General features: G+C 44.0%; 1 protein-coding gene across 2 annotated transcripts; it reads left to right on the top strand.

Moving 5' to 3' along the window:
- The first annotated feature begins 33163 nt into the window (after positions 1-33163).
- On the top strand, positions 33164-69716 carry CCDC68 (coiled-coil domain containing 68). Of its 2 annotated transcripts, none has more exons than XM_072133890.1 (11): positions 33164-33462; positions 41837-41982; positions 45138-45212; positions 49609-49752; positions 51225-51350; positions 53686-53814; positions 56026-56108; positions 57616-57721; positions 61989-62072; positions 63264-63340; positions 66971-69716. In XM_072133890.1, exons 1-11 carry the CDS (start codon positions 33387-33389, stop codon positions 67041-67043), a joined length of 1119 nt encoding a protein of 372 aa, XP_071989991.1. In that variant the 5' UTR covers positions 33164-33386; the 3' UTR covers positions 67044-69716. The 2 variants fall into 2 exon arrangements, with proteins under 2 accessions (XP_071989991.1, XP_071990000.1); XM_072133899.1 differs by lacking the exon at positions 33164-33462 and adding an exon at positions 33612-33698.
- The last annotated feature ends 2373 nt before the right edge of the window (positions 69717-72089 follow it).

Raw genomic sequence — 72089 nt, 5'->3', positions numbered from 1 at the left:
CTCACACTTGCAGATCCCAAAAGGCAATAGAAATCTATAGGTAAGCAAAAAAATTATATTACGTTTTTTCTCTGATGATGGCGGGGAACCAGGTGCGGTGCCTTGTCACCTATAGCTGATGTGAAAAAACAGATGAGGACAAAAAACAGAAACAGAACCGACCCATTGTCCAAGGACACACACTGGGGCTTATTTACTAAGGGTCGCATTCAGACTGCGCACCTTTTTCGGGGTTAAAACAGCTTGGACAGGTATTTGATAAGTGTCTGTGCTGCGATTGTGTCGCACGCAATCGGATTGTGGCGCAGCTGTGCTACTTCCATACAACAAAAATTAGGGGATGCGCCGTCGGATGATCCGACTAATTCGGTCCGAGGACGGGATTTAACTTTTAAATTGTGTCGCACGCCCTATGTTAAAGGTGAAACACAAAAAAGATGATCATCTCTGCCAGTGCGGGGCACGAAAGATTGGTGCACAATCTTAGTGAATCGCAGCTTTACACACCTTAGTGAATCGCGGCAGACCCGAATCCTCGTCGGACAACGCACCGCGAGATCGCCACCGGTAAGTAAATCTCCCCCAATGCACTGTGAACTCCCTACTCTCTGCCCTATGTAACATTGGGGCACATCTACTTACCCGGTCACTGGAGTTCACAGAAAGTGCATTGGGGCAGATTTACTTACCCGTCGCGATCCCGTGGTGCTTTGCCCGACGAGGATTCGGGTCTGCCGCAATTCACTAAGGTCGTGCGTCCAATTTCCTGTAAGTGTCTTATGACACAATTCTAAATGTTAAATCTTGCGTGTTGTCCGAATCTGTCAGGTCGTCTGACGGCCAGGCCCCCCCCCCCCCCCCCGATTTCTGTCGCGTGCAAGCCGGCGCCTAAGTGCCAAAATCCGATTGCACACGACATAATCCCAGGGCAATTCGGCACAAAACAGAAATCGTCTGGAAAACCGAGAAAAAAACTTGCGGTGGACCCTTAGTAAATGAGCCCCAATGTCCGTCTATAATGCACTGTGCCGCGATTCACTAAGATTGTACGCTTGAAATCATGAATCTGTTGCTTCCCCGCTCAGGTCCGTCGGAGTTCACCATCTATTTCGTGATGCACCTTTAACACAGGGCTGGTGACACAATATAAAAGTTAAATTTCGTGCTCAGTCCGAATCAGTCTGACTGTCCATCGGCACGCCATCCCCCCCCCCCCAAAATTGTGTCGCATGGAAGGATCGTTTGCGCCAAAACCCCAGAACACACTTCATAACTACCTGTGCCGTTTCAGCCCCGAAAAAGGTGCACAGTCCAACAGAAAGTGCAGCGCGACCCTGAGTAAATGAGCCCCATTTTGTTTCCACCTTCTTAACTTGTTGCTCCTCCAGATTCTCTGCGTCTATATATGACTAGACCCAATTTTAACCCCGTTGTCGCCCCCTAACAGAAAACTTTGCTCCGTCAATCATTTTTCACTACACTGCTCCGAAATCAAAGTAACGCTCCCGCCGCGCTGCGCTCTCACAACTTTATTAACTTCCTAATACGCCATAACGACACGTCGAGATTCAATTAAGGAGCACAAGGAGAAAATTCTCAACAATTCTCTGACATTCAGCGACTAATTATTGAAAAATCGGGTTATAGACCGAGTCATGCCATTGGCCTTGTCAACAGCGCCACCGTGTGGTCTTAGCTGTCATAGCAAACTCCACTTGTATTATTTCAATTTTTCATGTAATGTATGTTTAATAATAATAACAATAATTCCTTTATTTATATAGCGCACACAGATTACGCAGCGCTGCACAGAACTTTCCAGATCAGTCCCTGTCCTCATGGGGCTCACAATCTAATCAACCTACCAGTGTGTTTTGGAGTGTGGGGGGAAACCGGAGGACCAGGAGGAAACCCACGCAAACACAGAGAGAACATACAGACTTGGGACCCTGGGACATGAACCCAGGACACCAGAAGTTTTATTGTATTTCTAAAAAGCTAAAATTGCCAATATCATTAAAATCTTCAAGTTTCTAATATACTCTGTGGATGAATTCTTCAGTGTTTTCAACATCGCCGCTTGCTGTCAGTGAATGGGACATTAGTTGAGGATGGAAAACTGTGCAGACCTAGTATTTCTCACAGCTGGGACTTTGCTACTGTTGTAATATGGATCTGTGTTATACTGTGATTTTTTTTTCTGACTTTTTTTTGCACTGATACATTGTAGCAAACCATCAGCACAGGTAATGTATTTGCATAGCTGATGCCTGTAACCTATAGACTAGGACCGTATTTATTAAAAGGGTTGTCCACTTTCAGCAAGTTATTAATATTGTTTGTATAGTTAAAAATTATAAAGATTTCCAATATACTTTATGTATTAATTCCTCATGGATTTCTAGATCTCTGCTTGCTGTCATGTTATAGGGAGCTTCTATGTTACTTCCAGTGGATAGAAATCTGACCATGATCACACAGGTGCGCGGCTCGTTAGTATCACAGAGAGTAATCAGCCTTATAGTCCCCCCTATGTCTCCTTACATTATATCCCTGGAGTGCTCTCTTTTAGGTTAAAGGGAACCTGTCAGCAGGATATATAGTTACATAGTATCATAGTTTATACGGTTGAAAAAAAGACACATGTCCATCAAGTTCAACCAAGGAAGGGAAGGGATTGGATGAGGAAGAGATTTATGGGAAACAATTCTATATAACATAACCATCAATGTTATTTAGGTGTAAAAAGGCATCTAGACCCTTCTTGAAGCTCTCTGCTGTCCCTGCTGTGACCAGCGCCTGAGGCAGGCTATTCCACCACAGATTGACAGATTTATTTACCCAAATAAACTACTAGTAGAGTATGAAATGTCCTTTCTAGAATTCCCTCATGTATGTGAAATCTCATTTACCTATAAAAAATCTCTCCCAAAGTCAGGAAAATATGACTCTTCTCACCTCATTGTCACATGAAGCGAGTCAAGTTTAGTGGTTGCAGTAGTAGTGTCACTCCAGAATCCCCTACCTTCTTTTCTATAGCACCTAGAAAAATGTTACTGGGGTCATATTGAAGATAAGGATCTCATCTTTGGTTTTATGAGCTACAGAACCAGAGACAAGGGCAGCTAAAGTCATAGTTGGAAACGCAAACTGCAGAAAAAAATCCTGTTCTGACCTATTTTTACTGACTGCATGTCCAGTTCTGTAGCTCACAGAACCATACACCATAAACATTGGAAAGATTAGATTCTTATCTTTAAAATGACACCAACCGAATGTTTCTAGGTGCTATAGAACAGAAGGTAGGGGAGTCTAAAATGACACTACCCCTGCAACCACTAAACTTGACTCATCTCATGTGAAAATGGGATGGGAGAACAGTCAGATTTTGTACAGGGAAAAGGGTGAGAGGTCACATAAAAGTGTGAATTCTAGTAAGGACATTTCATCTCCTACCTGAGGAGACTAAAAAATTTGTGGGTTAAACCCTGGTGACAGGTTCCCTTTAAAATTATATTTCATTACCTGTAGCTGCCACCAGGTGGCGATCAATACATAGAAATGTAAACCTTGCACACAATTTAAAGGGCTCCTCCAGCCTTCTGGTAGGATTAGTAATCATCAGATATATCAACATTTGCCCTCTTGAGGTCCATGTTGTGAGGAAATTACATTTAATTGTATATTCTGATTGAATTGAGTAATTTATCTTATAAATTGCACCAAAAAGAGATAAAACTACAATGTATATGTAATATATACACACTTCTGGTATCACAGCGTTACACAGCCACGGCTCGTTGTACTGTCCTGCCTGTGTCAGTCACCATTGAAGCTCTAGAATTGGGGTATAACTTGATAGAGGACCCCACAAACTATTTGGTATTTTGGGGGTTTTCATATTTTGCAGGGGGTCTTTGGACTCCTAGGGTCTGGGTGTGATTGCTACCTCTACACATCATATAGCTGGTGTCATTGGCATCCTAGTAGTAGCTGCAGTGCCGTTTCACTGTGTTTGTCACATTCCACTCTGCGCTGCAGATTATCGCACCTTTGTGTGAGTGTCATGTATCTAATCCCCTACGGCTCCTATTGTTGGGTCAGAAGTCTTAGTATCTGGTGATACCATAACGCTGATACCAGGTATCCGAGCCGGTCATACCATCCACATTCCAACACGTGAAGCCAATGATCAGGTTACAACGTCTATTATTACTCACATTTCACATTAGATTTAAAGGGATTTTCCCGTTTTTGCACCTGCACAATTATATACCACAGAAGGAAAAGTTACAATAATAAAAATCACAAATATCGCTCCACCAATCAGCTGTGATCTATGGGTAAGTAGTAAGTGCACAATGTTCCTGCAGCGCCCCTACAGGGAGAGCATAGCATTACACACTGTCCATATGATCAATGGGTTGTGTGTGTAATCCCTGGCACCTCCAGAATTTATTCATGGAGTCAAAGGATATATGCAAAAAACTCAAATGTGCACACCCACCCTTTGTCATGTTAATAATAGGACATATGGAAAAGAATTCACATGGAAAGACAATCCCATAATCATATAAGCCGGGGGTGGGGCAAATCACTCACACTTTACAGTAAAACAATTTAAGCATTCTAAATCCTTCACTCTTTCACCCTCATCCTATGCACTGAGATTTATGATGCAAGCTCCCAGACGCGTCTTCCTCTCCAATTAGGTGATCATTAACCTTTTTATGTCAGAAATAGTAGTAGGTAAGTAAATAGTCAGGTGCCTGAGGCTATAGAGAAATATGCAGCTCCAAGGGTTACAGAGTTCTCTTTTTCCTTCACGCTCACTACATTCAGTGAAGACATCACTGGCTATAACTGGGCTTTAATCACTTCTCACTGTCTACAACTGGTATATATGCAATATTATAGAGGTATCAACCAGACATAGAGCTGAGCTGCTGTATCTAAGTTGCCATTATATAGTCATCTACCTTATATAGAGCTGAGCTACTGTATCTAAGCCAACTTGTAGGACTGTTGAATGGTGGGAGTCAAATTAAGAGTGTGGCAATGGGAGTAACTCTCTTAAACAATCTATCTGTCATATATCCAATATCTATCTAACCATCTATCTATCTATCTCATATCTATCTCCTATCTATCTATCTATCTATCTATCTATCTATCTATCTATCTATCTCATATCTATCTATCATCTATCTATCTATCTATCTATCTATCTATCTCATATCTATCTATCTCTCTATCTCATATCTATCTCCTATCTATCTATCTATCTATCTATCTATCTGTCTATCTATCTATCTATCTATCTATCTATCTATCTATCTCATATCTATCTATCTATCTATCTATCTATCTATCTCATGTCTATCTATCTATCTATCTATCTATCTATCTATCTATCTATCTATCTCATATCTATCTAACCATCTATCTATCTCATATCTATCTGTCTCATATCTATCTATCTATCTATCTATCTATCTATCTATCTCATATCTATCTATCTATCTCATATCTATCTATCTATCTATCTATCTATCTCATATCTATCTATCTCTCTATCTCATATCTATCTCCTATCTATCTATCTATCTATCTATCTATCTATCTCATATCTATCTATCTATCTATCTATCTCATATCTATCTAACCATCTATCTATCTCATATCTATCTATCTCATATCTATCTATCTATCTCATATCTATCTATCTATCTATCTCATATCTATCTATCTCATATCTATCTATCTATCTCATATCTATCTATCTATCTATCTATCTATCTATCTATCTATCTATCTATCTATCTATCTATCTCATATCTATCTAACCATCTATCTATCTCATATCTATCTATCTCATATCTATCTATCTATCTATCTATCTCATATCTATCTATCTATCTATCTATCTATCTATCTCATATCTATCTATCTCATATCTATCTATCTATCTCATATCTATCTATCTATCTATCTATCTCATATCTATCTATCTCATATCTATCTATCTATCTATCTATCTATCTCATATCTATCTATCTCATATCTATCTATCTATCTATCTCCTATCTATCTATCTATCTATCTATCTATCTATCTATCTATCTCATATCTATCTATCTATCTATCTATCTATCTATCTATCTATCTCATATCTATCTATCTATCTATCTATCTATCTATCTATCTATCTATCTCATATCTATCTATCTCATATCTATCTATCTATCTCATATCTATCTATCTATCTATCTATCTATCTATCTCATATCTATCTATGTATCTATCTAGAAAAAAGAAAAATCCGGAGCAGCACTACTGGTTTAAATGGTAAGGTGGTGCAAAGCCGTAAGTTCCGTGGCAAACGGTCTTTTGTAAATAAGTCCAAAAAAATAGGCAGCACTCCAAGGTTGTAGTCAAAAACGTGAGGGTGAAGCTTTATTCCATGGCAATGTTTCGGTGGTTTAATCCACCTTTATCAAGCATAACAACAATCATTACATACCAGCTATTTACAGGTGCATAGTGCTTCTCATTGGTCAGATGGTGGTAAAGTGCATACAGGTAAGCACGTACAGAAACAACATTAAACGTGAATATTCATGATGACATATTACAATTCATACATGTTATGTACATTGGCAGTGAAAATTCATAATACAGTGGCGATAAAGTGCAATAGTGTCAAGCATTAAAAACAGGAAGTCCCACCTATCGGGATATGACCAGCCCACGTCTCCTTCTCCATTCATAGAGTTGGTACACACCTGTGATTAAAGCACCTGTATAGGCGCCATGTTCAGAGGGAATAGCGGAAGTGTGTGGTGTAACCATATCATGGGCTCCCTTGTAGTGTCACAGTGGGAGCTACTTACGATGAAAATCAGGCGCGCGTGCGCCACAATCAGGCGAAGCGGTGGCCATCTTGGTTGAGGGCACTAATGGTTTTACCACCGATCTCTTTGTGAAACCTACAGACAGGAATACACTGTTAAGATATGACAGTAATCATCCGCGTACCATGCTTGACTCACTCCCTTTGAGCCAATTTCTTAGGGTCAGGCGAATTTCCAGTAATACAGCCCACCTCTCCACGAATATGGAAAATTTAGACAGAAAGGTTACCCGAACAGAATCATACAGAAACATAGGCTCACAGCCGAAACAAGATCCAGAGAAGAATTACTCGCACCTCGAATAAAAGAAAGACACACCTCTAGAATCCTATTCATTTCCACCTACTGTGACAGCAGCAATCACATTGCATCAATCATCAAAAGACATTGGTCAGTCCTCAGTAGAGACCCATCAAATGTACCTGAATTCAAATGTCCTCCTCTTTTATCCTACAGGAGAGCAAAAAACATCAGGGATCGCCTAATAAAATCAGATAGGCCCCTTGAAAACAATTACACAAAGAGGCATCATGGGAACTACAAGAAAGGGCAGTTTCCCATGCAGATCTTGTATAAATTGCCCCCTCATGCTTAAAGGGGAGACCTTCTAACATGCCAGCCAGACCTATGAGATCCACCACTATTTGACATGTGCAACACCCTCGCCGATGCAATGGTGAAGGAGTGCTTGCGAATAAGCCCCACAGCATGTGATCACATCACACAGGGGACATTGCAGTGGTAGCTCCTGCCTGGCAGGGCAGGAGTTAAGTGTTTTGTATGATGTAAGATCTATCATCCAATGTCTTGTGTTACATCCTGTCCTCTGTAAGCTGAGATGTGATTGGAGGAGCAGCCACCACCTGACCAGGGGAGTTACAAAACCCCTGGCCAGGAATATTCTAGAGGAGTCTCTCTCAGGAGAGAGAGAAGAGCAGTCTCTCCCAGGAGGGAGAAGAGACCAGTCCTGGTCAGACCTGAGGGTCTGCAGGACACCAGCTAGAGATTAGTTTAGCCTAGCTTAGATCAGAAGAGAAGCAGACTGGGTACCCCAGTCCTGAATCTATTCAGCCAGCATACCACATAAGAGCAGGAAGAGCCTAGCCCCTGCCTCTGAAGAGTGGAGCTAATAGATTAGCTAGTATAGTGAGGAAAGGGGTATCATCCTACCTTCCAGGGTGATACCTGAAGCCCTACAGGACGAGCTGAAGCTTCCTACTAGGACACAGCTACCTCCCAACCTGCCCTCTGCATCCAGGCTGGCGATCTACCTCCTGTGGCTTCCTCCAAAAGCATCTCAGCGCTCCATCACTCTGTTAAAGGCACATTGCTGAAGTTCCTGTCGGTTCCAATAAAGAACTGTAAGTTGTTTTTGTTCAACCTCTGCCTCCGTCTGGTCCCTGCTGTTACAGCTGCCATCATCACAGGCACCCTGTCCACCACTCAGAGACTCATCCTCTAGAGACCAAAGGGTTGCCCCAGGGAGATCCGCTATAGCAGCCTCTCCCTCATCATTTCTTGCCAACACCACCCTGCTGGAGACCTGCCAGGCTGTAGGACAGCCCTCCGGTTCCCCATATCAAGCACCGTGACAATAGCGTGCCTAGGCCGCAACCGCCAGCCACTCAGGTACTGCGGGCCCCCGGCTGACTCCAGGCCCTGAGAAAAGGTTAGGCCCCGGTGGGGGATGTTGCAAGTGGCGTCACGAACAGGATTGATACTTCTGTGCCTTATTCCGGCATTAAAGACTATCCTTTATTGAAAAGACTGTGCTGCCTAACCCTGCTACCATTCGGGTATAGGCCCAAGTAATTGTGTGTTTCTGCGTTGAACTGTATTACTGCTGCCACGTGCTCTCGAGCTCCGCTCCAGCACTCAAGAGGTTAAACCCTGCAAAGAATTGTGTCAGCTCTGCTACATCCGGCGTTGCCACGTCTGAAGCATTTTACCTCACGAAACTGTGGCGCAGCAAGGAATTCCAGCCCGCCAAAACTTTCACTGGCGGGAAACCCAGAGACATCGCTAAGCTCCGCCCCCTGCGCGTATGGCACGAATCCTGCCTCAGCGCGCTGTGGCGCAGCAGAAAATTCAGCCCGCCTCAACTCCTGGTGGGAAAGACTCAAGCTCGGCCCTCTGGCGCGAAACTCTCCCGCGCTGCAACGCCAGTGAGAGCCCACGAGGTACCTCAGAGTCAGCGCAGCCGCCATCCAGCATCAGAGAGGTTAATTGGCCATCTTGGATTTCTCCATGTGCTGTCTCCTGTCCTGCCGACATGCTGCACAGCCTCCGAGATGAAGAACCAAGTGTCGCATGGCCTGCCCACGAGCCTCGGGCACTTTCATCTGCTGCACCGCTTACTGCTGTCTCCCATACGCAGTCTCCAATGGCGGATTCTCCACAGAGGCTGCCTCCTCCGATTCCGGACCTCCTGAGGACCACCGCGGATGTGAGTACCATGGCCCCCAGGGCCTATATCACAGTGACTGTGACTATATCTCCCTTAGCCCCGGCTGGGGTACAGTCCGGCCTCCCTGCAGAGGGCCAACATCTCCCCATAGGAGGCCCGGCTACAAAAGGGACTCTCTTAAAGGGGCCTGACCCCTTATCTAATGCTGCTGACCATCCTGCGGAGTATCCAGGACCACCTGCTAAGAGGCCCAGGCTGTCCGGTGAGAACGCCCTGCCAGCTACAGAGGTTACCACCGCCAGTGCAACAGCGCCCCCAAGAGCTACAGGTCAGTCCAGGAACAACAATCTTTCAGCTGTCAGCAATGAAGAAGTTACAGCTCCTGCGGTCGTCATCATGCGATCCACAGCGCCCCCAGCTACAGAAGGTCAGCCAGAGAAGTGCCTGTCTCCTTCCTTTGCTGAGATGCCTGCCGTCGCAGGTGACCTCCCTGCTGTTCCAGCTCCAGCTTCTGGGTGTTCCATGTCAACAGTTCCAGTGTCTACCACCAGATGTCTTCAGGTGACAGATCTCAACACTGCTTTCTTCACCCAGGCTGATGATGTCCATGCTGCAGTTCCTGCTCCCATGCCTGCAGCCATTGCTCTTGAGCAGCAAGATTAACCCCTGAAGGGCTGTAGCCCACTTCAGGTACTGTACAATGTGTATATATGTGCATCTATTCCTCTTATCCCTATAGAGCCAGAGACTTTTCTGAGACTCTCACCCTTATTTATCTCAGTCAAGAGATTTTCCACTGTCATGTGCTATGATAGCACCCCTTCCTCTGCCACCGCAGAGATTCCCTACAAAGGACTCTGTCCCTCTACACATAGAGGAGACCCTTTGCATCTTCTATTGCACTTTTCCCCACACCAAGGGCTGTACCCAGAAGATCGACTTTGTCATTAAAGACCTTCTGTGAGACTTTTGCCAGATACTACCAGGAAAAGTTGCCATGTAACTTATTATCATTTTGCACTTCCATGCCTTTCCTTTGCAGGAAAAGAGATGTTTACTATCTTGCCACCTTGAGTAGCCTATCTATCTGTAACGTTTGTAAAGTTCAAGATGTGTACCCATTGGGCTCCTAAGCCAATGTGAATTTACCAAATATTTGCACACTGTCAGAATATATGCCAGTAGTCTGCACTAACCCTTTCATAGGCTTTACAGGTTGTAGTGTGGCTGTGTCGGACCGTCTTTTTGTAAAACACTGACCGCTACCTTATCCCTCAAACCGAGGTTTGCACATGGGGGTAGTCCGTAAACGGCGGGTCTTTAGGGGACTGGGGGTGTTACAAAGATAGCACCTGGATGCCGCTCATACTATGGGTAAGGATGTCAGTCAGGAGGTACTCGTGTCGCATATGCTAACGCAATGCAGATATACACACTATATAATTGTCGCCAGGGAAGAAGTGTTTACATAACAAATATACAGACCTTGGTGCAAGGAGTGGATTACAGGACATGACACCACACCTTTCCTACTGTACAGTTCGGTTTAATGGCGTCCGCGACCAACTGTCAAGCACTTACATGTTTTGTCATAGTCCGACACCAACCCAGGTGCCTGTCTCCAGGACCATGGGCGGTTTGTCCCTACACCTCACATAGCCTGCACTTCCCAGAAGTGCCCTTATCCACCTCTGCGCCCCAAACCATCTGTAGTCGAGCCGAGGGCGGCTTTTTCAATTGCCCCGGGGGTATGCAACACCCTCGCCGATGCAATGGCGAAGGAGTGCTTGCGAATAAGCCCCACAGCATGTGATCACATCACACAGGGGACATTGCAGTGGTAGCTCCTGCCTGGCAGGGCAGGAGTTAAGTGTTTTGTATGATGTAAGATCTATCATCCAATGTCTTGTGTTACATCCTGTCCTCTGTAAGCTGAGATGTGATTGGAGGAGCAGCCACCACCTGACCAGAGGAGTTACAAAACCCCTGGCCAGGAATGTTCGAGAGAGAAGTCTCTCTCAGGAGAGAGAGGAGAGCAGTCTCTCCCAGGAGGGAGAAGAGACCAGTCCTGGTCAGACCTGAGGGTCTGCCGGACACCAGCTAGAGATTAGTTTAGCCTAGCTTAGGTCAGAAGAGAAGCAGACTGGGTACCCCAGTCCTGAATCTATTCAGCCAGCATACCAGATAAGAGCAGGAAGAGCCTAGCCCCTGCCTCTGAAGAGTGGAGCTAATAGATTAGCTAGTATAGTGAGGAAAGGGGTATCATCCTACCTTCCAGGGTGATACCTGAAGCACTCCAGGACGAGCTGAAGCTTCCTATTAGGACACAGCTACCTCCCAGCCTGCCCTCTACATCCAGGCTGGCGATCTACCTCCTGTGGCTTCCTCCAAAAGCATCTCAGCACTCCATCACTCTGTTAAAGGCACGTTGCTGAAGTTCCTGTTGGTTCCAATAAAGAACTGTAAGTTGTTTTTGTTCAACCTCTGCCTCCGTCTGGTCCCTGCTACTACGGCTGCCATCATCACAGGCACCCTGTCCACCACACAGAGACTCATCCTCTAGAGACCAAAGGGTTGCCCCAGGGAGATCCGCTATAGCAGCCTCTCCCTCATCATTTCTTGCCAACACCACCCTGCTGGAGACCTGCCAGGCTGTAGGACAGCCCTCCGGTTCCCCATACCAAGCACCGTGACAATAGCGTGCCTAGGCCGCAACCGCCAGCCACTCAGGTACTGCGGGCCCCGGCTGACTCCGGACCCCGAGAAAAGGCTAGGCCCCGGTGGGGGATGTTGCACATGCAACAGTGACCATGTTATATATATGCTCAGTTGCCCTTGCAATCTCAAATACGTTGGCGAAACTACCAACGACTTTAAAACTCGTATCACTCACCATCGATACACCATTCGCAAACGCAGAATGGATCTACCAGTAAACCGACACGTCGCAGAAATGCAACATAAGGAATCACAATTGAGGTTTACTCTCATTGATCATATCCTACCTCTCAGACGAGGGGGCAACAGGGAATTATTACTCCGTAGATGTGAATTAAGATGGATCCATCGCCTTAATACACTTCACCCCAATGGCTTGAATATAGAGTTTAACCTCTCAAGTATCACGTAATTATGTGTCATTGAGAATTGTGTGACCATGTAATCTTGATTTCCGGAATAGGTTATCTTCTGTATATGCATCCCTATGGGATATTTCCCTTGTACCAGTATTCTTCTGATTTTGTCTTTTTTTTCCTTTTTTTTCCTTTCTTTAGACAATAAGAATTGTATACCCCCATTGGATGGACCAATTTCGCTTACACGTCTCCCTTTTCAACACACCTACATCGCAGCTGATCATTTTTCCATCACTAGGCACTTATACCCTGAAAAAAGGACCACAGCGACAGGTATTTGGAGGTGGGGTTATCGTCCCTGTAGACAGCTATCAGGGCTTGGGCTAAGGAGTTGCATCGCCCCTAAGGCGGAGTGACGGATTTGCATCTGACACCCGACCCCTGGACGACCCTCCGCGAAAAGCGAACTCACAGGTATACTGTGAGTACACGCTAGACGCACCCATTGATGCCCTGATTGTCGACTTCTGTATTTTTATACTTACCTTCATTTATCCTACAGCCGGTCCGTTCTGGGAACGTGCCCTCATCCAAGATGGCCACCGCTTCGCTTCTTGCTATAGTGGCGCATGCGCGCATGATTGTGGCGCACGCGCGCCTGATTTTCATCGTAAGTAGCTCCCACTGTGACACTACAAGGGAGCCGATGATATGGTTACACCACACACTTCCGCTATTCCCTCTGAACATGGCGCCTATACAGGTGCTTTAATCACAGGTGTGTACCAACTTTATGAATGGAGAAGGAGACGTGGGCTGGTCATATCCCGATAGGTGGGACTTCCTGTTTTTAATGCTTGACACTATTGCACTTTATCGCCACTGTATTATGAATTTTCACTGCCAATATACATAACTTGTATGAATTGTAATATGTCATCATGAATATTCACGTTTAATGTTGTTTCTGTACATGCTTACCTGTATGCACTTTACCACCATCTGACCAATGAGAAGCACTGTGCACCTGTAAATAGCTGGTATAAAGCCATGGAATAAAGCTTCACCCTCACGTTTTTGACTACAACATTGGAGTGCTGCCTATTTTTTTGGACTTATCTATCTATCTATCTATCTATCTATCTATCTATCTATCTATCTATCTCATATCTATCTATCTATCTATCTATCTATCTCATATCTATCTATCTATCTATCTATCTATCTATCTATCTCATATCTATCTATCTATCTATTTATCTATCTATCTATCTATCTATCTATCTATCTATCTATCTCCTATCTATCTATCTCCTCTCACATATCTATCTATCTAACATCTATCTATCTATCTATCTATCTATCTCATATCTATCTATCTATCTCCTATCTATCTCATATCCATCTATTTATCTATCTATCTATCATCTATCTATCTCCTATCACATATCTATCTATCTAACATCTATCTATCTATCTATCTATCTATCTCATATCTATCTATCTCATATCTATCTATCTCATATCTATCTATCTATCTCATATCTATCTATCTCATATCTATCTATCTATCTATCTATCTCATATCTATCTATCTATCTATCTATCTCATATCTATCTATCTATCTATCTATCTATCTATCTATCTATCTATCTATCTCATATCTATCTATCTATCTCATATCTATCTATCTAACTATCTATCTCATATCTATCTATCTATCTATCTATCTCATATCTATATATCTCCTATCTATCTATCTAATATCTATCTATCTCTATCTATCTCAAATCTATCTATCTATCTATCTATCTATCTATCTATCTATCCATCTATCTCATATCTATCTATCTATCTATTTATCTCATATCTATCTATCTATCTATCTATCTCTCCATGCCCACTGGGAGACCATTTACTACTCTAGTAAACCACCAGCCCTACAACACATGAATACATAGACAGTGGAGCACATTTATCAATCAGTCTGAAAGTCAGAATATTTCCAGTTGCCCATGGCAACCAATCACAGCTCAGCTTTCATTTTACCAGTGCTCATGAATATTTTAAAGAGGAGCTGTGATTGGTTTCCATGGGCAACTAGAAATATTCTGACTTTCAGACAGCTTGATAAATCTGCCCCAGTATATCACACCTGCCCCTAACCACACATCCCTTATCACCTCACACAATGTACGCAGCTCAGCTGCAGTGTAATGTGAGAACCGCATTATACGGATAATCGGATGGTGTGTAATGTACATAAACCAATAATGGTGCCATTGTTCCTGGGATGGGATATAACATGCAGCAGGCTGGATGTTCTCCCAGGTGCTCCAGACGTGGTGGGTGCTGCACCCGCTGGGCTCGCTTCAGTGTGTTTGCTGAGGACGCACCTTGCTTTGTGGCTTGTTTGATGAAGTGACTCCCTGCGGTCTCCATGAAAGATCTGGAGTAAACACAAGCAGGAGAATACTATCAGCCAGGTACACATGTACAGAGCCTGGCAGGGGGGCACTTACTTATTGTCACTAATTATAACTCCTAATCATCAATAAACACATTAATCCAGAGACTAATCCTCCCTATACCTCAAAGGACCATATATATATATATATGGAGGCGGAAGCTTATTTCTTTGGCCTCACACAGGAGTCAGTTTCAGAAAGCAGAGCTGCAGTGTAAAGTATGGAGTACAGGGGGAGGAGTCTACAATGAGACAGGTGGACACTGCTTGTTAACACTTAATTTGTAATCAGCCAATCACATGGCGGCAACTCAGTCGACTTAGGCATGTAGACATGGTCAAGACAATCTCCTGCAGTTCAAACCGAGCATCAGTATGGGGAAGAAAGGTGATTTGGGGCCTTTGAACGTGGCATGGTTGTTGGTGCCAGAAGGGCTGGTCTGAGTATTTCAGAAACTGCTGATTTACTGGGATTTTCACGCACAACCATCTCTAGGGTTTACAGAGAATGGTCCGAAAAAGAAAAAACATCCAGTGAGCGGCAGTTCTGTGGGCGGAAATGCCTTGTTGATGCCAGAGGTCAGAGGAGAATGGGCAGACTGGTTCGAGCTGATAGAAAGGCAACAGTGACTCAAATCGCCACCCGTTACAACCAAGGTAGGCAGAAGAGCATCTCTGAACTCACAGTACGTCGAAGTTTGAGGCAGATGGGCTACAGCAGCAGAAGACCACACCGGGTGCCACTCCTTTCAGCTAAGAACAGGAAACTGAGGCTACAATTTGCACAAGCTCATCGAAATTGGACAGTAGAAGATTGGAAAAACGTTGCCTGGTCTGATGAGTCTCGATTTCTGCTGCGACATTCGGATGGTAGGGTCAGAATTTGGCGTCCACAACATGAAAGCATGGATCCATCCTGCCTTGTATCAGCGGGTCAGGCTGGTGGTGGTGGTGTCATGGATCCATCCTGCCTTGTATCAGCGGCTCAGGCTGGTGGTGGTGGTGTCATGGTGTCTTTGGGCCCCTTGGTACAACGCCACAGCCTACCTGAGTATTGTTGCTGCCCATGTCCATCCCTTTATGAGCACAATGTACCCTGTAACATCTGATGGCTACTTTCAGCAGGATAATGCGCCATGTCATAAAGCTGGAATCATCTCAGACTGGTTTCTTGAACATGACAATGAGGTCACTGGACACAAATGGCCTCCACAGTCACCAGATCTCAATCCAATAGAGCATCTGTGGGATGTGGTGGAACGGGAGATTCGCATCATGGATGTGCAGCCGACAAATCTGCGGCAACTGTGTGATGCCATCATGTCAATATGGACCAAAATCTCTGAGGAGCTTCCAGCACCTTGTTGAATCTATGCCACGAAGAATTGAGGCATTTCTAAAGGCAAAAGGGGGTCCAACCCGTTACTAGCATGGTGTACCTAATAAAGTGGCCGGTGAGTGTATAGATAACACTGACCCATCATTACATCACTACTGACAATAGATGATGTCACAGCTTATCTCCTCCTCCTCCCTGTACAATGACCCCTATATAGATAACACTGACCCATCATTACATCACTACTGACAATAGATGATGTCACAGCTTATCTCCTCCCCCCCTCCCTATACAATGATCTCTGTATAGATAACACTGACCCATCATTACATCACTACTGACAATATATGATGTCACAGCTTATCTCCTCCTCCTCCCTGTACAATGACCCCTATATAGATAACACTGACCCATCATTACATCCCTACTGACAATAGATGATGTCACAGCTTATCTGCTCCCCCTCCCTGTACAATGACCTCTATATAGATAACACTGACCCATCATTACATCACTACAGACAATAGATGATGTCACAACTTATCTCGTCCCCTCCTTGTACAATGACCTCTATATAGATAACACTGACCCATCATTACATCACTACTGACAATAGATGATGTCACAGCTTATCTCCTCCCCCTCCCTGTACAATGATCTCTATATAGATAACACTGACCCATCATTACATCACTACTGACAATAGATATTGTCAAAGCTTATCTCCTCCCCCTCCCTGTACAATGACCTCTATATAGATAACACTGACCCATCATTACATCACTACTGACAATAGATGATGTCACAGCTTATCTCCTCCCCCCTCCCTGTACAATGACCTCTATATAGATAACACTGACCCATCATTACATCACTACTGACAATAGATGATGTCACAGCTTATCTCCTCCTCCTCCCTGTACAATGACCTCTATATAGATAACACTGACCCATCATTACATCACTACTGACAATAGATGATGTCAAAGCTTATCTCTTCCCCTCCCTGTACAATGACCTCTATATAGATAACACTGACCCATCATTACATCACTACTGACAATAGATGATGTCACAGCTTATCTCCTCCCCCTCCCTGTACAATGATCTCTATATAGATAACACTGACCCATCATTACATCACTACTGACAATAGATGATGTCACAGCTTATCTCCTCCCCCTCCCTGTACAATGACCTCTATATAGATAACACTGACCCATCATCACATCACTACTGACAATAGATGATGTCACAGCTTATCTCCTCCCCCCTCCCTGTACAATGACCTCTATATAGATAACACTGACCCATCATTACATCACTACTGACAATAGATGATGTCACAGCTTATCTCCTCCTCCTCCCTGTACAATGACCCCTATATAGATAACACTGACCCATCATTACATCACTACTGACAATTGTTGATGTCACAGCTTATCTCCCCCCCCTCCCTATACAATGATCTCTACATAGATAACACTGACCCATCATTACATCACTACTGACAATAGATGATGTCACAGCTTATCTTCTCCCCCTCCCTGTACAATGACCTCTATATAGATAACACTGACCGATCATTACATCACTACTGACAATAGATGATGTCGAAGCTTATCTCCTCCCCCTCCCTGTATAATGACCTCTATATAGATAACACTGACCCATCATTACATCACTACTGACAATAGATGATGTCACAGCTTATCTCCTCCCCTCCCTGTACAATGACCTCTATATAGATAACATTGAACCATCATTACATCACTACTGACAACAGATGATGTCACCGCTTATCTCCTCCCCCTCCCTGTACAATGACCGCTACAAAGATAACACTGACCCATCATTACATCACTACTGACAATAGATGATGTCACAACTTATCTCCCCCCCCTCCCTGTACAATGTCCTCTATTTAGATAACACTGACCCATCATTACATCACTACTCACAATAGATGATGTCACAGCTTATCTCCTCCCCCTCCCTGTACAATGACCTCTATAAAGATAACACTGACCCATCATTACATCACTACTGACAATAGATGATGTCACAGCTTATCTCCTTCCCCTCCCTGTACAATGACCTCTATATAGATAACACTGACCCATCATTACATCACTACTGACAATAGATGATGTCACAGCTTATCTCCTCCCCCTCCCTGTACAATGACCTCTATATAGATAACACTGACCCATCATTACATCACTACTGACAATAGATGATGTCACAACTTATCTCCCCCCCCTCCCTATACAATGACCTCTATATAGATAACACTGACCCATCATTACATTACTACTGACAATAGATGATGTCACAGCTTATCTCCTCCCCCTCCCTGTACAATGACCGCTACAAAGATAACACTGACCCATCATTACATCACTACTGACAATAGATGATGTCACAGCTTATCTCCTCCCCCCTCCCTGTACAATGATCTCTATATAGATAACACTGACCCATCATTACATCACTACTGACAATAGATGATGTCACAGCTTATCTCCTCCCCCTCCCTGTACAGTGACCTCTATATAGATAACACTGACCCATCATTACATCACTACTGACAATAGATGATGTCACAGCTTATCTCCTCCCCTCCCTGTACAATGACCTCTATATAGATAACATTAACCCATCATTACATCACTACTGACAATAGATGATGTCACAGCTTATCTCCTCCTCCTCCCTGTACAATGACCCCTATATAGATAACACTGACCCATCATTACATCACTACTGACAATTGTTGATGTCACAGATTATCTCCTCCCCCTCCCTGTACAATGTCCTCTATATAGATAACACTGACCCATCATTACATCACTACTGACAATAGATGATGTCACCGCTTATCTGCTCCCCCTCCCTGTAGAATGACCACTATACAGATAACACTGACCCATCATTACATCACTACTGACAATAGATGATGTCACAGCTTATCTCCTCCCCCTTCCTGTACAATGACCTCTATAAAGATAACACTGACCCATCATTACATCACTACTGACAATAGATGATGTCACAACTTATCTCCTCCCTCTCCCTGTACAATGACCTCTATTTAGATAATACTGATCCCTCATTACATCACTACTGACAATAGATGATGTCACAGCTTATCCCCTCCCCCTCCGTGTACAATGACCTCTATATAGATAACACTGACCCATCATTACATCACTACTGACAATAGATGATGTCACAGCTTATCTCCTCCCCCTCCCTGTACAATGACCTCTATATAGATAACACTGACCCATCATTACATCACTACTGACAATAGATGATGTCACAGCTTATCTCCCCCCCCTCCCTATACAATGATCTCTATATAGATAACACTGACCCATCATTACATCACTACTGACAATAGATGATGTCACAGCTTATCTCCTCCCCTCCCTGTACAATGTCCTCTATATAGATAACACTGACCCATCATTACATCACAACTGACAATAGATGATGTCACCGCTTATCTGCTCCCCCTCCCTGTAGAATGACCTCTATATAGATAACACTGACCAATCATTACATCACTACTGACAATAGATGATGTCACAGCTTATCTCCTCCCCCTTCCTGTACAATGACCTCTATATAGATAACACTGACCCATCATTACATCACTACTGACAATAGATGATGTCACAACTTATCTCCTCCCTCTCCCTGTACAATGACCTCTATATAGATAATACTGATCCCTCATTACATCACTACTGACAATAGATGATGTCACAGCTTATCCCCTCCCCCTCCGTGTACAATGACCTCTATATAGATAACACTGACCCATCATTACATCACTACTGACAATAGATGATGTCACAGCTTATCTCCTCCCCCTCCCTGTACAATGACCTCTATATAGATAACACTGACCCATCATTACATCACTACTGACAATAGATGATGTCACAGCTTATCTCCTCCCCCTTCCTGTACAATGACCTCTATATAGATAACACTGACCCATCATTACATCACTACTGACAATAGATGATGTCACAACTTATCTCCTCCCTCTCCCTGTACAATGACCTCTATATAGATAATACTGATCCCTCATTACATCACTACTGACAATAGATGATGTCACAGCTTATCCCCTCCCCCTCCGTGTACAATGACCTCTATATAGATAACACTGACCCATCATTACATCACTACTGACAATAGATGATGTCACAGCTTATCTCCTCCCCCTCCCTGTACAATGACCTCTATATAGATAACACTGACCCATCATTACATCACTACTGACAATAGATGATGTCACCGCTTATCTGCTCCCCCTCCCTGTACAATGACCACTATACAGATTACACTGACCCATCATTACATCACTACTGACAATAGGTGATGTCACAGCTTATCTCCTCCCCCTCCCTGTACAATGACCTCTATATAGATAACACTGACCCTTCATTACATCACTACTGACAATAGATGATGTCACAGCTTATCTCCTCCCTCTCCCTGTACAATGTCCTCTATTTAGATAACACTGACCCATCATTACATCACTGCTGACAATAGATGATGTCACAGCTTATCTGCTCCCCCTCCCTGTACAATGACCACTATATAGATAACAATGACCCAGCATTACATCACTACTGACAATAGATGATGTCACAGCTTATCTCCTCCTCCTCCCTGTACAATGACCTCTATATAGATAACACTGACCCATCATTACATCACTACTGACAATAGATGATGTCACAGCTTATCTCCTCCTCCTCCCTGTACAATGACCTCTATATAGATAACACATTACATCACTACTGACAATAGATGATGTCACAGCTTATCCCCTCCCCCTCCCTGTACAATGACCTCTATATAGATAACACTGACCCATCATTACATCACTACTGACAATAGATGATGTCACAGCTTATCTCCTCCCCCTCCCTGTACAATGACCTCTATATAGATAACACTGACCCATCATTACATCACTACTGACAATAGATGATGTCACAGCTTATCTCCTCCCCTCCCTGTACAATGTCCTCTATATAGATAACACTGACCCATCATTACATCACTACTGACAATAGATGATGTCACCGCTTATCTGCTCCTCCTCCCTGTACAATGACCTCTATATAGATAACACTGACCCATCATTACATCACTACTGACAATAGATGATGTCACAACTTATCTCCTCCCCCTCCCTATACAATGACCTCTATACAGATAACACTGACCCATCATTACATCACTACTGACAATAGATGATGTCACAACTTATATTCTCCCTCTCCCTGTACAATGACCTCTATATAGATAATACTGATCCCTCATTACATCACTACTGACAATAGATGATGTCACAGCTTATCCCCTCCCCCTACGTGTACAATGAACTCTATATAGATAACACTGACCCATCATTACATCACTACTGACAATAGATGATGTCACAGCTTATCTCCTCCCCCTCCCTGTACAATGACCTCTATATAGATAACACTGACCCATCATTACATCACTACTGACAATAGATGATGTCACCGCTTATCTGCTCCCCCTCCCTGTACAATGACCACTATACAGATAACACTGACCCATCATTACATCACTACTGACAATAGGTGATGTCACAGCTTATCCCCTACCCCTCCGTGTACAATTACCTCTATATAGATAACACTGACCCATCATTACATCACTACTGACAATAGATGATGTCACAGCTTATCTGCTCCCCCTCCCTGTACAATGACCACTATACAGATAACACTGACCCATCATTACATCACTACTGACAATAGATGATGTCACAGCTTATCTTCTCCCCCTCCCTATACAATGACCTCTATATAGATATCACTGACCCATCATTACATCACTACTGACAATAGATGATGTCACAGCTTATCTCCTCCTCCTCCCTGTACAATGACCTCTATATAGATAACACTGACCCATCATTACATCACTACTGACAATAGATGATGTCACAGCTTATCTCCTCCCCCTCCCTGTACAATGACCTCTATATAGATAACAATGACCCAGCATTACATCACTACTGACAATAGATGATGTCACAGCTTATCTCCTCCCCCTCCCTGTACAATGACCTCTATATAGATAACACTGACCAATCATTACATCACTACTGACAATAGATGATGTCACAGCTTATCTCCTCCTCCTCCTTGTACAATGACCTCTATATAGATAACACATTACATCACTACTGACAATAGATGATGTCACAGCTTATCCCCTCCCCCTCCCTGTACAATGACCTCTATATAGATAACACTCACCCATGATTACATCACTACTGACAATAGATGATGTCACAGCTTATCTCCTCCCCCTCCCAGTACAATGGCCTGTATATAGATAACACTGACCCATCATTACATCACTACTGACAATAGATGATGTCACAGCTTATCTCCTCCCCCTCCCTGTACAATGACCTCTATATAGATAACACTGACCCATCATTACATCACTACTGACAATAGATGATGTCACAGTTTATCTCCTCCCCCTCCCTGTACAATGACCTCTATATAGATAACACTGACCCATCATTACATCACTACTGACAATAGATGATGTCACAGCTTATCTCCTCCTCCTTCATGTACAATGACCTCTATATAGATAACACTGACCAATCATTACATCACTACTGACAATAGATGATGTCACAGCTTATCCCCTCCCCCTCCCTGTACAATGACCTCTATATAGATAACACTGACCCATCATTACATCACTACTGACAATAGATGATGTCACAACTTATCTCCCCCCCCTCCCTATACAATGACCTCTATATAGATAACACTGACCCATCATTACATCACTACTGACAATAGATGATGTCACAGCTTATCTCCTCCCCCTCCCTGTACAATGACCTCTATATAGATAACACTGACCCATCATTACATCACTACTGACAATAGATGATGTCACAGCTTATCTCCTCCCCCTCCCTGTACAATGACCCCTATATAGATAACACTGACCCATCATTACATCACTACTGACAATAGATGATGTCACAGCTTATCTCCTCCCCCTCCCTGTAGAATGACCTCTATATAGATAACACTGACCCATCATTACATCACTACTGACAATAGATGATGTCACAGCTTATCTCCTCCCCCTCCCTGTACAATGACCTCTATATAGATAACACTGACCCATCATTACATCACTACTGACAGTAGATGATGTCATTTATCTACAGTGGCCATGTGTGCTGGTTACCTATCTACATAGGAACATTTGTTGTTACTAACTATTCACGGGCATGTACTGTGGCTACCTATCTTCTGGGGGACATTTGCTGTGACTAAATATCTACTCGGGCAAGTGCTATGGGTATCTGTCTACAGTCTACTTTCTCCCTATGTGCTGGACATGTGCGGTGGCTATCGTTTTACTGGGGACATTTGCTATACTTATCTACTCGAGGCATGTGCAGTGGCTACCTATCTACAGGAGGGCATGTGCAGGGGCTTCCTATCTATAGTAGGACATGTGCAGTGGCTACCTATCTACAGGAGGGCACGTGCAGGGGCTACCTATCTTCTTGGGGGCATGTGGTGTGGCTACCTATTTACTGGGGGCATGTACCATGGCTGCCTATCTATTTGGGGCATGTTCTATGGTGGACTCTTATCTAATGGGGGGCATGTGCTGCAGTGGCTACCCATCTACTGCTGGGTATGTGGGTGGTTACATACAGTATATACTGTTTTTGCAGTGTTAATGCATTTAGTGCCTTATGTTATATGAACACACCCTTAATTTAATGAAGGTCCTCCAAAGGTCCTGAAACCACAGAGTGAAAGCAGAAGGGACACATCCTCCATTCCCCAAGAAGATGATTCTATACCAGATGTAGGAAGTGATTCCAGACTTGTAGGGGCTATACTATTCATACAGCGCAGCGCCCATGGTGGTCTTATCCGCCCCTGATTTTATGAAGTCTGTTGTCAGCAGGGGTTAGATGATGATGATTTGTGATGAGTTTTTATAGTTCCTCGAAAGAAAAGCTGGGTGGATGTATCTCCCACATTATGAGACTGATGCAATTGATGTGACATTTATTAGTCACAGGAGATGAACGCCTCAGGTATCCACTCGTTACACAGAATCGTTACAATGTATCCTCATTCTTCTCATCTTTGAAAGTTGCTATGACGACAATGTAGTCACCAGATACATAATGTCATCCACAACAGTGTAGCCTGAAGGCCGTCCAAGCTAAACATGAAGAATTTGTGGTTCCTTACCTGAACGCTCTTATATACAGAAATGCACATCTATAGACACAGGTACACAAAAGCAGGGAGAGGTTTGTCATTTTATGGACCCATTGTAAAGTTTTGTCTTAACTCCCTTATGTCCCTTGGTGTGGCACTTGATATCTGAGGTCCCATGTTAGTTGCGTGGGATGCTCTATTGCCAAATCCATACCTACACACACATACATACACATAGCTACATATACACACATACATAAACATACCTACAAACACATACATACATACACAAATATACATACATACCAACACACATAGATTTGTACACAAACATACACGCCCATACACACACATACATAAACACATACACATGCATACATACACACACATAGCTACGTACACACACATACATACACACACGCATACACATACACATGCATACATACATACACACACATAGATACATACACACACATACATACACACACACATACACATGCATACATACATACACACACATAGATAGGTACACACATATATACACACATGCATACATACACACACATGCATACATACACACACATAGATACGTACACACACATACATACACATATAAACACATACATACATACACACATACACACACATAGATACGTACACACACATACACACATACATAAACATACCTACAAACACATACATACATACACAAATGTACATACATACCAACACACATAGATTTGTACACAAACATACACGCCCATACACACACATACATAAACACATACACATGCATACATACACACACATAAATACGTACTCACACATACATACATACACACACATGCTTACACATACACATGCATACATACACACACATATATAGGTACACACATACATACACACATGCATACATACACACACATGCATACATACACACACATAGATACGTACACACACATACATACACACACGCATACACATACACATGCATACATACATACACACACATAGATACGTACACACACATACATACACACACACATACACATACACATGCATACATACATACACACACATAGATAGGTACACACATATATACACACACATGCATACATACACACACATGCATACATACACACACATAGATACGTACACACACATACATACACATATAAACACATACATACATACACACATACACACATAGATACGTACACACACATACACACATGCGTACACACATACATAAACACACACATGCATACATACATACATACATGCACACACATAGATAGGTACACACATACATATACATGTACACATACATTGACACAAATATAAGAGCACAAAAGAAGACGTATCATAGATACGTAGCCATTCTATGTATATTCAAAATATTCCAGTTGACCATTGAATCCCTTGTATAGAGGGGGCCCCATCATTCCCCAGGGTCCAGGTGCCAGAGCTACAGCCATCCATCCCAACCGCTGACTGTGAATTGCCAGAAGTAGGAGTCAATGAATTCCCATATATATATAGTAAGGAATTCAGATATTTGGGGGAGGAATTGTTTCTTAAGGGAGAGTCTTACAAAGAGTTCCTATAAAGAGTGTCTCTCTTACTTAATTTACTTACTTAATTTCTCCTGTGGTGGCACTGCAGGAAAACGAAACAATTACAACCAGGTTTCCCAATGATCCCAGATGATTGCTGGAGGACACTTTGTGACCAGGTGATTGTCAAGGACCCCTTTTTACATAAAGGAGTTATTCAGAAAGATTATGTACAATATAGAAAACTAGAATATCCCTTTAGCGACATACCTTAATTGTAACAAATAGCACCTCTCATTCTGGAGGACCCAACCGTTGCTGTTATGCATACTGTGTTATTGTTATTACATACTGTTATTACATACTGTGTAATACTTCATTTCCCCTGCGGGGGCAGTGCAGGTAAATTGAACACTTACTGTAAAGAACAAGTAAATGAAATCCTGTTCTATCTTATAATTACTTTATATCAGGGACGTCTCCATATTGAGTCCATTATACAGAAGTTCTATACTGGAGGCTGGATTATCAGACCAGGGCCGGGTGAAGGCAGTTTCTGTATATTAGTCTCATAGTAAGTAAACGACTCATAAAACTCCATCAGAACGATGAGGAGACACAATGTAGCTGAGACCAGACACGTTTCATCCCGTATTCTGATTTATTGGCACCTCCAGAGTCAGCGGCAGCTTATAAACCTCTGTGTATAATATTTATAGCCATTACCGGCAGCGCTGATCGGCTGTAAATCACTTTATTACACGGATTTTATATACTGCTCGCTGTCACCTCGGCTGCAGGAAGGTTGTCATTACAGGGGAGCGCGGCCTATAATTTCGGAGGCTGAGATCACGGGATTCCTGCCTCTGGGGGGGGGGAGAACAATACTGAGCATTATACTGCGTGTATCATTATTACTGAGCCCCGACTATTAGGAAATTATATGAAAGAAATACGCAAGGATTTGTTAAGGGCTTCTTAAAGGCAATGTCCTCGGAACAAACCCTGTTAATAGGAACCTGATCTATAAGCCAGAGCTGCTACAAGGAGTGTAATACTTCATTTCACCTGTGGAGGTGCTGCAGAAGAATTGAGCACTTCTTTTACTAAGAGCCCGATTTGCGTTTTCCCGACGTGTTACCCGAATATTTCCAATTTACGCCGTTTTTCCCTGTATTGTCCCGGGATTTTGGCACACGCGATCGGTTTGTGGCGCATCGGCGCCGGCATGCGCGCAACGGAAATCGGGGGGCGTGGCCGAATGAAAACCCGACGTATTCGGAAAAACGGAAAATCTGTTGCGGAGCTTGCACTTACCTTTACTCAGCCGGCCTCGTTGTATTCAATTGCGTTCCGATGCTCTTCAGCGCAGCAGCGCCACCTGGTGGATGGCGGAGGAAGTGCCTTAGTGAATCCCGGCCGGACCCGAATCCACCGCAGAGAAGGCGCCGCTGGATCGCGAATGGGCCGGGTAAGTAAATATGCCCCATTGTAGCAAATTTTGGACTACAGACAGTCCCCGGGTTATGACCAGGTGACCGTCAAGGACCCCTTTTTACATGAAGGGGTTATTCAGAAAGATGTTCTGTAAATTTAGTGAAGTCAGAACAGGTATATTGGGGCACATTTACTCACCCAGTCCAGTCGCGATCCCGTGGCGCGTTGTCAGACGAGGATTCGGATCTCACAGGATTCACTTAGGTCGTGCGCTTGATATCCTGTAGGTGTCGCTTCCGCACTGAGGTCCGCCGGAGTTCACATTCTTCCCGGTGCATGTAAGTGCTGATCTTGCAACACAAATCGTTTTTTAAATTCCGTGGTTTTTCCGAATCCGTTGGTTTGTCCGATGGCCACCAATGCGCCAGAATCCAATCGCATGCCAAAATCCCGGGGCAATCCGCCGCAAAGCGGAAATATTCGGGAAACCCGACGAAAGTGCATAGTTCGGACCCTTAGTAAATGAGCCCCATTGTGAGCATGGAGACGGATGCAAGTAGGTGGAACACGGCCATGACAGGATGGGTTGGGAGGGCTGGAAATGGTGGTAGGAGCAATTTTGGGGGTTGTAGTAGTAGTTTCAGGTGATAGGGGGATTTGATTTGGTGGGAGGAGTTAATAGGGGATTTATAAGGAGAGTCAAGGAGGGCACGCCATCTTTTCTTGGCCGGAGCAAAATTGTCCCCCCCCCCCCCATTAGTTTTTTATATTTAAGGTGGCACATTGGGGCTTATTTACTAAGGGTTCCGACGGCCGCATTTCTGTCGGATTCTGGATGCACCAGGAAGAAGAAGGTGAACTCCGGGGGACCTGAGCGGGGAAGCGACACATGCAGGATATCGGGCAATGTCCTTAATGGAGCAAGAAGTGGATTTCGGACTAATGCCCATTCGACAACCAGCACTTGCAGTTCCTGGTGCACAACCAATGATCTGCATGGAGACCACCCAGTCACTGCCTCAGGGGTGGTCCCAGTTTAGCGGTGGCTCTCTCAGACATGTCATGAGGTAAGGTGACATTGAAGGGTCGGGTGCAGACATGGCCAGTTGTTAGAGGTCTGATCATTTGTGATCTGACTGCTGGTAAATGTAACAACTGGGTTAATAGAAGTCCCATGGAAATTAATGGATTGCAGATTGAGAATGGACTCCTCGTCCCATAGCTGGACCTTGAAGGCTTCAGTATTGCACACAAAGTTCATAAATCAGCTGTAGGGTGAGTCTGCAAATGTGACCACATCCACAAATATATATGCATTGATTAGGGTTTTTCACAAAATCTAAAAACTAAACCACTTTTAGGCCCTCAACTCTCTTTAACATAATTTGCCCATGTTCCTTGACTGCCTTAATAATATTCCCTGAATGTTCACCAATTCATTCATCATACCTGATGCTTCCTTTAGTGCTGTGTGCAGACTCTCTGTGGAGTCTGGGATCTTTGTTTACATGTCTGAGATCTGATAAATAGGAGGGACCTGCAGCAGGAGATTACGACTCATCCTGCTTCCTCCCCCTCCCTCTGTCTGTCAGTGAGAAGGAATGAGAGAGAAAAAACACACTGGAGGCTGCCATTAGGACGGACTGAAGGAGAGAGAAACAGGAAGTTGTGTGGAGATGCAGAGGGCAACAAGTGGAGAACAGGGAATGGCTGAGGCAAAGACACAGGTACATATACACGCAGAGACCTGTCTAATGGAAGATATTTATTTCAAAGTGGCCAACCCCTTTATGAACACCCGACTTACAAACAACCCAGAATTACGAATGAACCCCCCCTGCCCACTGTGACCTCTGGTGAAGCTTTCTGGATGCAGATCATTTACTAAACTTGCAATTGTTAGCATAAGGGTTGTGAAAGTTGCCTGTAATGAAGTTTATTGTTAATCCTTGTTCCCATAATAACAGCCCAAAATGATAAAAATCCTTCTGTCATTGAATCAGAGGAAAATCTCCGAAGCTGAAAATGAACTCCTTACCACCCTACCAAATAAAACACCACACATTTTTTGTTGTAAAAGTGACTGGTCACAGCTTTATTAAAATCTTCTGAACAATGGTCTAAAAAAATATAAACTTTATGAATACAAAATATACAATGCAATATTTATTACAATCCAGATACAATTTTAACTAAGACGGTTCCTGACAACAGCGTCGTAAACCAATTTTTTGTCCATTTGACAACCAACTTCTGGTATAACATTATGTAATATATACTATAAACACCGCTCAAAGCCACACCTACCGTATCCACAAGCCCCAAACCTCCTGGCAAGAGCAGAATGTGGCCAACCAACCAATCTCCTAAGGGTCACCCCCTCACGGAGTCTGTAATTCAACTCTTTTAATAATACCGGACCTTTAACCACAGAATAATCACCACCAATTTACCTCACTTAAAATAGCTTTGGCCAAGCACCCGCCCACCATCAGGAAACCTAAGCTCCCTCGCATGACCCATCCTACACAGAGGGATCTGAAACTACTTGGACACCTCCTCCCCAAAAAAACACACAATGGGGCACATTTACTAACAACAGTGCAGTGTGTACTAGGTGCAGTGTCCTGTGTAGTGAACAGGGGGCGCCCCCTGCACTGCTCCAACAGAGGGCACCATTTTTTTTGTTGGTGCACCTTTAACATGGGGTGTGCGACACACTTCTGTGGGTCTTTGCATTTTAAATGTGGCGCACGGTCCGACTGAGCACCGGAACGCCCCCTGGGTGCAGAAATTTGTGTCGCATGAAGACTAGTGCGGCCGCGCCACAAAAGGGTCACGTGCAACACAAATGTTCTTAAATACCTGTGCAAGGAGTCTGCACAGAAAAGAACATGCAAAGTCAAATAGAAAACTGGCACACGACCCTTAGTAAATATGCCCCTATGTCTCACACTGTGCTCCTAAATTATATATACCCCTCAAAACACAACTGACCACACTATGCTCTTGTACAGTATATATTGTATATACTGCTCACACCACTTCTGACCACACTAAGCTCTTGCATATAACATATACACCACTCACACTACTACAGACCACACTGTGCTCAGGCAAATTTTATATATACCCCTTGCACCACAACTGACCACTCTATTCTCCAGCATATATCATAAATACCCCTCAAACCTCACCTGACTGTACTCTGCCACTCAGTGTCATATATACCCCTCACACCACTACTGACCACACTGTGCTCCTATTTATTTCATACATACTCTTCACACCCAAACTGAACACTCTGTGCTCTTGCATATTTCATACAGACCCCTTACACCCCAACTGAACACTCTGTGCTCTTGCATATTTCATATAGACCCCTTACACCACAACTGACCACACTGTGCTCCTGTATATATGTGCCCTTCACATCACCACTGAGCACATTGTGCTCCTGCATACGAAATAAACTGTACCTCTCACACCACATTTGACCGCACTGTGTTTCTGCATATCTCATATATACCCTCACACCACAATTGACCGCACTGTACCCCTGTAGACTCCTCAATGTACTTTAAATCTTAATGTGCCTATGAATAAATTATACTTTATAGTGTATATGTACCATAATTACCATGTATTTTCAGCAATCCAAAATGAATTTATACATACACTGAATGTATTAAATTATATTCTGCCTGCATATCACATAATAATTTGGGGGTGGGCACCCAAAATAAAACCACTTTAAAAATGGAATTTATAGCCATTAGTCCCTTTGGGAGGGGTCCGGGGCAGTTACGTAGTTTGCCTTCCCCAACCCATTCTCCGAGGGGCAGATCACTAGACCACATAGTTACTGTACATCAGTATTGAGCTGGTGCTCTGCACCATGTGCCAGGTCCAGGGCTGTTACTACTGCACCAGTACAGATACAAGCCTGGTGCTATATAGCCCCATGGACCCAGCTGTTATAATCCAGGTCCTACTAGTGGATTATTAGAGATGGGTTTGGGCTGGCGGCCAGGACCTTTGGCAGTGCCCATGCCCAGACCTGCTCCCGGCTGCCTCCCTGAGTCCTGGGACAGAATATTATCTACTTTCTCATAATGATAAGAATCTTTATTCCCTTTAATTACTGTATCCATGTTTACCCTTCTAGTAATTTTCTGAATTGGCTAATATAAAAAAAACATAATCATTTGTAGGATTCCGGAATTACACGGCTCCAGGGCGCGGATACAATGTTACTGCGTGTCCTCCATGTGCCCCTGTTATACTGGTGTCTTCCTATGTGACAGGGGGGGTCATGGGGTCCCTCAGTTTCTCTCCTATTATGAGGAAATTTTCATCTACTGCCTGGGGGTTAAGATTTGTTAGATTGGACTTGGATGTTTTAGACTTGGATGGGTATCAACCAGAACCGCGCCTCCGAATGTCCTACAATATCCAGGATAATCAGTCCGAAACAGGAACACGAGCCGTACAAAGGTCACCCCGGTTATCTATAGCTTACTGCCTTGGCTGACTGGTTTATCACCATATTTATTCATCAATAAATACTCTATATCAACACAGTGATGGATAGAGCCAAGAGTAGGAGTTTAAGGACAAAGTTCAGTTGAGAAACTTGTGAGTTATTACCCGGGAATTCTATATTTTGACCAGTTAATTCATGCAATTTTTGGCAGCAGATTCCCTGGGTGCATTATTTTAATTTTATGGCTCTGTATGTGGGCGTAGTTATGCCCAGGAGCGTTACCAGAACCCCTACTAGCATAGCCATGCTGCAGCTTCACAGGCTGTTACACTGTCTTCCCCTCCGCTCCTCCCTGAGCACTTCCCATCCCCTCTGTCTGCTGTAATCTCACACAGTGGAAGAGGGGAATTGATCCGACACAGTGTAACAGCCTGTGAAGCTAAGCATGGAGAGGTTTCTTCTGGCTCATTACAATAATTTTACAAGTTGATTTTAGAACTATCGAGGCCATGGATAACAAATATTAGAAAATTACTGCAGTCACGGTGCCTGGATCTATAAGTAGATGTCCCTGGTTTATCAGGATGGATTTTGATGGTAGATTTCCTTTGACAAAAAATTTACAAAAATGTATCAATACCCTTGTGTCTGTTTGAAAAATAATAATAAGGCAAATACCAGAGATCAGAAACCACTGAAACAGTAAAGACAGAGAGAAAACTAACATAAAACTACAAATTAATCTAATATACAATATAATAATAATGTATCATATTCTAAATATAAGTCATAAATCATAATTTTTATTGACAAAATGTACGTATAAAATACAAATAAAGCAAGTCAAACACCAATTCCATACATTTCCATAATGATTCGACAAAAATATTTTAATTTACTTTAAATAGATGTAAATTTATGTAAATGAATGCAAATATGTAAATAAATCACAACCCAGTATAGAGATATAATAATAACTATAATAATATAAATATTATAATAAATAAATAAGGTAAGTAGTTATACATAGAAACCCGTAATTAACTCTTGATAACTTGTATCCAGCAATGACTTGTCCCCGTGCGATGCACCAGATAAGGTCGTCATCCGGGAAACCTGCAGCGCTCTACGTCCGTATCATCCAGGCCACACCTGTGGGACAGGACTGTGTATGGAAATGGCGTAGTATCAGGGATGATGTCACCGTCTCCTGGGAAGGTCTCATTCATGTTCACAGAGATTCATGATCTCAGGTTTGGGCTGATCTTTGAGCTCCTGGGCTTAGCCTGGGAGTGGTGGATTCAGATACCTATTCCCTCTAAAGCCGTACGCTCCGGCAAGGAATGAGTTAAAAGGGACTGGTCGAACAGATTTTTAACCCTTGCCAGGAGCAGCTTTTACCTGGATGCAACTAGATGAGACGGTGCTATGCGCAGATATGCGGCAGCTAGACCCACCGGCCATAGAAACCTGCCCGACAGGTATGTATGATGCACTACAAGTCCCAGTATGCTGCTAGGGGTTAACTGTATGGAAGGATTTCAAGGAACAGATTATTCGAAAGGGTTAACAAAGGTTTGTAATCTGTGAGCGTTACAGGTGAGTCACTAGGGGGCGTCACCACCTGTCAGTCCCGCTGGCTACACACCAGGTAATGGGTCTGATGGATGATCACTGAGTTCAAGCTTGGGAATGGATGTGTGATGCTCTCAGTAAGGTAAGTGTATCTGGGGGTAAGTGTACCTGGGGGTAAGTGGGAATGTCACTTATAGGACCGCAGTGAAGAGTTAGAGGATAAGTTAAGGTATCTGTCACAAATCTGTGCAGAACTGTACATTATCCATAGACGAACAATACAGTTTACTAGTCACACTACACTGGCTGATAACAGAGAGAAATAAATAGATATTATAGGGGTGTATATGAGATATTAGGGGCTCAGGGGGCTGCAGTATAAGTAATGGCAGGACCAAGCACTGAATAAGATGACCCTACATGGCAGGTTATGATAATCCCCTTTTGTAATTACATTTGTTGCACTGAAACATTCCACGTCCCGCATTCTATTCAAGGACTACAACTCCCAGCCTCCCACCTCAGTATTTCTGCTTTGCACAATGATAAAGTCTGTTGCTGTAACTTCCTGAAATGGTGCAATAAGACAATGGATCATGTGTGGAGCCTGTAAGTTGCCATAACACAATGTGGTACTTGATGTGTACTGTAAGTGATCTGCCTGGGTCAGTGCTTGACAATTAGTGACGTCCGTAATTACAGGCAGCTTTCTACAGACCCTGAATGGCCCCCGGCTACCTGTGTGTGGGGTAAGGACATAGTTCTGTAATGAGGTTGTATTCAGAAATTGTGTATTTGGAAAGTGACCCTTTACTTGAAGGTGAATTAGAACCCCTGCAGGTCCTTAACATAGAAACACAACGGTCCTAGGTCCGAGTGTACTACTGGTCCATATGCAACCAACACTTTTGTGCTGAGATGAGGATGAGCAGTGCTGTGTATAGAACCTCACTGTACAACACTTCATTTATATCTATCCTTTCTATTTTTATTTTGTTTTCATTAAGCACGGCGGCTCAGTGGTTAGCATTACAGCCTTGCAGCGCTGGGGACCTGGGTTCAAGTCCCAGGGTCAACATCTGCAAAGAGTTTGTATGTTCTCTCCGTGTTTGTGTGGGTTTCCTCTGGGTCCTCCGGTTTCCTCCCACACTCCAAAACATACTGGTAGGTTGATTAGATTGTGAACCCCATGGGGACAGGGACTGATTTGGCAAACTCTGTGCAGCGCTGCGTAATCTGTGTGCGCTATATAAATAAAGGAATTATTATTAATAATTATATCTCATATCTAATTATCTACACTGGAGATCAACATTAGAGAACAATTTATGATCACTTGATTTTTAATAATGTCATCTCCTTCGCTCAGCATTTGATGGATCTGTGTAAGGGGTCTCCATGCCACCAGAACAGTGTTTTCGGCATCATTGTATCAACATAAAACCTTTATTTTGCAAAAAAACATGATGATGATAATTAGAGAACAGCAATGACTGTAAGAGAAAGATTAGAACTTTATTTTCTGAAGATTCCGCCAATCAGTAGGAATTGCACCGGCCACAGGACATCACTGGTCTCTCACATGGCACACTGGGATCCGCTCCACTCTTCTTTCAGTCTCTTCCAAAGTTCTGTGACTGTTGTGGGTTTCTTGATTTTCCAGAGGTTTTCTATTGGGTTTAGATCAGAAAATGTTTTACCCTTTGTGCTGTGTGACAGGGAGTTTTGTCCTGCACAAAAATTTCAGGCTAATTGATTGGTGAATGCAAGGAAGGAAGGAATTACATGTCATCGAAGAAGGTTCTGATACACACTTGCATTCCTTCTGCCATGTAGTTGTATGGGAGGTCCAACTCCACCAGATCCAACATTCCCCAAACCATGACACTTCCACCACCTTTCACTGACTTCTTTACACACTTTAGGTTCAGTCTTTCCCCAGTTTATTAACTGGGGCAGATTTAAATACCCGATCCTGTCGTGATCCCACGGTGCATTGTCCGTCGTGGATTTGGGTCTGCCAGGATTCACTGAGATCGTGTGCACCCGAGATCCTGCATGTGTCGCTTCTGCGCTGAGGTCGGCCGGAGTTCACCTGCTTCTTCCTGGTGCATGTGAGTGCTCGATCTTGCAACGCAATTCCTTTTTTAAATTCCGTGGTTTGTCCGAATCCGTCGGTTTGTCTGAGGCATGCAAGCCGCTGCCGATGCACCACAATCCGATTGGCCGTGCACCAAAAACCCTGGGCGATTCGGGGCAAAACGGAAATAATCACGAAACTCGACGAATGTGCAACGTTTAGACCCTTAGTAAATGTGCCTCAGTGTTTCCCATCAGACCCAAATAAATTAAACTGCTTTCAGCACTTAAATCAATTGTGGAACATTTCTCCTCCGTCCACACAACATGCTACTTAGCAAAGGTGAGTCAAGCTTTCTGATTCTTTCTGCTAATGAAAGGTTTGGCCAAATCGGCTTTGAGTCCAAATGCTCTTAAACGTCAAAACACTTTATGTTCAGTGCTGAACCAGCGGCAATTCCAGTTGCAGTGGTGGAACAATTATCCATGGAGATTCTCCGCATTATCCTGTCCTCTCTTGCATTGGTCTTTCGGGGGCACCAGCCTTCTTGGAGGACTTGAATGAGTTTATGATGTTGGAAAGATGGAATATTTTAGAAATTACAGACTTTAAATGACCAACTGCTATAGCTGATAGGGTCGCCACTTTGGCTTTCTTCTGGAAAACCTGCTGCTGGAGGGTTTCAATCTCTTTTCAAACAGACACCACATATTTGACAAGTGAAAACTGGAAAAATCGGCTCCAGTTTAATAGCTTTAGTTAAGACAATTAGCACCAGGTGGCAGATTAACACCAACAACCTGCAGGAATCTGAAAGTGTTCTCTAATTTTAAGATTTTGTTCTCTAATAATTGTCTTTTACAACTATCTTATTTACATTTTTGTTTTGTGCTATGGCGTATATGTAATTTATGAAATAAGCTTAAAATACTGTTCTGGTCTTCATGCTGGAATATATTCACATAGGACGACACAATGACCTTGACTTTTAGGTAATTGTATGTTGTTCTTTGTCAGTGCAAAGCCATTAATGACTATTTCACCCTCTACACCACTTGGTAGTAAAGAGAGGGTGGGTCAAGACCGCCATGGCCCCTGGGCTGTAGGAATATTATAGCCCCTACAAGTCTGAAATCACTTCCTACATGTGGTACTAGAATCAGATTCTTAGAATCCCTTCTACCTGATTTCAATCTGTGGTTTCAGGACCTTTGCAAGACCTTTAAAGGTCCTGATTTAACTCTTGTGTACATGTAGATTGAGAGCAAGAATGGATGTGCAAGGATTTAAAGGAAACCTACCACTGCTTGCATGATGAAATCATGTGAGCAGAGCACCCGGTAGGCTATTTAATGCTGATGCTGGCACATACTTTAGTTGGGATTCGCGAACTTTAGTTTGGCTAAAAAAATGATTTTCCTACATATGTAAATAGCCCTCCAGTGTTACCCCCACGTCATCTTCGGAAGGTCGATGGCTTCCGATCTTTAAATATTCCCGTCTCCTTCATTGTACCCGTCCCCCTTCAGGTGCCGAAAGCACTATGTACTTGTACCCAGCGAGTCTGGCCTCATCGCTGGAGCCTCCTTGATCTATCCGGTGTGGGCTGCTGGTGTAATTAATTGTTACACTGACTGTGTTTTGCAAACTAGAGGTAAAATCTACCTGATCTGCACGACCTTACTATTCAGCTCTGTGTAACCTTTGAGTTGTGAGAACTTGTTTTATCAGGTTCCTCTTGTGAACAATAGATTTGTAAATCATATTCTGTATAAAGTCAGGAGTCGCCGTCACTTGAGTCACATACTGTCCTGTGGATGTTACACTGAGCTGTCAGTGTGATGTCAACAGGGTCCTGGCTTGTAAAACATATATAAAACTATAACATACAGAAGGTCAATCACAATTGTTGCCTGCAGAGTGGAGCATGAACCTGTCATATTTCTTAAAGGGGTTGTCCACATTGCTCATTTAGGATCCTACTTGCCAACACATTTTGCATAGTACATATTTACATTAAATATAAATAATATACAATAATATATATTTTTTGTAATATTTATATAAAAGAGAAAAATTTCTTTATTACACTTATGTAAAATCTCTACAGAATCTGTCTTTGTAGCAACAGGCTCTGGGGAAAACTGTTTCTATCTCACCCAAAGTGCTTTATTCAAGTTATCTCTATATTGTCCTATATGATCCTACTGATGCTTCTGGGTGATACTGGAGAGACACGGGCACTGAGTGAGGTTGCTGGAGAATATAGTGGCCCACATTTACTAAGAACAGTGCATCCTGTGCTATGTTCAGTTTGTCTGTGTATAATGCAGATTCAGAATTTATGGTGCCCATTCTTCATGAATCTGACGCCCCCCTGCACTGCCCCAACATTTTTGGTGCACCTTTAACATGGGGCATGCAACTAATTTCTGTCGGACTTTGGATGATAAATGTGGCAGCCACGAGACCAAACGGCCACATATGTGGTGTGGACACTTCTTAAAGGGAACCTGTCACCAGGAGACCCATTTTTAACCCCCCCCCCCCCACAGAGCATAGTACATACACTGCCAAAGTGTTTTTGTATTAAAAATTGGTTTTACAGAAAAAAAGATATGTTATATTGTACCTTTCATTAGCATGTGCTGTGTGACTAGGCAGTTGCCTATTGGGAGGGACTGGAAACGAGCAGTTCCTCCCCACCCTTGGGAAACAGCTTCTCCATGTGTCCTTTTCAAATATATGAAAACACCCATCACTGGTCTTAGCGACGCCCCCTGCTCCTCTACAGCCAATCCCGAGTGAGAGGAGTTATTCATATATTTGAAAAGGACACATGGAGAAGCTGTTTCCCAAGGGTGGGGGTGGGGGGGGGACTGCTCCTTTCCAGATCCTCCCAATTGGCAACTGCCTAGTCACACAGCAGATGCTGATGAAAGGTACAATATAACATATCTTTTTTTCTGTAAAACCTATTTTTTATACAAAAACACTTTGGCAGTGTATGTACTATGCTCTGTGGGGGCTGGGGGAATGCTAAAAATGGGTCTCCTGGTGACAGGTTCCCTTCTCCTGGTGACAGGTTCCCTTTAAATACTCGTGCAAGCAGTATGGGAAAGAACGTGCAAAGTCCGACAGAAAACTGGCGCAAGCACCTTAGTAAATGTAGGCCAGTAAGTTTCTATCTCACCCAAAGTGCTTTATACACATCTATCTTATACATGATCCTGCTGATGCTTCTGAGAGTTGGGAGATGCAGGCACAGCGACTGTTGGAGATCAAGTGTTTTATTCCGATTAGTACAGACCAGCACTTCTCTATATTATGCTAAATAATCTTGTTGATGTTTTTGAGTGAGAGGAGAGGCACATGCAGAGATTGCTGGAGATTATAGGAAGTTTCTATCTCACCCCAAGTGCTTTATTCCCATTAGTATAGGTTAGCACTTCTACATGTACTATGTGATCCTACTGATGCTTCTGAGAATGGGGAGATGCAACAGGCACAGAGACTGTTGAAGATCAGAGGAAGCTTCTATCTTGCCCCAAGTGTTTTATTCAGATTAATACAGCCCAGTACTTCTCTATATTATGCAAAATCTCTGTGGTTATCAATCTATTTCTTATGGAAGAGACTGACAGGTTTGGTTGCAGGAAGTCAGGATTTTAACATTTAACTCTTTCTATCCTTCACTTTATCTTTTGCACTCGGATTGGTTGAAGTAAATGGAAATGGGATTGTGGGCTTGAAAACATGGGAACATCACGTCTACATGTGTCTCTGAGCTGAGATATTTTCTCCATACTCCTTCCCCCCCAAAAAAAATTGCAGCCAGAAAATATTTTAATAGCTGATCTCTCCACCCTGATGCATAGACTTGGCTCATTGTAGGTGAATGTTCTTCTGCTCTTTCTGTTATAATGTTGCAGATTTGTTATGAATGGAGCACATTGTATCGGCCGGGCTGGAGGCTCATCTCCTCTGTATAAGGATTTGTCTTATAAGATTTCCCATTGTCTCTGGAGACCGAGACACAAACACACCCGAGGCGCAGGCAGGAAACCACTCACCTTAAAGGGACAGGAGTGTTAATAATCTGCGCTCGACAATAGCTGCTTTGTATCTGCTGTCACATTGTATTTTTGTAAACCGTTTTTAGAAGTGAATTTTAAATAGAGGTTATCTACTCTAAGCACATTCCAGCAAATAATTGATATTGTTTGTGGAATGAAAAGTTATTACATTTTCCAATATACTGTCTGCATCAATTCCTCACTAGATCTCTGCTTGCTGTCATGCAACAGAAAGTTTCATTGTTTACTTTCTGTAGATAAACACCGGTCCATGGTCATGTGATGTCACACAGGTGCACGGCTCGTTGTATATCCCTGGTCATCTGATGTCACACAGGTGTATGGCTCGTTATTTCCCTGGTCATGTGATGTAACACAGGTCCATGGCTCGTTATATCCCAGGTCATGTGATGTCACACAGGTGCACGGCTCGTTATATTCCTTGTCATGTGATGTCACACAGTTGCACGGCTCATTATATCCCTGGTCATGTGATGTCACACAGGTGCACGGCTCGTTATATCCCTGGTCATGTGATGTAACACAGGTGCACGGCTCATTATATTTCCCTGTTCATGTGATGTCACACAGGTGCACGGCTCATTATATTTCCCTGTTCATGTGATGTCACATAGGTACACGGCTCGTTATATCCCTGGTCATGTGATGTCACACAGGTGCACGGCTTGTTATATCCCTGGTCATGGGATGTCACACAGGTGCACGGCTCGTTATATATCCCTGGTCATGTGATTTCACACAGTTGCACGGGTCGTTACATCCATGGTTACGTGATATCAAACAGGTCAATGGCTCGTTATATCCATGGTCATGTGATGTCAAACAGGTGCACGGCTCGTTATATATTCCTTGTCATGTGATGTCACACAGGTGCACAGCTCTTTATATATATCCCTGGTCATGTGATGTCACACAGGTGCACGGCTCGTTATATATCCCTGGTTGTGTGATGTCACACAGGTGCACGGCTCGTTATATATCCCTGGTTGTGTGATGTCACACAGGTGCACGGCTCGTTATATATCCCTGGTCATGTGATGTCACACGGGTGCACGGCTCGTTATATATCCCTGGTCATGTGATGTCACACAGGTGCACGGCTCGTTATAAATATCCCTGGTCATGTGATGTCACACAGGTGCACGGCTTGTTTTTTCCCTGGTCATGTGATTTCACACAGGTGCATGGCTCATTATATCCCATAACCTTCTTTGATTACACTGTTTGTTATAATGAGCCGATCACCTGTGTGACATCACATGACCACGGACCGGTGTTTATCTGCAGGAATTAAATGATGAAGCTTCCTGTTGCATGACAGCAAGCAGAGATCTTGGAAACCATGAAGAATTGATACAATAAGTGTACTGCAAAAATGTATATATTTTCATTACACACACAATATCAGTTATTTGCTAGAATGTACTTAAGGTGGACAACCCCTTTAAAGATAATTTGTATTTTAATTAAACATTTTAATTTGAGAATGCAAATTATTCAAATATGTTTTGTATGTTTTTTCAAGATCTCTGCTTGCTGTCAGTACTAACAATCCTGTTTACATCTAGTCACTCAAAACTTGTGCTGATCACATCTGGCTGAAGCGAGCACAGGACTCGTTACAGTGTATCAGCGATCTCTCCCTTGTAATGAGTCCCACACTTATGTCAGCTGGAGATAAGGATAAGGATGGGTTGATAAAAACTTTTTTTTAATAGTTTCACTCACTTGCAGTCAAACCATGTACAACCACCATTCAGACAGTGGGATATAGAACAATTTAGGGGTGAAAATTTTTACTCCCACAAAACTTTGGCTGTAAAAATTTTAGAAAATTTGCAATGGATAGCCGGCAGGTATCTGTGGTCCCCAGGGGATATAAACCACAACAAAAAAACAGAATCGGAATAGAATGTATATTTGAGTATACATGGGCATGTGAGGCCCCCTACCTTGTAGCAGGGTCGTAGGTGGGGTCGTATTTTGGTTTGTGCTTAGAATTTTCAGATACAATTTTTAATATATTGTTCTTTTCAGTATTGTTGTTATTGTTATATTCAGATTCTATTCTTTTGATGTTATAAATATTTGTCTTTCTTCCAGGAAATGTAAGAAAAATGACAACTATTTCACCCCCAGAAAATGGATTCATGAGAAAAGTTTCTCAAGGTTCAAAGGAAGATGATATTTTTTACATGTACGGGTCAACAGCGGCGCACATCAAGGAGGAGACGGAATATGTCCGCACTGTGAGTAATCCCCGCGTGTTCTGCTTCATGCTTATTATCTACAGAATGTTCAGGACATGGAAGAAGTGCGAGTCCTGCGCTTCCCACAACCTCTGTCCCTGACTACTTGCTGGCCCTGCGCTAAATCGCAACTGGGCGACGCTCCCTACTCTGGATATGTGCACAGAATAATTCAGACTAACAAAGAGACACAAGTCACACAACTAGGTGAAGTCAGACAAACCGAATCAAAACAAAGATGGCAGCGCGGTACAAAATCCTGAGGCTGAAGAATAACAGAGAGAGGGTGCTGGAATAGTCAGTCAAGCAGGAAAGCTGATGACTGATGACCTGGATCCTGCAGACGTTCTGACACTATCCCTATTAGCAATTTATAATAACTGAACAAATTTAATACCATACCCATAGGATTCTTGTGCATATGCACAGAAGGTTTGCTTTTTTCTTTACATATGTTTGTTGTTTGGTTGATGCTAATTCTTAAAACCACATTCTTTAACCTGCTACTGTTTCTGTATGCGAGGTCTGCATGTCCAGGATGCTTCAGCCATCACTTGCTGTATTCCTCCCTTCTACAGCCTATGAAAAACCATCTCTATCATTTTCCATCATGATACTGCCTTTTTGAGTGATCTCTTCTCCCCTTCACCTGCAGAGTCGGCCTTGGGCTATTCTCTCTTTTTTTTTCTTTACATTGATGATGGCAGTTTGATTTCTATGCCTCCTCCTGCAGGTTCTGCCTGAGTTCTCTCTTTTATCTGTACACCTCCTCCTGCAGGTTCTGCCGGAGTTCTCTCTTTTATCTCTACACCTCCTCCTGCAGGTTCTGCCTGAGTTCTCTCTTTTATCTGTACACCTCCTCCTGCAGGTTCTGCCTGAGTTCTCTCTTTTATCTCTACACCTCCTCCTGCAGGTTCTGCCTGAGTTCTCTCTTTTATCTGTACACCTCCTCCTGCAGGCTCTGCCTGAGTTCTCTCTTTTATCTCTACACCTCCTCCTGCAGGCTCTGCCTGAGTTCTCTCTTTTATCTCTACACCTCCTCCTGCAGGCTCTGCCTGAGTTCTCTCTTTTATCTGTACACCTCCTCCTGCAGGCTCTGCCTGAGTTCTCTCTTTTATCTCTACACCTCCTCCTGCAGGTTCTGCCTGAGTTCTCTCTTTTATCTCTACACCTCCTCCTGCAGGCTCTGCCTGAGTTCTCTCTTTTATCTCTACACCTCCTCCTGCAGGCTCTGCCTGAGTTCTCTCTTTTATCTCTACACCTCCTCCTGCAGGCTCTGCCTGAGTTCTCTCTTTTATCTCTACACCTCCTCCTGCAGGCTCTGCCTGAGTTCTCTCTTTTATCTCTACACCTCCTCCTGCAGTCTCTGCCTGAGTTCTCTCTTTTATCTCTACACCTCCTCCTGCAGACTCTGCCTGAGTTCTCTCTTTTATCTGTACACCTCCTCCTGCAGGCTCTGCCCTGAGTTCTCTCTTTTATCTGTACACCTCCTCCTGCAGACGCTGCCTGAGTTCTCTCTTTTATCTGTACACCTCCTCCTGCAGGCTCTGCCCTGAGTTCTCTCTTTTATCTGTACACCTCCTCCTGCAGGCTCTGCCTGAGTTCTCTCTTTTATCTCTACACCTCCTCCTGCAGGTTCTGCCTGAGTTCTCTCTTTTATCTCTACACCTCCTACTGCAGGTTCTGCCTGAGTTCTCCCTTTTATCTCTACACCTCCTCCTGTAGGTTCTGCCTGAGTTCTCCCTTTTATCTCTACACCTCCTCCTGCAGACTCTGCCTGAGTTCTCCCTTTTATCTCTACACCTCCTCCTGCAGGTTCTGCCTGAGTTCTCTCTTTTATCTCTACACCTCCTCCTGCAGGCTCTGCCTGAGTTCTCTCTTTTATCTCTACACCTCCTCCTGCAGGCTCTGCCTGAGTTCTCTCTTTTATCTCTACACCTCCTCCTGCAGGCTCTGCCTGAGTTCTCTCTTTTATCTCTACACCTCCTCCTGCAGGCTCTGCCTGAGTTCTCTCTTTTATCTCTACACCTCCTCCTGCAGACTCTGCCTGAGTTCTCTCTTTTATCTGTACACCTCCTCCTGCAGTCTCTGCCTGAGTTCTCTCTTTTATCTCTACACCTCCTCCTGCAGACTCTGCCTGAGTTCTCTCTTTTATCTGTACACCTCCTCCTGCAGGCTCTGCCCTGAGTTCTCTCTTTTATCTGTACACCTCCTCCTGCAGGCTCTGCCCTGAGTTCTCTCTTTTATCTGTACACCTCCTCCTGCAGGCTCTGCCCTGAGTTCTCTCTTTTATCTGTACACCTCCTCCTGCAGGCTCTGCCTGAGTTCTCTCTTTTATCTGTACACCTCCTCCTGTAGGTTCTGCCTGAGTTCTCTCTTTTATCTGTACACCTCCTCCTGCAGGCTCTGCCTGAGTTCTCTCTTTTATCTGTACACCTCCTCCTGCAGGCTCTGCCCTGAGTTCTCTCTTTTATCTGTACACCTCCTCCTGCAGGCTCTGCCCTGAGTTCTCTCTTTTATCTGTACACCTCCTCCTGCAGGCTCTGCCCTGAGTTCTCTCTTTTATCTGTACACCTCCTCCTGCAGGCTCTGCCTGAGTTCTCTCTTTTATCTGTACACCTCCTCCTGCAGGCTCTGCCTGAGTTCTCTCTTTTATCTGTACACCTCCTCCTGCAGGCTCTGCCTGAGTTCTCTCTTTTATCTGTACACCTCCTCCTGCAGATGCAGCACAGCCAGCTATGAGAAGCAGCAGCACATACTTTACAGCAAAAAATAATAGACATTAAATTTTTTTTTAACAAAGTAGCAAATTTGCAATAATATAAAATACATTGCTGCATCCCAAGAAACATGGGGTGACACTAGGAGAGGAGGGATGTGACATAGGGAGACGAAAACCTGTATAGAAACAACACTTATAGAGATATATTATCAAATAATGGCAAAAAAATTGGACCCATTTAATGGAAAAAAAATGGAACGCTTTAAGGAAATCTACCATTACAATCTATCATAATAAACTAGGGGCACTTACTCTAGAAGAGTAGGTAGGGACACTTACTAGCTAGAAGGGCTCTGGGAGCGTCACCAGAGCCCCTCTGTGCTGTAGTTCACAGTCTGAAGGCTAAAGTTTTCTCTTTTTTTTTTTTTTTCAGATCCGAGCAACTTTAGAGAAGATTCAGAGTCAATTATTTAAGGACGACTTGTCCAATAAGAGTTCACAGGAGAAGGTAAATAAATATTTTTCTAAACCTTGCATGGTAAAGCGCTGCGGAATATGATGGCGCTATATAAATAAAAATTATTATTATTATGGTATTTTTTTCTTGAAAAATACTAAGCTTTAAAAAAAATAAAATAAATAACAATCCTACTCATAATGCAACTCTCTAGCTCAGAAGTTTTGTCCACAGAGACTACATCCAGTGTAAGGCATTGACTCTGGATTTTAGTGTAATCATACTTTTGTACTGGATATATGTCCTCACACTGCTGTTCTCTGTGCTCTTTGCAGCCAGTATTAGGTGTTGTCCCTGGAGAGATGTGTAATCTGACATTTTGGTTATGTTATTAGTAGCAGCAGGACTGTGAAATATGAATTTATATTTTAGTATTGTACCGGGTATATGTCCTCACACTGCTGTGTTATGTGCTCTCTGCAGCCAGTGTTAGTGGTTGTCAGTGGAGAGATGTGTAATCAGACTTTTGGTTATGTTATTAGTAGCAGCAGAACTGTGAAATTTGTATTTATATTTCAGGATTATACCAGGTATATGTCCTCACACTGCTGTGTTCTCTGCAGCCATTGTTGGGTATTGTCCTGGGAGAGATGTGTAATCAGACCTTTGATTATGTTATTAGTAGCAGCAGGACTGTGAAATATGAATTTATATTCCAAGACTGTACTGGGTATATGTCCTCACACTGCTGTTCTGTGCTCTCTGCGGCCAGTGTTAGGTATTGTCCAGGGAGAGATGTGTAATCTATGTAATAAAACTGGATAGTGAGCTGCCAAAAACAGGAAATGTCAGTGTCTTGTAACTGATTTAGTGGAATGTTTCATATTTTTTGCATATAATGTACACTCACCGGCCACTTTATTAGGTACACCATGCTAGTAACGGGTTGGACCCCCTTTTGCCTTCAGAACTGCCTCAATTCTTCGTGGCATAGATACAACAAGGTGCTGGAAGCTCCTCAGAGATTTTGCTCCATATTGACATGATGGCATCACACAGTTGCCGCAGATTTGTCGGCTGCACATCCATGATGTGAATCTCCCGTTCCACCACATCCCAAAGATGCTCTATTGGATTGAGATCTGGTGACTGTGGAGGCCATTTGTGTCCAGTGACCTCATTGTCATGTTCAAGAAACCAGTCTGAGATGATTCCAGCTTTATGACATGGCGCATTATCCTGCTGAAAGTAGCCATCAGATGTTACAGGGTACATTGTGCTCATAAAGGGATGGACATGGTCAGCAACAATACTCAGGTAGGCTGTGGCGTTGTACCAAGGGGCCCAAAGAGTGCCAAGAAAATATTCCCCACACCATGACACCACCACCACCAGCCTGAACCGCTGATACAAGGCAGGATGGATCCATGCTTTCATGTTGTTGATGCCAAATTCTGACCCTACCATCCGAATGTCGCAGCAGAAATCGAGACTCATCAGACCAGGCAACGTTTTTCCAATCTTCTACTGTCCAATTTCGATGAGCTTGTGCAAATTGTAGCCTCAGTTTCCTGTTCTCAGCTGAAAGCAGTGGCACCCGGTGTGGTCTTCTGCTGCTGTAGTCCATCTGCCTCAAAGTTGGACGTACTGTGCGTTCAGAGATGCTCTTCTGCCTACCTTGGTTGTAACGGGTGGCGATTTGAGTCACTGTTGCCTTCTATCAGCTCGAACCAGTCTGCCCATTCTTCTCTGACCTCTGGCATCAACAAGGCATTTCCGCCCACAGAACTGCCGCTCACTGGATGTTTTTTCTTTTTCGGACCATTCTCTGTAAACCCTAGAGATGGTTGTGCGTGAAGATCCCAGTAGATCAGCAGTTTCTGAAATACTCAGACCAGCCCTTCTGGCACCAACAACCATGCCACGTTCAAAGGCCTCAAATCACCTTTCTTCCCCATACTGATGCTCGGTTTGAACTGCAGGAGATTGTCTTGACCATGTCTACATGCCTAAATGTACTGAGTTGCCGCCATGTGATTGGCTGATTAGAAATTAAGTGTTAACGAGCAGTTGGACAGGTGTACCTAATAAAGTGGCCGGTGAGTATATATAAAAGTAATGAAAATAAAGGGCATGACATAAAAATGAGCATATTTGTTATATCATTCTATTTTTAGATTTTAGAGGTTATATTTATACATTGTATTTTTCGCCCCGGGGGGTTAGTTTCTTTCCCAAGTAGCGATGACTATATCCCGCCCCTGTTTGCTCTCTGCAATTACATTGGATTAGTGAAACCAGATGAGCTGTAAAGTTGTTGACCTCCGGTGTGTACTCAGCGGGTGTATGTGCCTGCGCCGCCTCCATTCTCATGACTCTCGATAAGAATTTGCGTGATGAATTCGTAATCCTGGGGTCAAATTTCTGCTGGACGCTGAAAAAACAAGACAATCAGTAAAGTCACGGTGAAAAGTACAGAAAGAACTAGTTGGTCCTCATCAGGCGACTCCTGAAGAACTTCCATAGATGAGAGTAAATACTTCTGGGTAATTTGGGGCTGTTTCCTACAAACCAGAGCTGTCAAACTTATTTCCACTCGGGGAGGGGGGGCACATAAGCCTCATAGTTTCCTTAACCCATAGTCACAGTGCACTGATAGCAGCCAATAGCCACAGTGCCCTTACAGCAGCCCATAGTCACAGTGCCCTTACAGCAGCCCATAGTCACAGTGCCCTTACAGCAGCCCATAGTCACAGTGCCCTTACAGCAGCCCATAGTCACAGTGCCCTTACAGCAGCCCATAGTCACGGTGCCCTTGCAGCAGCCCATAGTCACGGTGCCCCCGCAACAGCCCATAGTCACGGTGCCCCCGCAACAGCCCATAGTCACGGTGCCCCCGCAACAGCCCATAGTCACGGTGCCCCCCCGCTGCAGCCAACAGTCACGGTGCCCCCCCGCTGCAGCCAACAGTCGCGGTGCCCCCCCCCCCGCTGCAGCCAACAGTCGCGGTGCCCCCCCCCCCGCTGCAGCCAACAGTCGCGGTGCCCCCCCCCCCGCTGCAGCCAACAGTCACGGTGCCCCCCCCCCCGCTGCAGCCAACAGTCACGGTGCCCCCCCCCCGCTGCAGCCAACAGTCACGGTGCCCCCCCCCCCGCTGCAGCCAACAGTCACGGTGCCCCCCCCCCCGCTGCAGCCAACAGTCACGGTGCCCCCCCCCCCCCGCTGCAGCCAACAGTCACGGTGCCCCCCCCCGCTGCAGCCAACAGTCACGGTGCCCCCCCCCGCTGCAGCCAACAGTCACGGTGCCCCCCCCCCGCTGCAGCCAACAGTCACGGTGCCCCCCCCCCCGCTGCAGCCAACAGTCACGGTGCCCCCCCCCCCCGCTGCAGCCAACAGTCACGGTGCCCCCCCCCTCTGCAGCCAACAGTCACCGTGCCCCCCCGCTGCAGCCAACAGTCACCGTGCCCCCCCGCTGCAGCCAACAGTCACGGTGCCCCCCCCCCCCCTGCAGCCAACAGTCAAGGTGCACCCATCCCCCCCCCCCGCTGCAGCCAACAGTCCTTTTACTCTATCCCCTCTAGCCCCCCTCTCATATGTGAAGGACTCCCTGCCCCCCTCCACACCTCTCCGCGATGTATGTGCCAATGTAGAAAAAAAAATGTACTCAACTTTTCCTACTCCCCCCTAAGCAGCAGTAGTTTTCTTTTACTCTGTATAGTAGCTATATGCAGCTCTCTTTAATAGTGCAGCATAGGGACAGGGTGACGAGCCGGTCAGATTTGGCCCACACACCTTCTGTTTGACTCCCGTGCTATAAACTATTAAAGGGAGTCCATCACCTCCGCTAAGTGTTATAATCTGCTGGCAGCATGTTGAAGTAAAATGCCCTGTGATTGCCATCGCACCTTTAGCATTTCTGCTCTTATGCCTTTTCCGAGATATTTTCAGTTGATTCCATATGCTAATGAGGCAGTTGCTGCTTACTAACATTTGCTGTTAGTAGACATAATCTTTACAGCGTTGCTGAAGTCTTCCTTGACACTAAGCCAAAGAGTTTCCACTCTCCAAATCCCAGTGATCAGCACAACGCCCATGCCAGGTCCTCCAGAGTCCCTGCACTTTAGCCAAGAGATCGGAGTCCGGTGTAGACCTTCCACTGACTCACTAATAGGCAGTAACAGAATAAGTTGCCCAACTCCCTTTAAAAAAGCAACTTTCTGCTTCCTGGCTATAAGAATCCAGATATTAGTCTTATAAAAGGTTGCCCCTTTTGGGTTATCCTGTTAGTTGCAGATATTATGTGGGGGTCCATTCTTGATATAAGGGCCCCCACTGGTCATCTGCTCACCAAAGAGGTTCACCTACTTAACAAAAAGTGTTACGACCCCCGTACAACTAATCAATGTATAACATATTTCCATTGACTTTTGACTCATTTCCATCTCAGAATTCCCACACAAAGCAAAATGGTTACAGTAACGAAGACGCGGAATCCTTCAGCTCGCGGTATAAACGCATTGTTGAAAAATTAAAGGATCAGGACCTTCAGATTCTGGATGTTCACAGAGACAATGAAGATCTGCAGATTAAGGTGCGGAGCTCTGGGCCAAGTATTTTAAATTTATGATGCCCTCTACAGTGGGAAAAAGATCCCTTTAAAGGACATCTACCACCAGGATGAAGGACTGTAAACCAAGCACACTGACATACTGGTGTGCGTCCTCTGGCAGGATCTGATCTTCTTCTAACTTCTTATTCCCTATTTTTTTAGTTTTTTTTAAAGGCTTTTTAAAAATTATGCAAATGACCCCGTGGGCTCAAAGGCTCCATAGATGTTAACGAAACCTGAAGCTCCTCAGGCTCATTTGCATAATTTAGCCTTTTTTTCTTAAAAACAAGGGCATAGGAAGCTTAAAGAAAAGCAGATCCTGACAGAGGGGGAGCACACCGGTATGTCAGTATGCTTGGTTTACAATACTTCATCCTGGTGGTTGATGTCCTTTAAGGAATGAACCAAGTTTTATTTTTCTGTCCTGCCTTCCCTGCCAACTTTCTTGTTTAGCCATCAAAGACCTTGTTTTTTGTTGAATGAGTTTAAGTTTTTAATAGTAATCATTTAATGCTTCATATAATAAGTAGGAAAATGTAAAATATGGTAAAATGTTTAGTGGGATGAACAAAGAAAATTTCTTTCATTTAGAGGCGGTCCTATAGGTCACCAGGAATGTAATTTCTCGCTGGTGACAGGTTCCTATACCCTATGCTATGCTAATTGAAAAAATGTTTTTATCAGAATTCTGAATGCTGACATTTCTTTATAAAATTTAATTTCACATTACCTGGCTCCCTGCTAGCAGTGTTTGGTGAGTCCTGGGGAAGGGGGTGCAGCCTGTGTGTTTGTGTCTGTCTTCTCTCCTTCACACTCGTGCAGCTCCCTCTCCCTTTACCCCTCCCTCTTCCTAACATGTGCATTGAGCCAGTACGGGAGGAAGGGGGATGGTGTTGAGTAGGGAAAGAATGCATGAGAAGATACCTGCACACACAGGCTGCACCGGCCCCAACCAGGACTCACCCCATGCTATGAGCATGGAGCCAGGTAATCTGAAATAAACTTCTGTAAAGTACTGAAATGATTCCAAATGTTGACAAAGTTATTTTTTTTAAATCTGCATAGCAAAGACTATCGTCACCAGCTACAAATTATATTCCTGGTGACAGGTTCACTTTAAGTTGAATTTGTATGTAAGTTGGAACAGGAATATTTGATATGTTTAACTTCAGACAAATAATTTTTTATTTTTTCCATAGATAGATCTTTGTTAGGGTCTTGTGTTATTTCCGATCTGAGAAGATTGTGACCTATGTATGGGACAGGCTCCTAAGTCCATGGAATACTGGAAGGTGTTATGTTATCTATAAGTTTTATCTTGTGCTTATGGTTGCCACAAGGGGGAGCTCTAATCCTCTGTGGGGTTTATTCCTAACTTCCAACCTAATCTTATAAGCGACCAAGATAATTCTAAACATAAGCAAATTTGCCGAGTGTTATGTCTTGTTTTCCAGTTGGAAGCGACACGTGAAGCTGGGGCGAGTGCGATAAGGGACGCGACCCGTAAACTGTATGAAAATTACAACAAGAAGTCCGAACAAGCCCGAAAATGTCATGAAGAGGAGAAGCAGATCTTACAAGTAATGTATACTACAATCTAATAATATGTAACATAGATTTGTATAATGTCATGTATGTGAGAGTCATGGTTGTGGCTTCCTCTACAAAATACAGGCAGCCCCCTACTTAAGGACACCCGACTTACAGACGACCCCTAGTTACAGATGGACCCCTCTGCCCCCTGTGACCTCTGGTGACCTCTCTGGATGTTACTATAGTCCCAGACTGCAATGATCAGCTGTAAGGTGTCTGTAATGAAGCTTTATTGATAATCCTTGGTCCCATTACAGCAAAAAATTTTGAAACTCCAATTGTCACCGGGGCAAAAAAAAATATCTGGATCTAAAATTATAAAATATACAGTTTAAACTTACATACAAATTCAACTTAAGAACAAACCTATGGACCCTATCTTGTACGTAACCCGGGGTCTGCCTGTAAGCTATTAGACAGGATGACGGCCACATTTAAAATTGATAAACCTTCTGGAAAATATGACTTTTAAATTTTTGTTTTTGAATTCGGGCCAAGATAAAACTGTTAACTCTTTGTAGTCATACAGACCAGTGCGTTTTTTTTTCTCCCCATGTTTCGGCGTCTTGTTTTTCATCTTTTTTTTTCTTTTTATGGAACACGTTTCAGGTTTTTTTTGGCTCTATGCACATGGCCATACATACGCCCCCCATGGACGGCTATGGCGCCCGGGCTCGGTACGGTTAGCCCAACCATTCCGAGCCTGCTCTATTATTGGCCGTATCGACGGCTGTGCCGCTAATATTTTACATGGAGAGGGGCAGAGATGAGCAGCTCTCGCCTCCTCCTCCTCTTCCGTGCGCCGACGTATGTCCATACGTTCATGTGCATGAGGCCTTAGCCTACCATACTGTCTACATTTATTCTGTGGGCTGCTACAGTTATGGCCATCCAAATATTTTATTGTGGCACTACAGCCTTGCAGCGCTGGGGACCTGGGTTCAAGTCCCACCCAGGTTAACATCTGCAAAGAGTTTGCATGTTCTCTCCGTGTTTGCATGGGTTTCCTCCGGGTCCTCCGGTTTCCTCCCACACTCCAAAACATACTGGTAGGTGGATTAGATTGTGATCCCCATTGGGGACAGGGACTGATCTGGCAGGCTCTGTGCAGCGCCGCATAATCTGTGTGCGCTATATAAATTATTATTATTTATTAGCATGTTTTATCGTGTTATTTTTTCACTACTATTGAAAAATACTTTATTTTGTACTAAAATATTCAAGGCCTCCCTTAAATTAAAATAGTTGTACAGAGCTTTCTTTTTACAGGATTATTTCTAGTTTTTACTGGTAATGTTTTAGGATGGATACTTTTTAATAGAGATTTGACTAAACCAATAATTTGTAGTTTTTATAAATCAATACAAAAAATATCCTCATCATCTCATCCTCCCGTTAATCCCTTACTTCTGAATAGCGGCAAGGTTGTACAGTGCTTGTTTTTTGTGGGATTGGTCATAATTTTTACTGGTACCATTGTGGGATACATACTTTGGACTAGAGATTTGGCTAAACAAATAATTTGTAGTTGTCTTACATAAATACAAATATCTGACTGATCCGATTGTGACCTAAGCCTTTTGTAGCCAAGGTTGTTACAGTGTATCAGTCCAGACCACTGTGCTGCACTAAGGTCGTTACAGTGTATCAGTCCAGACCACTGTGCTGTACTAAGGTCGTTAGTGTATCAGTCCAGACCACTGTGCTACACTAAGGTTGTTACAGTGTATCAGTCCAGACCACTGTGCTGTACTAAGGTCGTTAGTGTATCAGTCCAGACCACTGTGCTGCACTAAGGTTGTTACAGTGTATCAGTCCAGACCACTGTGCTGTACTAAGGTCGTTAGTGTATCAGTCCAGACCACTGTGCTGTACTAAGGTCGTTACAGTGTATCAGTCCAGACCACTGTGCTGTACTACAGTCGTTACAGTGTATCAGTCCAGACCACTGTGCTGTACTAAGGTCGTTACAGTGTATCAGTCCAGACCACTGTGCTGTACTAAGGTCGTTACAGTGTATCAGTCCAGACCACTGTGCTGTACTAAGGTCGTTACAGTGTATCAGTCCAGACCACTGTGCTGTACTATGGTCGTTACAGTGTATCAGTCCAGACCACTGTGCTGTACTACGGTCTTTACAGTGTATCAGTCCAGACCACTGTGCTGTACTAAGGTCGTTACAGTGTATCGGTCCAGACCACTGTGCTGCAGACAGCTGCCTTGTGCTGGACCAGGACACAACTTTTTTCATCTATCTCTAATTCTCAGCTTGTTGATTGACTATTTCTAAACTAATATTGGGTTCTGTTTTCTCGATTTCAGGTTTCGGCTGAAGAGCATCAGGATCGCCTTATGAAAAGCATCGAAAAACTGAATGATGTGGCTGATAAAATTCAGGAGAAGCACAGTCGCATCCTGGAACTGGAAAAGCTCATGGGAAGAATGGAAGCAGTGAGTGATATAGGGGTCATAATAAAAGAACTTCCCGATTAATATAGATATATTTTTTTCTGCTCATTTTCAGAACAATGGGGGTCATTTTACTAAGGGTCCGATTCATGCATTTTCGGCTGGTTTACTGTATTTTTCCGATTTGCTCCATTTTTCCCTGAATTGCCTGTGATTTTGGCGCACGTGATCGGATTGTGGCGCAATGGCACCAGCTTTCACGCGACAGAAATCGGGGGCATGGCCGTTGGAAAGCCCGACGAATTTGGAAAAATTCCGCGGTTTTTCCAAAAAATTGTCGCAAAAATAGCACTCGCATACACCGGAACGAAGTAGGTGAATTCCAGCGAACCTTGGCGGACTTCAGCGCAGCAGCGACACCTGGTGGACATCGGGCGCACGACCCTAGTGAATCACGGCAGACCCGAATCAGCGACGGAGAACGCGCCGCTCGATTGCGAATGGACCGGGTAAGTAAATCTGCCCCAATATGTTCCCATAGTAACAGACTACATAGTCTGTGTCATCTGATTAGCTCCCTACTTATTCCCAATGCACTGTGTATTAGTAAGAATCTGGATATAAGACTACATACAGTATAAGGATTGTGTTATATACAAGCTGCATATTTAAGGTGAAGTGATGCAGAACTGTGGCCATTGTTAGGTCGCTGGATAAATGTATAATTATACCATTTGTGTATGTTGTTAGTAGCAGCAGGACTGTTATATATGGATTTATATGTCAGGATTGTAGCTTTTCCAAGTGCACTGGGGGCATGTCCTCACACTGCTGTGCTCTGTCCTCTCTTCAGTCAATGTAAGTTTTTTGCCTTGGAAAGGTGAAATGATGCAGAACTGCGGCCATTGTTAGGTCACTGGATAAATGTATAATTATACCATTGTGTATTTTGTCAGTAGCAGCTGGACTATGATATATGGATTTATATCCCAGGATTCTAGCTTCTCCAAGTGCACTGGGGGGGGGGGGGGGGGGTCCTCACACTGCTGTGCTCTCTGAAGCCAGTGTTAGGTATTGTCCCTGGAGAGATATTTAGTTATATTGTCCTCACACTGCTGTGCTCTCTGAAGCCAGTGTTAGGTATTGTCCCTGGAGAGATATTTAGTTATATTGTCCTCACACTGCTGTGCTCTCTGAAGCCAGTGTTAGGTATTGTCCCTGGAGAGATATTTAGTTATATTGTCCTCACACTGCTGTGCTCTGTGCTCTCTGAAGCCAGTGTTAGGTATTGTCCCTGGAGAGATATTTAGTTATATTGTCCTCACACTGCTGTGCTCTCTGAAGCCAGTATTAGGTATTGTCCCTGGAGAGATATTTAGTTATATTGTCCTCACACTGCTGTGCTCTGTGCTCTCTGAAGCCAGTGTTAGGTATTGTCCCTGGAGAGATATTTAGTTATATTGTTAGTAGCATTAGGACTGGAATATGGATTTACATTATAGCATTGTAGGTTTTTTCAAGTGTCTGAGCCATGTCCTCACACTGCTGTGTTCTGAGCTATGAGAACTGAACTGCTATTCAGCAACTCCCTTCTGCTTTCAGTGACTGCTGTACTTTGCAACCAGAAGCCTGCTACAGCCTATACCAGTGATGGCGAACCTATGGCACGGGTGCCAGAGGTGGCACTCACAGCCCTTTCTTTGGGCACCCAGGCTGCCTCCCCAGAACAGAGTTTATCAGATAGGACTCAAATCTTCCTGCAGTCCCAGACAACTTGAGATGCTGCTCTCAACGCTCTTTTAAGATCTCACATCTTTGCTGGATTAGAACTGCAGGAGGAGTGAGAAGGTGTGAACAGGGCTGGATTATCTTTGGAGGTGCCCTTGCCCTCCTGCTTTCAAATGTATTGATATTCTCATGGGGTCGATTCAATTGAATGTTGTGGAAGAACAGGGAGCAAAATGTTACTGTTTAAATTGTCATGTTGGCACTTGATGGAAAATAAGTGGATTTTGGTTGTAGTTTTGGGCCATCACTGTCCTACACTCTGATTGGATTGGAAAGGTTGTAGAGCAGTTCAATGCAGAGAGATTACAGTACAGCAGTGTGAGGATATACACCCAACATACACAAAGTATTAAACCGTTCTCCAAGGTCAATACCTAACAACACGGTCTTACCTGCCAGCAGATTACATGTCATGCCTTTTGACCCTGCATATGATAAAAATACAAATTCTGTGTTTTTCTAAAGGAAAATGCATCTTTGGTCGAGAAGAAACGTTTACTAGAAAATGAGATCTCAAGGAGAATGTCCGATCCTTCCAACAGAAATGGGTTAGTAGTAGATGATGAGATGGCTCTGCCCATGCTGTACCAGTCTATACAGCAAAGCTGGGAATGTATTGAGTGTGCGCTGGGAATGTATTGAGTGTGCGCTGGGAATGTATTGAGTGTGCGCTGGGAATGCATTGAGTGTGCGCTGGGAATGCATTGAGTGTGCGCTGGGAATGCATTGAGTGTGCGCTGGGAATGCATTGAGTGTGCGCTGGGAATGCATTGAGTGTGCGCTGGGAATGCATTGAGTGTGCGCTGGGAATGCATTGAGTGTGCGCTGGGAATGCATTGAGTGTGCGCTGGGAATGCATTGAGTGTGCGCTGGGAATGCATTGAGTGTGCGCTGGGAATGCATTGAGTGTGCGCTGGGAATGCATTGAGTGTGCGCTGGGAATGCATTGAGTGTGCGCTGGGAATGCATTGAGTGTGCGCTGGGAATGCATTGAGTGTGCGCTGGGAATGCATTGAGTGTGCGCTGGGAATGCATTGAGTGTGCGCTGGGAATGCATTGAGCGTGCGCTGGGAATGCATTGAGCGTGCGCTGGGAATGCATTGAGCGTGCGCTGGGAATGCATTGAGCGTGCGCTGGGAATGCATTGAGCGTGCGCTGGGAATGCATTGAGCGTGCGCTGGGAATGCATTGAGCGTGCGCTGGGAATGCATTGAGCGTGCGCTGGGAATGCATTGAGCGTGCGCTGGGAATGCATTGAGCGTGCGCTGGGAATGCATTGAGCGTGCGCTGGGAATGCATTGAGCGTGCGCTGGGAATGCATTGAGCGTGCGCTGGGAATGCATTGAGCGTGCGCTGGGAATGCATTGAGCGTGCGCTGGGAATGCATTGAGCGTGCGCTGGGAATGCATTGAGCGTGCGCTGGGAATGCATTGAGCGTGCGCTGGGAATGCATTGAGCGTGCGCTGGGAATGCATTGAGCGTGCGCTGGGAATGTATTGAGCGTGCGCTGGGAATGTATTGAGCGTGCGCTGGGAATGTATTGAGCGTGCGCTGGGAATGTATTGAGCGTGCGCTGGGAATGTATTGAGCGAGCGCTGGGAATGTATTGAGCGTGCGCTGGGAATGTATTGAGCGTGCGCTGGGAATGTATTGAGCGTGCGCTGGGAATGTATTGAGCGTGCGCTGGGAATGTATTGAGCGTGCGCTGGGAATGTATTGAGCGTGCGCTGGGAATGCATTGAGCGTGCGCTGGGAATGCATTGAGCGTGCGCTGGGAATGCATTGAGCGTGCGCTGGGAATGCATTGAGCGTGCGCTGGGAATGCATTGAGCGTGCGCTGGGAATGCATTGAGCGTGCGCTGGGAATGCATTGAGCGTGCGCTGGGAATGCATTGAGCGTGCGCTGGGAATGCATTGAGCGTGCGCTGGGAATGCATTGAGCGTGCGCTGGGAATGTATTGAGTGTGCAGTAGCGTCCAGTGTGAAAACTGCAATAAAAAGACATTCCGGATAACATGAAAAATTTCAGATATTTTTGTAATTTTTTTGATTTAGTTGTTCGGCGATTCAGGCCGAGGTTTTGACCGTTGAAGAACAAATAAATCACCTGCAGCAGTTGATGATGTCCCAGCACCAGCATCTCCGGGCGTTGATCCAGGAGGTGAGTCCAGGATTCCCCCCAACACAACACCTTTTGTGGAAGCTTTGTTGCACACTGATTCAAAATTGCAAACGGCAGATGTAAAGTACCGTAATTCTGACTTCCATGAATGAGGGGAGGCTGCAGGACGTTTCATGAATGAGGGGAGGCTGCAGGACATTTCATGAATGAAGGGAGGCTGCAGGACATTTCATGAATGAGGGGAGGCTGCAGGACATTTCATGAATGAGGGGAGGCTGCAGGACATTTCATGAATGAAGGGAGGCTGCAGGACATTTCATGAATGAAGGGAGGCTGCAGGACATTTCATGAATGAGGGGAGGCTGCAGGACATTTCATAAATGAAGGGAGGCTGCAGGACATTTCATGAATGAGGGGAGGCTGCAGGACATTTCATGAATGAGGGGAGGCTGCAGGACATTTCATGAATGAGGGGAGGCTGCAGGACATTTCATGAATGAAGGGAGGCTGCAGGACATTTCATGAATGAGGGAAGGCTGCAGGACATTTCATGAATGAGGGGAGGCTGCAGGACATTTCATGAATGAGGGGAGGCTGCAGGACATTTCATGAATGAGGGGAGGCTGCAGGACATTTCATGAATGAGGGGAGGCTGCAGGACATTTCATGAATGAAGGGAGGCTACAGGACATTTCATGAATGAAGGGAGGCTGCAGGACATTTCATGAATGAGGGGAGGCTGCAGGACATTTCATAAATGAAGGGAGGCTGCAGGACATTTCATGAATGAGGGGAGGCTGCAGGACATTTCATGAATGAGGGGAGGCTGCAGGACATTTCATGAATGAAGGGAGGCTGCAGGACATTTCATGAATGAAGGGAGGCTGCAGGACATTTCATGAATGAAGGGAGGCTGCAGGACATTTCATGAATGAAGGGAGGCTGCAGGACATTTCATGAATGAAGGGAGGCTGCAGGACATTTCATGAATGAAGGGAGGCTGCAGGACATTTCATGAATGAAGGGAGGCTGCAGGACATTTCATGAATGAAGGGAGGCTGCAGGACATTTCATGAATGAAGGGAGGCTGCAGGACATTTCATGAATGAAGGGAGGCTGCAGGACATTTCATGAATGAAGGGAGGCTGCAGAACATTTCATGAATGAAGGGAGGCTGCAGGACATTTCATGAATGAAGGGAGGCTGCAGGACATTTCATGAATGAAGGGAGGCTGCAGGACATTTCATGAATGAAGGGAGGCTGCAGGACATTTCATGAATGAAGGGAGGCTGCAGGACATTTCATGAATGAAGGGAGGCTGCAGGACATTTCATGAATGAAGGGAGGCTGCAGGACATTTCATGAATGAAGGGAGGCTGCAGGACATTTCATGAATGAAGGGAGGCTGCAGGACATTTCATGAATGAAGGGAGGCTGCAGGACATTTCATGAATGAAGGGAGGCTGCAGGACATTTCATGAATGAAGGGAGGCTGCAGGACATTTCATGAATGAAGGGAGGCTGCAGGACATTTCATGAATGAAGGGAGGCTGCAGGACATTTCATGAATGAAGGGAGGCTGCAGGACATTTCATGAATGAAGGGAGGCTGCAGGACATTTCATGAATGAAGGGAGGCTGCAGGACATTTCATGAATGAAGGGAGGCTGCAGGACATTTCATGAATGAAGGGAGGCTGCAGGACATTTCATGAATGAAGGGAGGCTGCAGGACATTTCATGAATGAAGGGAGGCTGCAGGACATTTCATGAATGAAGGGAGGCTGCAGGACATTTCATGAATGAAGGGAGGCTGCAGGACATTTCATGAATGAAGGGAGGCTGCAGGACATTTCATGAATGAAGGGAGGCTGCAGGACATTTCATGAATGAAGGGAGGCTGCAGGACATTTCATGAATGAAGGGAGGCTGCAGGACATTTCATGAATGAAGGGAGGCTGCAGGACATTTCATGAATGAAGGGAGGCTGCAGGACATTTCATGAATGAAGGGAGGCTGCAGGACATTTCATGAATGAAGGGAGGCTGCAGGACATTTCATGAATGAAGGGAGGCTGCAGGACATTTCATGAATGAAGGGAGGCTGCAGGACATTTCATGAATGAAGGGAGGCTGCAGGACATTTCATGAATGAAGGGAGGCTGCAGGACATTTCATGAATGAAGGGAGGCTGCAGGACATTTCATGAATGAAGGGAGGCTGCAGGACATTTCATGAATGAAGGGAGGCTGCAGGACATTTCATGAATGAAGGGAGGCTGCAGGACATTTCATGAATGAATGGAGGCTGCAGGACATTTCATGAATGAAGGGAGGCTGCAGGACATTTCATGAATGAGGGGAGGCTGCAGGACATTTCATGAATGAGGGGAGGCTGCAGGACATTTCATGAATGAGGGGAGGCTGCAGGACATTTCATGAATGAAGGGAGGCTGCAGGACATTTCATGAATGAGGGGGGGGGACTGCAGGACATTTCATGAATGGGGGGGGGACTGCAGGACATTTCATGAATGAGGGGGGGGGGACTGCAGGACATTTCATGAATGAGGGGGGGGGGGGAGACTGCAGGACATTTCATGAATGAGGGGGTGGAGGCTGCAGGACATTTCATGAATGAGGGGGGGTACTGCAGGACATTTCATGAATGAGGGGGTGAGACTGCAGGACATTTCATGAATGAGGGGGTGAGACTGCAGGACGTTTCATGAATGAGGGGAGGCTGCAGGACGTTTCATGAATGAGGGGGTGGAGGCTGCAGGACATTTCATGAATGAGGGAAGGCTGCAGGGCATTTCATGAATGTCCCCCATTCTGACCTAAGAGAATGACCGCGAAATAAAGGACTGTCCCACTGAATCCTGGTCAGTCGGGGGTCATGCATTAGGCATAATGATGGCCGTCGTGAGAACCTTACATACAGCAGCCACAATCCTGATCATGTATTTTAGACTTCAATTCACATGATGCATTTGAATTTAGAAACTTTTACATTGTTGATCAACAAAAAATAATGCTGCTTGTTCTCGTTTAATCTGCTTCAGGTACGAACTCCTCAACGAAATTTAGGCTCTAGTTTTAAATAAAATTTATTAATATAATTTTTCATAAATATATATAACACTTTTGTTTTTTTAATATTCACCTTTTTAATGTATTCTCAGCGTTTATTAGTTGTCCTTTTTTTCTGTAGTTTAGGTGCCCCCTGGTGGCAGATTCTTGTCATTACAGCTATACAGTGTTCAGAGATCTGTGTATCCCCTTTACAATTTCCTTTGACATTTTTAAGATTTCTGCTTGCTGTCAGTGAATTAACACATTCTCCTGGCTAAGAACTTGAATTATCGGTGAGCTAGAGATCTGTCAGCGGCACATTTATTTCTTACTCTAAATATCTGCTGGTTTGTTACAGTGGATCAGTGCAGGTAGTAATGCATCATGTATTATTTAGATTGCATACAGTGAAGGGTAGATTTATTCATTATATTAAATCTACCATCAAAATCCATCCTGATAAGTCCATTAGTCTGAAGGGGGCGTTACCGGATCCCTTTTGTGCTGTAGCTTCACAGGCCGTTACACTGTCTCGCCACTGTTTCTGCAGAGCTTTCCCCTCCCTCTGCCTGATGCAATCTAACACAGTGGAAGGGGGACGTGCTCTTCTGGCTCGTTAGTATAATGAGATTTTAGAAGGAAGGAAGCCATGGTAGATTTCCTTAAACAGTCTAAGCAATTATTTGGGGCCTCAGGGATCAGGGGGAAACCACACAGACATCCCTAGGAAGTCAATGCATTATAAGTCTATGGCAGAGCAGGGGCAACACACTGCCATTTGGAGTGGAGCTCTGGGTTAGCGGCACCTAAAGAATGATTGTGTTTTGGGGCCCCAGAGAGATCAGTTATGTCCTGGTTACAATGTGATATATTTTTTTCTAACAATAAAAGTTCTACACAGTGGCTCAGTGGTTAGCACTACAGCCTTACAGCGCTGGGGTCCTGGGTTCAAGTCCCAGGGTCAACATCTGCAAAGAGTTTGTATGTTCTCTCCGTGTTTGAGTGGGTTTCCGCCGGGTCCTCCGGTTTCCTCCCACACTCCAAAACATACTGGTAGGTTGATTAGATTGTGAGCCCCATTGGGGACAGGAACTGATTTGGGAAGCTCAGTGCAGCGCTGCGTAATCTGTGTGCACTATATAAATAAATTATTATTACTTGGTAGACATACCCCTATTTATAGAATCATTTAATAAATCATAAAAAATTACAATTCTATTCTCTTCTATTCTCAGAGTGAAGATTTGAAGAACCATCTGAAGGAGCAAGATGTGACGATCGATGAATTAAAGGAAAAGGTCGATTTGCTGGAGTGTCAGGTATAATAGAACCCGATATCTCCCTCAACCTTTGACATATGGGCCGGACTAGAGTGCAGGGGGAGTGGCTATAATCATTATAGGAATTTTTTAAGGCCTTTTCCAAACTGCAAATCTGTAAATATGATAATATAGCACATAATCCTTTATATTTAGAATACAGCGAGGAAGAGTAGCAGGGAAGCCCAAGCCGTAGCTGATTTGGACACAGAACCAAACTTTCTTATCACCTGCATTCAGTAGTGGACTTAACATTTGTAATAAGTGTAAATAGAAAAAAAATTCTTAAAATTTTGTTTTTCATTTAATTAAAGCTCAACACACCAACGATCGCTCTGTATAAGTATGGGATCAGAGAGAAGCAAGACTGAGCATGTGCGTCCACCTCGGCACATTTATTAAGGTGGTCACAGTGACGGTTTATAATAAAAACAGCAGGGGGTCTCATTCTAACATTGATTCTTTATATATAACTTATACAGAGAGTCCCTGGGCTATGTACAAGATCCATAGGTTTGTTAGTTGAAATTATATTTCCTGAGAAATTTTTAAAAAAATTTTCTGCTGTGATGGGACCAAGGATTATCAGTACAGACACCTCACAGCTGATCATTGCAGTCTGGGACTATAGTAACATCCAGAGAGGTCACCAGAGGTCACAGTGGGCAGAGGGGTTCGTCTTTAACTAGGGGTCGTCTGTAAGTAGGGTGTCCTTAAGTAGGGGACTACCTGTAATTTGTAAACACACGTAATTCAGACAATTTAACTAGTAAAACAAATTCTTCATATATTCTTCATTCTTTATATATTAAGACTCTATGTTAGAATAGGGCCCCCTGCTGTTTCTATCATAAACCGTCACTATGACCACCTTTATAAATGTGCTGAGGTGGACGCACATGCTCAGTCTTGCTTCTCTCTGATCCTTTACTTATACAAAGCACTAATACCTTGTAGCAGTGAAGGAAGAAACACTGAGCATGTGTGTCCACCTATTCACATTAACTGGGATGGAGACAACAAGACTGATCAGTGGGAACAGCAGATGGCGCTATTCTTATGGTATTCCTGTAACCCCCTCACTACAGTTTACAAATATTGGGTTTAACTATGATATTGGAGCAATGATTTTACATCAAAATGATCTACTTAATTTTTTTTCATTTTCAATTTTTTTTTTTTTTTTTGTAGAATAAAGAATTGAAATACAAGGTAGAGCACTGGTCGAGTCCGAGCACATTCAAAGTCACCAAAGCCACGTCTGTGAAGTAAGTGCTCTGGATTTTCTGTTACTTTGTCCCTTTAAAGGGGTTCTCGCTGATGAGTTAGGGGCCTGACTTGCTGATCAGTGGGGGTCTCAGGGATCTGAGACCCCACAGATCGCAAAAAAGAGGGGCCAGTCGGACCCCTTGTCGCTCTGTCAGACCAATGGAGCAGACAGCCGTGCGTGACCATTCTGCTCCGTTAATCTCTATGGAGCTGATGGAGATCAGTGAGCGCAGCGCTCGGCAATTTCCGTCAGCTCTATAGAGATTAGCAGAATGGTCATGTGCGGCCGTCTGCTCCATTAGCCTGACAGAGCGACGAGGGGTCGCATGGAGGTACGTGGGACCCCATTGGACCCCTTGTTTTCGCGATCTGCGGGGGTCTGAGCACTGAGACCCCCACTATCCGGTGGATAGAGCCTAACTTTAGTTTGTGGGAAAACCCCTTTAAGGAAAAGTTTGTCAATCATCCATAACGTTGGTTCATTGTTTGGTTAGAGTCGTTTATAGTTTTTATAGATTCTAAAAAAAATTTTTTGGTTAGTAATTTTGCTGCAGAGACTTAGCCAGAAGTGGATTCAGGAAAAAAATCTTCTTTTATTTTCCCCAAATCCTCAGTCTACTTAAGGATTGGGCTAAAAAAAATGCACCCCCCAAAAAAATCAACATAAACTTTGTGACATTAATTCAGCAGGAGCGGAATATTATTGGAGTGAGTTATTTAATATATCAAGTGAGTGGATAGAAGCTTAATCCATCCTGATAAACCGGGGACATTACTAATAGATCCAGGTATCTTCTTATATTTGTTATCCATGGCCTCCTTCCTTCTAATATCAACCTTTATAATTATGCTAAAAGAAGGGCTCTGGGGGCGTAACCAGAGTCGCTCCGTTAGGTAATTTCACAGACCGGTACACTACTTCCCTCTGCCTGATGTAACCTCACACAGTAATGCTCCTGCACAGTTTAACAGACTTAGAAGCTGCAGCACCGATGAGGCTCTGGTAGGGCCCCCACCCAAAGCCCTTCTAGCTCATTAGCATAATTTTAACGTTTATTTCAGACTGAAGGAGGCCATGGATATCAGATATAAGATGATTACCACAGTAATGGATCTACAGCCCGCCAGTATGTCTCTGGTTTATCATGATGCATAAACGCTGATCGATAATTAATGGTGGTATAATATGTGGATGTGCCTTTCTTATAATCTTTCCCTAAATGGGAACAAAACTTTAAAAAGACACAGACTATTCGTACAAGTAATCCCAAACAGTAGCGAACAACCATATTTCCACCCTTTTTACTGCCAGTTTTTTATCACTTTTTATTCCTTTTATGGGGGGGGGGGTCACAAACTGTTTAGAATAATCTGGGCTGGATTGAGGCTGCTAGAGCCCCTCCCACAACTTTTTTTTTCAATAGTGATATCACAGTACAGGGATAATGCAGACAGTGATGTCACAGTACAGGGATAATACACACAGTGATGTCACAGTACAGGGATAATACACACAGTGATGTCACAGTACAGGGATAATACACACAGTGATGTCACAGTACAGGGATAATACACACAGTGATGTCACAGTACAGGGATAATACACACAGTGATGTCACAGTACAGGGATAATACACACAGTGATGTCACAGTACAGAGATAATACACACAGTGATGTCACAGTACAGGGATAATACACACAGTGATGTCACAGTACAGAGATAATACACACAGTGATGTCACAGTACAGGGATAATACACACAGTGATGTCACAGTACAGGGATAATACACACAGTGATGTCACAGTACAGGGATAATACACACAGTGATGTCACAGTACAGGGATAATACACACAGTGATGTCACAGTACAGGGATAATACACACAGTGATGTCACAGTACAGAGATAATACACACAGTGATGTCACAGTACAGAGATAATACACACAGTGATGTCACAGTACAGGGATAACACACACAGTGATGTCACAGTACAGGGATAATACACACAGTGATGTCACAGTACAGGGATAATACACACAGTGATGTCACAGTACAGAGATAATACACTCAGTAATGTCACAGTACAGGGATAATACACACAGTGATGTCACAGTGCAGGGATAATACACACAGTGATGTCACAGTACAAGGATAATACACACAGTGATGTCACAGTACAGGGATAATACACAGTGATGTCACAGTACAGAGATAATACACACAGTGATGTCACAGTACAGGATAATACACACAGTGATGTCACAGTACAGGGATAATACACACAGTGATGTCACAGTACAGGGATAATACACAGTGATGTCACAGTACAGAGATAATACACACAGTGATGTCACAGTACAGGATAATACACACAGTGATGTCACAGTACAAGGACAATTTACACAGTGATGTCACAGCACATGAGTAATACACACTGTGATGTCACAATAGAGGTGGTTCCCGTCTTAAGGACACCCGACTTGCAGACGACCCCAAGTTATATCAGGACCTACCTTCTCACTGTGACCTCTGGTGAAGTTCGCTGGATGCTTGTAATATATTTTGCTTTAGTCTCAGGCTCTAAGGTCTGTGTAATGAAGCTTTAATGTTAATTCTTGTTCCCTTGTCAACCCCAAGTTTTTAAAATCCATTTGTCACAGAGGCCGAAAAAAATACTTCTGGAGTTAAAATTATTAAATACAACTTTCCGACTTCCATACAAATTCAATTTAAGAACAACTTCTGATCTTGTACGTAACCCTGGGACTGCCTGTACAGGAATAAAGTGATAATATACAGTACAGAGATCATACTCTCAGCCATCTTATTGTATCTATGTGGCCACTCCACTCCCGTAGACCCGCCCCTTTAATCTATGACTCCGCCCCCACACCCTAGTTGGCTCCAACACCAGGAGCTGTTATACAGGGAGTCATACACAAGCAATATCATTGTCCCCAGCGGCAAGGGATGGGCAGGCTGGATGGTGGGGGCCCCAGGGCTCGCACCCCAGGAGCCCTCCATATAATCCAGCACTGAGAACAATTACTGTACATATTGGGGGGTTATTTCATTATGTAAAAATTTTTTTTTTTTTTTTCAATTATTGTAACCTAAATGTAAACTTCTGGACCAGATCACAGCAGGAGCAAAAGGGGCGCTGGCCCCAGGGCCCCCAGCAGATATGGACCTCCACTCTGAGCATCTCGCTCTGATCCTCGGATGTCATCTGAGTTATCATGGTATAACGTGGGCACAGGCGGGCACTGTATGTGTTTACTGCATGGCACAGTTCTGTATTATATGAACAGAGATACAATGAAATACTCTGTGCTGCTGATGAGGACTTTGCTTATCCCATTATCTTATATTTGGTAGATTTCTACTCCCTCTGCATGCTACACCTAACATCATAGTCCTGTACATCCAGGCCTCGCCATTATAATAGACAGGTCACTGCCTCCTGCAAGATAAGCCCAATCCTCTGCTGCTGTCATCATTACTATAACCATGTCTATGGGGCATGTGGGCTTGAAGCTAGTGCTCCCCCTGCTGGTTGTGGTGGTAAATGTGACTAATCATTATTGATATAACCCTAGTAATTGTGATTTTTCCTATTTGGCAGTGAGTCTATGCTGCGCACCATGTCTCCGTACTTCATGCTGCTGAAACAAAAGAACAGCCCCGGAAGCAGCTGATGCCGACCTCCGCCGGATACACAACCCAAGCCCGAGGATACACAATCCGCAGGATACACAACCTGAGCCCGAGGATACTCGATCCGCCGGATACACAACCCAAGCCCAAGGATACACAACCAGAACCTGAGGATACACAATCCGCAAGATACACAACCTGAGCCTGAGGATACTGAATCCGCAGGATACACAACCCGAACCCGAGGATACCCAATCCACAGGATACACAACCCATGCCCAAGGATACTCAATCCGCAGGATACACAACCCGAACCCGAGGATACTCAATCCGCAAGATACACAACCCATGCCCAAGGATACTCAATCCGCAGGATACACAACCCGAACCCGAGGATACTCAATCCGCAGGATACACAACCCGAACCCGAGGATACTCAATCCGCAGGATACACAACCCGAACCCGAGGATAATCAATCCGCAGGATACACAACCCGAACCCGAGAATACCCAATCCGCAAGACTCAACCCGAACCTGAGGATACTCGATCTACAGGATACACAACTCAAACCCGAGGATACCCAATCCACAGGATACACAACCCATGCCCAAGGATACTCAATCCGCAGGATACACAACCCGAATCCGAGGATACTCAATCCGCAGGATACACAACCCATGCCCAAGGATACTCAATCCGCAGGATACACAACCCGAACCCGAGGATACTCAATCCGCAGGATACACAACCAGAACCTGAGGATACTCAATCCGCAGGATATACAACCCAATATATATACAACCGGTGGATTCTGCTGCGTAATGTGACAACATTTCAGAGACCGGATCTTGTCTCCTCTTGTATTAGTAGAATTTAAAGGGAACCTTAGAAAGATTCTTGGATGGTCCATCCAATGAATTTCAACAAGAATTGTGTAATACTTCATCTCTCCACCGGAGGCGCTGCAGGGGAATTGAACATTTCCTGTCAGTCTGTCTTGCAGATCGCAGCATCTGAGCTTATATCCTTTTTGACAACAGTATATTTATAAAAAGGGATTATCGAAGTGGACGACCCCTTTAAACTCTCTGATTACATAATCGTGAAAAAGGGGGAAAAGTTTGTGGCAAAAGTTCAACTTTTTCTCAATATTTCTTGCTGTTAGTTGCCGTGTCCTCCAGACTGTATATGTATTTACAGGCAGTCCCCTACTTAAAGACAACCGACTTACAGGCGACCCCTAGTTACAGACGGACCCCTCTGCCCCCTGTGACCTTTGGTGACTTCTCTGGATGTTACTATAGTCCCAGACTACAATGATCAGCTGTAAGGTGTCTGTAATGAAGCTTTATTGATAATCCTTGGTCCCATTACAGCAAAACATTTTAAAACTCCAATTGTCACTGGGGCAAAAAAAATGTTTTGTCTGGATCTACAATTATAAAATATACAGTTCCGACTTACATACAAATTCAACGGAAGTACAAACCTATGGAACCTATCTTGTAGGTAACCCGGGGACTGACTGTATACTCAGTTTCAGATAGAAACTGGCTGAGCTGCAGTGTAAAGCAGGGAGGAGGGATAGAGCAGCAGCCGGAGCCTGTTCAAGGGGGTGGATTTCAGACTACCTAAGGCCTGTGGAACAGCTCTCTCTCCTGTAGCAGTTCTCAGGGTGGTAACAACTTTCATATTATTTCTTTATTTGCAAACACTCTGTTAAAGGGGTTGTACGCATATATAAGTCCCACCCCTATTCTAATGCCCCCCCCCCCCCTTTGCTATCCACTGGGTAGAACAATCCTGTGACACTTTGGCATTGTTAAGTTGATAGTGGTCAAATTATTATGACACTTCAAGAAAATCTGAACTTGAGCAATGTATAGAGCTCCCCTTTAAGGCTTAGTTCACACTATTAAAAGCTCCATTTCTTACATCAGTTAAAAAACAGAGTTTTAATAATAATAATAATAATAATAATACTTTATTATCCCAAACGGGAACTTAAAGTGTCACATCTACAATACATCAATTTGACAAGACATCACATATATAATGTATGTGTACACTGGTACACATAAATATACATTTCATTTACATTTCATTTGATTTCCAATAAATAATTAATTAAACGAATTATAAAAGTAATTAAAATAGTACCCCTCGTTCCAATAGTCGTACATTTTAAAAGTTTCCTATTTTTACCCCTAATTGCTGTATTTGACAGCTCGAGAGCGGCCGGTATAAATGTCTTCTTAAATCTCTCCGACCTACATCGCATAAGAATAAAACGAGAGCTAAAACCACTGACCTGTGCCTGCAGCACGCCATGCATTGGGTGGTCGCTGTTATTTCTGATTTTGTCCAATTTCCTTATTATCCCGCACTGTACAAGTTTCTCCCATCTATCAAATTGCAGACCCACTATCGAGGAGGCTTTCTTAATTATCTTATCCATCCTCTGACAATCCCTACTAGAGATACACTTGCCCCAAGCCGCTATGGCAAATGCGCTCACCATAACTGTATTATAGAAACCGACCATCATAGTCCTTGGGACGTCAAATGCTCTTAGTCTACGTAAAAAGAATAGATTACTATTAGCACGTCTGGATACCTTTTCTATATGCTCATGCCAGCTTAATTTATTGTCTATGATCACGCCCAAGTATTTGTAGCTACTAACCTGCTCCACTTCTGTCCCTGCTATGGTGAGCGGTTTAGGCGTAACGCCCCTTTTCCTCGAAAAATCTATAACTAAGGCTACATTCACACGAACGTATGGGGGACGTATATACGGCCGACGTATATACGGCCGATATACGTCCCCCATACACTCCTATGGGCGCACGGCACCCTACGGGAGCGGTACGGTGCAGCACACGTGCGGCACCGTACCGTTCCGTACCCGGGAAAAAGATAGGACCTGTCCTATCTTTTCCCGTAATACGGGGCCGTGCGCCATAGGTTGCTATGGAAAGGGGCGGGGGTGAGCTGCGCTCACCTCCTCCTCCTCTCCCCGTACACGTGTGAATGTAGCCTAACTCTTTCGTCTTATTTACATTTAGCACAAGACCATTTGAGCTGCACCATTCCGTAAACGTATTCACTGACTCTCGATATTCACTATCGTCCCCCTCTGTAATACAGCCCACTAGTACCGAATCGTCCAAGTACTTCTGAAGAAAACAGGCGGGATCGTTTTTACTAAAATCAGAGGTGTACAGAATAAACAAAAAGGGAGCTAGCCCAGTGCCCTGAGGGGCCCCCGTACTGCACACCACCTCATCAGACCATGTATCACCCAACCTAACCCTCTGTGGTCTAGAGCTCAGATAGGTCATCAGCCATTTAATCATAATCGGTCCTATCCGCATAACCTGTAGCTTATACTCTAGCAATGCTTAATGTATCAATTAAAAATTCCATTGACATCAATGTACATTTTATGTCATCCGTTATGTTCCGTTTACGTAGGGATCCGTTATCCATGCAAAAGTACTGCAACCACCGGAATTTTTTCCATCCAGGAAACGCATGGATAACAGATCCCTGCGTAAACGGAACATAACGGATGAAATAAAATTTACATTGATGTCAATAGGATACGTTGAACCTCCAGTCTTTACTCTTTTTTTTTTTAACTTGGGTAAGAAACAGCGGTTTTAACCGTAGTGTGAACTTAGCCTAAGTGGTTGCTAAAACAGAATTAGAGAAGGAGATTCTGCCTTTTTGTTTTTCTTATCCCTAAACATCATCCCTGTGGTCTATGTCCAGTATCACATCTTATCCTTTCTCACTAGTGCAATACCAGACACAACCTGCTTATAAGAGGGGCGCTGTTTCTAAGGGGAGGAGGGGGAGGAGAGTCCCTTTTATAAAATTCCATGCAGCTTTCTCAAGTGCCCGTATCACATCTTATATATTGATATACTCAAGAATATAGTAATACCTGTCTTATAAGTATTATGATCATTATAGTATATAGAATAGCCTATAGCTGAGTCCTGCAGGGCATTTCATTGTTAGCACCCAGATGTGTGCACTCGTCCTTTTTGCTTGAATTTTGGTTAATTTTGCCCACGTATTAAACCAATACAATATAATATATTGTGACAGGCTGCAATATACCACACAAGCTCTAGGTGGCAGCACATAGATACCAATAGGAGATCACTTGGTGACAATGTTGCAATATCTTGTCATGTGATGCACAGATCTGGTATGTGAGACATCTGAAAGTGTGTAGCAATATTTTTTGATATTAAAAAAATAAAAGGTTTCAGTGTATTGTTTTTCATATAAAACATTTCACTTGTATATCGCACACCGAGATGTGGAGTCACTGGGGGTCATTTACTAAGGGCCCGATTCGCGTTCTCCCGACGTGTTACCCGAATATTTCCGATTTGCGCCGATTGTACCTGAATTGCCCCGGGATTTTGGCGCACACGATCGGATTGTGGCGCATCGGCGCCGGCATGCGTGTGACGGAAATCAGGGGGTGTGGCCGAACGAAAACCCGACGTATTCGGAAAAACCGCGCATTTAAGACCGGAAAATGTGTCGCTCGGGACGTGCTTACTTGCACTCAGCCGGCCTCGGTGAATTCCGGCGCGTTCAGATGCTTTTCAGCGGAGGAACTACCTTATTAAATCCCGGCCGGACCCGAATCCAGCGCAGAGAACGCGCCGCTGGATCGTGAATGGACCGGGTAAGTAAATCTGCCCCACTGTGTCGCTCCTTGTATTTTCAATTTTACTAAAATCTGGGCAATGTGGCATTAAGAGAGGAGCAGACCAGCTTTTATGTAGTCGCTACCTAACATTAAAGGGGTTTCCCCCCAAACCCACGAAGGGGGGACAATAGCTTCCCAATCTATGAGGGTTCAACAGCTGGGGCCCCCACCTATCATGAGGATGGGACCCCCAGCAATTAGGAGAATGGGGATCCTGTTCTCAATGGGTGTAGTGACGAGCCGAGCGCACACCCTGATGCTCCATTCAGTTCTTTTGTATGGGATTGAGCCAAAATAGCGAAATGCAAGTGCTCAGCAATGTTTGACCATCATGAGCGGCACGATGA

Source organism: Engystomops pustulosus, chromosome 1 (genome assembly GCF_040894005.1).
Source record: "Engystomops pustulosus chromosome 1, aEngPut4.maternal, whole genome shotgun sequence".
In the NCBI taxonomy this organism is placed as follows: domain Eukaryota; kingdom Metazoa; phylum Chordata; class Amphibia; order Anura; family Leptodactylidae; genus Engystomops; species Engystomops pustulosus.
The sequence above is the reverse complement of the archived record's forward strand: the minus strand, read 5'-3'. Positions and strand labels throughout refer to the sequence as shown.

Coding starts and splice junctions, on each gene's coding strand:
- CCDC68 (XM_072133890.1), top strand. CDS start 33,387: ATGCAACTAGATGAGACGGTGCTATGCGCAGATATGCGGCAGCTAGAC. Junction 33,463..41,836: donor CATAGAAACCTGCCCGACAG/GTATGTATGATG, acceptor TCTTTCTTCCAG/GAAATGTAAGAAAAATGACA. Junction 53,815..56,025: donor TCATGGGAAGAATGGAAGCA/GTGAGTGATATA, acceptor GTTTTTCTAAAG/GAAAATGCATCTTTGGTCGA.